Here is a 72,089-nt window from a genome sequence, read left to right on the forward strand (position 1 = left end):
GATCAGTGTTGAGAAATGAACAAAGAATGCAATGGTCTCGCAGGATTATGTCTTTGTCTCATTCAGATATCCGGTGGAACAACTTCTTTCAAAGAGACATTACTATCATTGATCATTGTGGAGAGTACCCTAATGTGCCACTCCTTGGCATCAAAGGAGGCATCACTTACAATCCCTCTTTAGCTCTACGCCAATTCGGATATGCAAGGAGCAACGGTCCTCATGACATGATTATCCATGGCATTGTGTTTGATTACGAGAATGATTCTCATAGACACCGACGAAGGTTCATACATGCATGGGGCAGTGTCTATAGAATAGAAAGCAAAACTCTGGGGCAATGGAATTCTATTCCTATGGAACCCTACCTCAGATGGGTCCGCACTCATGCTCAGAAACTCCTTATGCCATATCCTGCTGTTCTACCTGTGACTATTGAACCAGAGGTCGAAGGATATGAACCTCAAGTTATTCTACACCCGGACATGCCAACTGACCTAGAAGAGTTGCAAAAATCTTGGGTTCAACTCAAAGAGGAAAGAGACACCTTCAAATCATACTGTCAAGACTATGAGAGAAGGATATTGGAGCTCACCGGACAGCTTCAAGAAGAACAGCAGATCAACACATTCCTGGGGGCAAAGAGAAAGCGTCCACGGGAGACCTGAAGGATCATTTATTTTATTTCTGTCTTGTAAGCCCAAATGAGGCAAAGAAAAAAGAAGCAAAAAAAAAAAGAAATAAATTGATTAACTAACGTTTGTTTCTTCTTTAACAAATCTAAACTCTAAGATCCTTGAAACATTGCACACACATTTCACTTCATGCATTGCATATACATTTCATACATTGCATTCATATACATTGCACATACATTTCATACATTGCATACACATGGCATCCAGTCATACACATTGCATAACAGGTTCACATGACGGATTTCTCATCTTCTCGCTGTTTATTTCAGTCAGAAGAGATGGAATCTGAAATGAGCATCAAGAATCTCGAAGCACAGAATGCCCAAGTTCAAGTGGCAATTCTGGAACTGGCAAAGGGGCAACAAGAACTGAAAGCCCTGATAATCAAGAAGAAAAAGAAGCCCAAAGGATCTGTAGGCGTGAGTCACCTGAAAAGGAAGATCAAAATCCCAGTCAAAAAGTTCAAAAAGCCACCGATCCCTGAAACAGTCGGTGATGATGAACAAGAAGACAATCAAAGCAACCAGGGTTCTGCTAAACCCTCTCTCTCTTCAAATGAAGAAAATGATCATTCTGGGGACGAACCGGATGATGAAAAATACCAACAGCTGGAAGACCGTATGAAAGCTATGGAGATACAAAAAATACCTGGCTTAGATTTCAATGATCTGGGGCTCATCTCGGATGTTGTTATCCCTCCAAAATTCAAAGTTCCTGTCTTTGCAAAATATGATGGAGTTTCTTGCCCGAAACTACATCTGAGATCCTATGTGAGGAAGATACAACCTCATACAACAGATAACAAATTGTGGATTCACTTCTTCCAAGAAAGTCTGTCGGGTACACAACTCGAGTGGTACTACCAGCTGGAAAATACCAAGGTTCATACTTGGGAAGAATTAGCTGCTGCTTTTTACAAACAGTACCAATACAATGCTGATCTTGCGCCAACCCGTACTCAACTAAGGGGCATGTCTATGGGACCAAAAGAAAGTTTCAAAGGATATGCACAAAAGTGGAGAGATATGGCTGGAAGGGTTCAACCACCCTTATCTGATCGCGAACTAGTTGACATGTTCATGGGCACTTTAACTGGCCCTTTCTATAGCCATTTGCTGGGAAGCTCATCATCAGGTTTCACTGACCTGATACTGACCGGAGAACGTGTCGAAAGTGGCATTCAAAATGGAAAAATTCAAATAGGTTCCTCCTCTGGTACTACAAAAAGGCCCATCAGCGGGAGAAATGAGGTCAATGCAACACAAATTCAGAAAAGTCGCAAAAGTGAGCAGCATCAATCTGTAGGGGCAGTTCTGATCTCCGCATCTGCACCTCAAAAAGATCAACAGCCAAAATATACGCATCGACCAGATGCACCAAGAAGAAATTTCACCAGAATCAACATGCCAATCTCTCAGGCATTGCAGCACTTGCTAAAAGCAGATCTGATCACCTTAAGAGGTCCTCCAAAGAATGTCAACACTTCCTCTCCGAATTATCGCCCTGATGCGACATGTGCCTATCACTCAAACTGTCCAGGACATGACGCAGATCACTGCTGGGCCCTGAAAAATAAAATACAAGATATGATAGATGCTGGGGAAATTGAGTTCGATCCTCCAGAAACTCCAAATGTCATCACTGCACCTATGCCAAAGCATGACAAAACTGTCAACGCTATCCTGGACACTGTTTACATCTATGATGTGAACGAATTATCAACTCCACTCTGCGAAGTCAAAGGAAAGCTAATCCGAGCTGGTTACTTTCCAGGGTGTGACCCCGACTGCTTTTATTGCTCCTGCCTGCCCAATGGTTGTGAAAATCTGAGGATGGGAATTCAAAAATGGATGGATCGCCGTATCATTATGTTTGAGAGGCTCCCTTCTATGGACGTGCTGTGCGAAGTCTTTGCAAACGGGATGAGAATAGAGGATGCCTCAGTGATCTCCAGCTTACCATTCAAAATCTCTGCCAAGGCTCCATTCAAAATTTCTGCTACACTCAAAGTGGCATCAGTAGTCATTGCTAGTCCAACTCCATTTCCATACTCCTCAGACAAAGCTGTCCCATGGGGATATGACACTAATGTTTACATTCATGGAGTTAAGCAGGGTACCTCGACTGAAGAGGCCGCAAAGTTAACTACTCCAACTGTGGGTAATATTGTGGGTACCAGCAAGATCACGAGAAGTGGAAGAATCTTTTCACCAGAAATTTCTCCAAATGTTGCTGCTGGTCCAGTCCGAGTCCCAGTTCCTAATCAAAATGTCAACGCTCGAGGCAAAGAGCCACAAGTTGAACAAGTTCAAACCCCGGTGGAGATCACTGCTGAGGATCCGTCAAAGCAAGAAATGGAGGAAATATTGAAAATCATCTGCAAGAGTGATTACAATATTGTTGAGCAACTGGGGCACACTGCTTCAAAAATCTCAATGCTATCTCTGCTAAAATATTCAGAAGCTCATGCCAAAGCTCTGATGAAGTTCCTGAAAGCTGCGCATGTGCCTCAAGAGATCTCAGTCGACCAATTTGAGAATTGTGTTGCCAATCTAACCGTGAGCAATGGTCTCGGTTTCTCTGATGTGGATCTAACCCCTGCTGGAAAAAATCACAACAAAGCCTTACATATCTCCATTGAATGTAATGGCACCACTCTATCTCATGTGCTAGTAGATAACGGTTCTTCTTTGAACGTGTTACCGAAAACAGTACTAGAAAAGCTTGACTTCGAAGGAATTGTGTTACAACCAAGTGATGTTGTGGTAAGAGCCTTTGACGGGTCAACCAGAACGGTATACGGAAAAGTGAATCTCCCAATCAGAGTGGGTTCTCAAATCTTTGATTCTATCTTTTACGTAATGGAAATTCACCCAGCCTACTCCTGTTTACTTGGACGTCCTTGGATACATGGGGCAAACGCTGTAACTTCTACCCTGCATCAGAAGTTAAAATATCCAGTAAAAGGAAAGATTGTCACAGTCTATGGCGAAGAGGAATATGTGGTTAGTCACCTAAGCAATTCCAAATATGTTGAGTTGGAGGACGAATTCATCGAAACTCCATGCCAATCATTTGAGGTGGTCTCTCCAGATGTCTCTACCACCAAGCATATTCCTGCTACTCCAACTACAACTATGGCTTCTCTCAAAGATGCCAAAGCCATGATTGAACAGGGTGATTGCACAGTATGGGGACAGCTTCCCGATATACCCTACAAGTCTGACAAACTAGGTCTGGGCTATGATAGTGAAAATCAAAAGAATGATCAAAGTCCTCGTTCTGGAGGATTAATGTCACACTTCGTCAGCCAAGAAGTAAACGCTATTGAAGATGAAGGAGTGTTCATGAACCATATCATTCAGCCATATCCAGATGAGATTCCACCCATTTCCATGGGAATGTGGGATGCTGTGGGAGAACCAAACGGCGGGTATAATTATCAGTATGCCGCACCTCAGAATTCTTATATTGCTATGGAAGACCTTACCCCGACTGGATGGGGTGATCAAATTGGAAATGACGAAAGTTTCACAAGTCCCGTCACTGAGCAATATCAAAATCCACCCAAAGAAGTATGGGACACGCTAGGAGAACCCAGCGGCAAATATGACTATATGGTGAAATACTCCGCTCCTCCAAGCTCACAAATTGCTATGAAGGACATTGTCCCAACTGGATGGGATGAACATTACGATGACAATTTCGCTTTCGAAGAAGCCAGGGAAATACCAAATAACGAGGGTTGCTTTCTGTCAGCATACACTCCTCATCAGGATGCACAAGTCTCTATTCAAAACATCATCCCGACTGCATGGGACGGCCTTATCGAGCATCTCGCTCAGCCAACAGAGATATCTCAGCCTGGGCTCTCGTATCCAGCAGAGTATATCCCTTATCCCGAAGGATCACCGGCTCATTTTCCCACTAATGAAATCAATGCTGTGGAAGATGAAGAAGACAACTGCAACTGGAACAGCTGGATACTCCCTGCTCACAACAGTGGATTGAACAACTGGAAAGCTGAGGATGTGATCTCCTTTGACCAGGAGTAAATGCCATTTCCTGTTTTCTTTGTGTATATTGTGCAAAGATAAAAATGGTTCCTGAACAATCGAACCATGAGCTTGAAAGCCGTGTGCCTTAGCACACTGGTCCTTCTATAAGGGCTTATCATATCATGATCATGTGCATTCAATAAAATCATGGGACGCTTGCATATTTAAATTTTGTGATCCTTTTTCCTTCTTTCTTCGCTTTCAAATAGCTATGTTTTTTCTTCACACACACTCACATAATTAACATGCAGATTCACATACACTCTGGATCCAGTCAACAACGATTCTGCTATTGCCCGTCATGACTTTGAAAATCCGATCTACCAAACTGAGGACGAAAGTGAGGAAGATTGTGAAGTGCCAAGAGAACTTGCAAGGCTGCTAGAACAAGAAGACAAGGCCATACAGCCTCACGAGGAGCCAATTGAGGTCATCAACTTGGGCAGCAACGAAGAAAAGAAAGAAGTCAAAATAGGGGCTGATTTAGAACACAGCGTCAAGCAAAGACTGATTCAAATGCTGCGAGACTACGTCGAGATATTCGCCTGGTCCTATGAGGATATGCCAGGCCTTGACACGGACATTGTAGTTCATCGCCTGCCAATCAAAGAAGGTAGCACTCCAGTCAAACAGAAACTACGAAGGAGTAGGCCTGATATGTCAAAAAAGATCAAAGACGAGGTTGAAAAACAGTTCAATGCCGGATTCCTAAAAGTTGTAAGTTATCCTCCTTGGATAGCTAACATCGTGCCTGTACCTAAAAAAGACGGGAAAGTCAGAATGTGCGTGGACTACAGAGATCTGAACCGGGCAAGCCCCAAAGATGATTTCCCTTTACCACACATCGATGTACTGGTTGACAATACCGCACAATGCAAGGTATTCTCCTTTATGGACGGATTCTCAGGGTACAATCAAATCAAGATGGCACCCGAAGACATGGAAAAAACAACCTTCACAACACCCTGGGGAACCTTTTGTTACAAAGTAATGCCCTTTGGTCTGAAAAACGCAGGAGCAACCTATCAACGTGCAATGGTAGCGCTATTTCATGATATGATTCATCAAGAAATAGAGGTGTATGTCGATGACATGATTGCAAAATCCAACACCGAGGAAGAACATTTGGGTCATTTACACAAGTTGTTTGACAGACTCAAGAAATACAAGTTGCGACTGAACCCAAATAAGTGTACCTTTGGAGTAAGATCCGGCAAACTCTTAGGTTTCATCGTCAGCAGCAAAGGTATTGAGGTTGATCCCGCCAAGGTTAAAGCCATTCAAGAAATGCCTATACCTCGTACCGAGAAACAAGTCAGAGGATTCTTGGGACGTCTAAATTACATCGCCCGATTTATTGCCCACATGACTACTACTTGTGTGCCGATCTTCAAACTGTTGAAGAAAGATCAAGTGGAAAGGTGGAATGACAAATGCCAGTTAGCCTTTGACAAAATCAAAGAATATCTCCAAAAACCTCCAATCTTGTTGCCACCTGTGGAAGGCAGACCTCTGATAATGTACCTAACTGTGTTAGAAGACTCAATGGGGTGTGTACTAGGACAACATGACGAATCCGGCCGAAAGGAGCACGCAATCTACTATCTTAGCAAAAAGTTTACCGATTGTGAAACAAGATACTCACTACTCGAAAAAACTTGTTGTGCCTTAGCTTGGGCAGCTCGCCGACTAAGACAGTACATGCTAAATCACACCACTTTCCTAATCTCCAAGATGGATCCCATCAAATACGTGTTCGAAAAACCTGCTCTCTCTGGAAGAATAGCGAGATGGCAAATGATCTTAACAGAATATGACATTCAATACACTTCACAAAAAGCAATCAAAGGAAGTGTGGTAGCTGATCATCTGGCTCATCAAGCAGTGGATGATTATCAAGCATTGAACTTTGACTTCCCAGACGAAGACATTATGCTAGTCAATGACTACAAACAACCAGGACCAGAAGAAGGACCCGAGCCAGGATCCCGGTGGACTATGGTTTTTGACGGAGCTTCTAATGCACTTGGCAATGGCATCGGAGCTGTGATCATTTCCCCCGCAGGAAGTTACACACCGTTCACTGCCAGATTATGCTTCAATTGCACTAACAATATAGCCGAATACGAAGCATGTATTCTGGGTCTTAAAGCTGCAATCGATCTAAGAATCAAATTCCTGGAAGTCTACGGAGACTCGGCCTTGGTAATCTACCAAGTCAAAGGGGAATGGGACACAAAGCACCCAAATCTAATTCCTTACAAAGAATATGTGCTGAGTTTGATTCTTTACTTCGAAGAAATCACTTTCGAACACATCCCACGCGAGGAAAATCAACTAGCTGATGCTTTAGCTACCATGTCATCCATGTTCAAAGTCAGGTGGGACAACGAGGCGCCTATGATCACCATTTACAGGCAAGATGAACCATCCTATTGCAATGAGATCAATACCGAAGGAACCGAGGAAAAACCATGGTTCCATGAAGTAAAAAGATATCTCGAAGCTCAGGAGTACCCTGAAGGGGCATCCATTAATGACAGAAAGTTTCTAAGGAGATTTGCTGCCAAATTCTTTCTAAGCAATGGAACCCTATACAAACGCAACCATGACTCGACTTTACTTCGCTGTGTAAACAAGAAGGAAGCAGAACAGATCATGGAAGAAATACACAATGGTGCCTTCGGTACTCATTCCAGTGGACATACAATGGCTAAAAAGATCCTGAGAGCAGGTTATTACTGGTCTACCATGGAAACAGACTGCCATCATCACTCCCGAACATGTCACAAATGCCAGATATACGCTGACAAAGTACATGTACCTCCAGTTCCATTAAGCGTCCTGACGGCTCCTTGGCCTTTTGCAATGTGGGGTATTGATATGATTGGAGAAATCAAACCTACTGCCTCCAACGGACATCGCTTTATCCTGGTCGCTATTGACTACTTCACAAAGTGGGTAGAAGCAGCTTCATTTGCTTCTGTTACCAAGAATGTGGTGGCCCGGTTCATCAAATACAATCTCATTTGTCGGTACGGCATCCCTGAACGGATTATCACGGACAATGGCACAAATCTAAACAACAGAATGATTACTGAACTTTGCACACAGTTCAAGATCAAGCATCATAATTCCTCTCCATATCGACCAAAGATGAACGGCGCGGTGGAAGCTGCCAACAAGAACATCAAGAAAATCATACAAAAAATGACAGTAACCTACAAAGACTGGCATGAGATGTTGCCTTTTGCTCTTCATGGTTATCGCACATCTGCGCGTACTTCAACAGGGGCAACTCCATTCTCCTTAGTCTATGGTATGGAGGCAGTTCTTCCAATTGAAATTCAGATTCCTTCCCTAAGGATTATGAAAGAAGCCAATCTAGACGAAGACGATTGGATTCAAACACGGTTGGACCAGATAAACTTGATTGATGAGAAAAGGCTCGCAGCTATTTGTCATGGTCAGCTATACCAAAAGCGTATGATCAAAGCCTTCAACAAAAAAGTCAAAAGTCAAGCATACCAAACTGGTGGCTTGGTTGTCAAACGCATCATCTTACCACAAGGTGATCCCAGAGGCAAATGGACTCCCACCTACGAGGGACCATTCATAATCAAGAAAATATTCTCCGGCGGCGCCATGTTGCTTACCACCATGGATGGCGAGGATTTCCCACACCCTGTGAATGCTGACATAGTCAAAAAATACTTCTCTTAAAAAGAAAAAAAACAGCTCGCTAAGTTGAAAACCTGAAAGGGCAACTTAGGCAAAAAATGAGCGTCTCGGTGGATTGAAAACCCGAAAGGGCGGTCCAGGCAAAAATTAGAGACTAAACAAATACTATCCCGGTAGGCTGAAAACCTGAAAGGGCGGCCTAGGCAAAAGTTAGGGAATGAAGCATACAACTATGTTCCGTTCAGCTGCCTACTCACCATCAAGATTCAACACCTCAAAGACACCGATCAGTCCAATCACTTTCTTCCAACAAGTGAGGGATGAGATGCTCGAGGACAGATTGGCAATAGCAGAGTTGAAACTTGACTGGATTGTTTTCACATAGCTATTTATCTCTATAAATATTTTCCAAAACTTTCTGACAATTTCCTACTTCTAGGATTGTTGTCTCCCTGTGCTAACCAGCCTATCATGGCTCTTTTTTCAAAAATCAATGCAGCTTAGGCTCAAAAATCACTATTTTCACTTTTTCTGTTTTGAATACGTAAACGTCCCAATGATAATTTTGAATGAACATGTGCATTTGAATATGATTGATGTTTACCAGGAAAAACAGGAATAGCATTCAGGAAATGTCCCAATTATCTGGACATCATTCCATCAGAAGAAAATCCCCAAGAGAAACGCATTTCTCAGCAAATTCCTCAAAAAGATTTTCTCTTCAAAAGAAGTCTTATCCCCCAGCAGGGTTGTTCCAGATTACTATCTTCAGAAGGTGTGATCCCCGCACCCGGACTTGGTCAGATAGTGCATCGGAGGATTATGCATCTTCCTCATTCCCATTTGAAAGGGCATCAGAACTTCCAGCTACCTTTCATTCCCAAGTGATATTCAAAGATCCTTCAACAGAATACCAGGATTCTCAAAGAATTTCCCCAGCCGAGGGTACTCAAACAAGACAAAAGATCATCAACGATCACAATATAGTCATATCCAGATGACTGGCGGAAATTTATTTTCCCAAATAGAAGCTCGACATCTCACATTCATACATCACATATTCACATTCATACATCACATATTCACATTCATACATCATATTCATACATCATGCATCATGCGCATATTCATACGCATATTCATACACAACATCACATGCATATTTCTCCGGGAATATCTCACATTTACATGCATCATAAACATTGCATATCACTAACTTGATTTTTCAGGTAGACGGATATCTTCAACAAAGATGTTCTCAATCACATGCAGTGTTCACCTGAATTCCATGAACAGTTCTCTCAGATATAATCAAGCCGAAGATTCATTCTGATCACTTACCAACTCAAAAACAGACATCACAGATCTAAGTTGATACCTCAGACGGTTCCAAAACGATCTAGCATCACAGATCTAAAGCGATACCTCAGACGGTTCCAGAACGATCTAGCATCACAGATCTAAAGCGATACCTCAGACGGTTCCAAAACGATCTAGCATCACAGATCTAAAGCGATACCTCAGACGGTTCCAAAACGATCTAGCATCACAGATCTAAAGCGATACCTCAGACGGTTCCAAAACGATCTAGCATCACAGATCTAAAGCGATACCTCAGACGGTTCCAAAACGATCTAACATTGCAGATCTAAAGCGATACCTCAGACGGTTCCAGAACGATCTAGCATCACAGATCTAAAGCGATACCTCAGACGGTTCCAAAACGATCTAACATTGCAGATCTAAAGCGATACCTCAGACGGTTCCAGAACGATTTAACATTGCAGATCTAAAGCGATACCTCAGACGGTTCCACAATGATCAAACGTCCAAAATCTAAATCGGAAAAACTTTGGACAAGTTCCGTAACGATTATCTTCCAAGACTTAAAGCGGTAACCTTGGACGGTTCCGAAACAGTCAACACAAAGACTTTCAAATCCTTCATCAAGATATAATCAATAGATTCATTCTGATGAACAAACCATCAACCCATTCACCAGGTGGCATCTGAAAGCCCATCTCAGGTAATGTGTCAATCTTCCAACAACATTTCACAGACGACATTCAAATGCAACTTCCAACATCTCTTCTGATCAAGGTAAGTGCAAATTTTCAGGGCATCTAAATATTCAATCATCTTCTACCTTCAGATTTCAGACAATCTCTTCAGGTTTAAGAAGATTGAATAGGGGCAACTGTTATACCCCAAAATTTGCCCGCATTATTTTTCAAGAAAACTCCAATCTGAAAATTAAAAGTCTCATATAATCATGGATTTTTATTTCAACAAAGATCCTGATATATGAAATACTTAGTTTTTAGAACTTTTCTTATACAGTAATTTGGCTTGCAGCTGAATTTATTCTTACGCAAACACCAAATACTGTTTATTACTTCACACATGCTATTTATTTATTTACAGATAAATAGTACTACACAATTGTTACAGAGTTAAATCTTTTTGCAGGCGCAGAATCAGGAAACTCAGACTGTACTGGTAACAAGTAGATTATTATTATCTTTTGTTTCCCACTAATTTTTGTACTATATTCCATTATTTTCAAAAAAATCTTTTCAAATCTCTTTTTCAAAAATCAAATCTCTCTTTTTCCCAACACTATCTCCACTTTCTTTCAAATCTTACTTCCACACAAATTTTCCTTTTGTACGGAATCACATCATTCCCCAACGTCTCTATCCTTCTTTCCATTCTATAAATACCTCTCATTTTCTTCCATAAAATCTCACATCAAATTCTAATTCATCTCTCAAATTTCTACTTCATAATCCATCCTTTCTTCTTCCCCGACAAAATGGCAAAGCAGTGGGAAACGTGTTTTCTAATGGTCATCACCATTGCTACGGCGATCATGTCTTTCTTCTGTCTGCATAGCCCGGAACACTGTGGACCTGGGATGCTTATGCTCCCAATCATCTACATGTTACTATTTGTAGCATGGGTTACCAATCGTCATTCTTAAAATTTGCCATATTTCTTATTTCTTAAATGTACCGTTTATTCGTCGTACTGTTCAATATAGTATGTAATATTTGTACTGTCAGTATTAAATATTGTACTACTTGTCATAATATCGCTTAATTACTCAGATAATATTTTATGTGTTTTCTGCCAGTCAAATATTCATTTTTCTGTGCATTAAATGATTTTCAGGGTTATTATCGGTAATTTTGCTCGCATACAGTAAATATTAGTTATTTATTATGTCTGTGTTTTTTAACAAGTCATGTAAATAAACTTTCATTTTTCACATAAAACAAAAGCAAAAACAACAAAAAAAAAGAAAATTAACTTTGACTGTTGATTTTTCACTCTAACTGCTACATCAATACCTGAACAGTCAGTTAACAGCCAAACTGCTGGCAGTACAATTCTCAGTGTTTTGTACCATCAATCAAATCAATCTTTCACAATTCAAAATTCAAAGATTTTTGTTCTAGAAGTCTTCTGAATATCACGCGATTAGCAGAGACTCAACACTGCACAAAAATCAGGTACGCTTAACTGTCTCCTACATAAACAGTCCCTGACTAGGGTTTTCTTGTTTTTACAGGAGAAACAAGTTTTTGAGAGCTCAAATGGATTTCATACACATCCATATATCTCAAAGTACCATCATACGAATTTTCAAACTTCAATTCACTCAGACGCACCGTCAGCAGCTCAAACAGTCAACAGACGACCCGTTTGACCAAAAAGTCAACAGACAGTCAAAAATGAAATTTTTTGTCAAAGTCCATATTTTGTCAAAGGATTCATCATTTGATCATTGGATGATCATAATTCATCAAGGAAAGATCAAAAATCAACAAAACCCTAAGATTCAAAATTAGGGTTTTTGCCTGAAAAGTCAACTCAACTTTGACTGATCATAACTCTCTCATCCTTCATCCAAAAAATTCAAACCAAAGCTCATTTTGAAGGAAATTCAATTATCTTTCAAATGCCATTGATCCCATGGTCATTGCATTCACCATTTGAAAAATATGATCAAAGACATTACAGGTCATTTTCAAAGTCAACAAAAAGACACTTTTTTCAAAAGGACACACAAGGAGCATCAAAAATAATTTTGACATGAGACCAAAGACATTGGTTATAGGACTCTTTGAGGTTTCCGAAAAGTGAAAGATCTCCTTCATATGACAAAAATTGAGGGATTTACACCTTGTTGAAGTTGGCTAAATTTTGGGAAAATGCATGAAATCAACATTGCTCAAAAATGTATTTTTTCCAAATGGGGCCAAGTTTTCATGGTTCAAACATCATTTCCATAATATTACGGGCCTCCCACGACCAAGACCAAGCCCATAACATTTTTCTCCATTTTTTGATTTAATTTTATCATTTAAGATTAAATTAAAAAAGGAAAAAAAGGAAGGATAAAGCATAGCTTATTTTCTAAGCTAAAGCCTCCACATGTGACTTAATTATGCAGGAAGGAAGGTGCAAAGCAAGTCTATGGCAAGAGTGTGGAAAAATGAAGCAATGGTTGCTTGAATTTTAAGTTTGAAAGTCAAGATTCCAACAAAGACAATTAAGGCTTTTTAGCTTAGTTTTTAAGCACTCCATGGCTTATAAATAGGCGAGCATACTCCAACAATCAAAGGAGAACGAAAATAGCAAAGGGAGATAGCAAGAAAGCTCACAAAATTCTCACAAAATTCTCCAAACTTTGTAATTTTCATTTTCATATTTCCACTCAATATCAACACAAAATAAACACTTCCAAACATCTCACAAAAGAGAGACAAGTTCAGAAAGAAAGCCTTACTCGTAATACACTTGTAACCACTTGAAAAAATTCAAAGAAAATTCAAATTCGAGTTTTTAATTTCAGTCCATTTCAATACAAACTAAGCATTCAAACATCATCTCTGAGCTTCACTGAAACTATTCCAATCAATTGCAAGTCTTAAACATCACTGAATCGAGCTACACAGGTCACGATTTGTCCAAACTAAAACTGACTTGTATCTCATAACACAAGCATATCTAGCACGATGTAGACATATATTTGGACTTGGTGTGGTGTGTAGATCATTTCTGGAACTTTAATTAAGTTTTAGACGCTTACACACGAAGTTACCATTTTAGGGTTCATAACCTAAAATTTAGGGCTTTCTGAAATAGGCAAAATTAGAAGTTCTAAATAGCACCATTAAAATCGCATGAACAATACGAACTTAACCATGGCATCGCGCCAAATTTATACTCATGTTTGCTTGTATTCTCTATTATTAACAGGTGTAAAAGATTGGAGTTTTTACACCACCTGCAAATGAACGGTGTAAAAGCCCATCTGAAGGTTGAAGATGATGCGTGGCGTCCTCTGATTGGATGGGAGGCGCGCGCGTGATTTTTTTAAACTGACCTTGGATTCAGTGTTTTGCAGGTGTTCCACGTGCTATGGTCCCTCATGCTTTCCACCATCTGATCCATCCATCTCCTAATCCAACGCGCCAGATCATGCAGCTACATCATGTTCCCTCACATGCATACCACATCTGATTAGTATCCTTTTATTTTCTATTTTTATTTTAATTTCTTTGTTAAATTAATTAAAAATAGTTTCAAAAATCCAAAAAATACACAAAAAATATTTTTAGACTTCTAAAATAATATATTATTTTCTGAAATAAAAATATTTTATTTTTCTTCAAAATTTCAATATTTTGCGTAATTAATTAGTATATATTTATATATTTGCTTTTTAATTATTCTAACCAATCAAAAAATCATAAAAAAAATTGTTCTTTATGTTAAATATTGTTTATATACTATAAGTTAATTTTGTACATATTTTGAATAATTTTCTCTTTAAGTTTTAGTTATTTGTATAATTATTTGTATAATTATGTATTAATTAGCTTAATCAATTTCAAAAATTCCAAAAAAATTAGTTTTTGTTTTAAAATTAATTGACAAATATTTTGTACATATTTTGAACTTAATTTCTAGGTTTAAATCTATTTTCATCTTTTTTCTTCATTTTAATTTAATTAATCAGGCATTAATTATAATTAAAATCAATCATAAAAAATCCAAAAAACATGCCTTTTATTTTTCTTGCAATTTAAATTCCTAGATAAATGTATAGGATGTCAAATTCATGTAAATAGGCTAGTTTACGTTTCCTGCACAATCGATGTAATAGCGTAGATTTACTTTCCGCACTTTACATTTCCGCATTTTAATTTCCAGCAAATATAAACTGCGTGTATGTCAAAGATAAAATTGAACCGTTAGATCACTAACTTCAAAGATAAAATATCTGAATACAATCACAATCACGCTTGCACCTCTTAAGGTAATCCCTTCACATTCTTTTCAAAATCAAAGTCAAAATTCTACTATTTTGAGTACAAAATCGAACCTTGCGTTTATATCCGGTGAAAGGATAGATTTTTAAAGGAAATAGGATAAAGACCTTACAACTCAGGGTAGACCTCCTAGTTTGCTTGCTCAAATCAAAACAAACAAAATCTCATACACTGTTGTTTTTCAAAACAAAACTTTCAAAAAAAAAGACAATACTTTGTATACATCCAAACACGGATCATTACAAAGTTAACGTTCTTTTCAAAACATCTTTCGAAAGATAAACAAACATTTTGTATACATCCACACACGGATCATTACAAAATTCAAAATTACAAAAGTATTTGAAACCACATATGAGCAATTTCAGAGCAATTGAAAAGTGATCGAAAAACAAGTGAGCTAAGAAAACTTAAGAGCCCATGGATAACCATGGATACAAAGGGTGCTAACACCTTCCCTTTGTATAACCTACCCCCTTACCCAGAATTTCTTAAAGGTCTTTTTTCTGTTTCTTTTATAAACCTTTCCTTAATTGGATAAAATAAAAGGTCGGTGGCGACTCTGTGAATTTTCAAAAATGCGAAAGCATTAAGCGATAAAAAGAGTCAGTTCACGTATCTCTACAGATCAGAGGTATGGCCCGGTATTAAAAAACGGAGGTCCACACTTGCTTATTTGCTTATTGCTTCCATTGCATGTTTCCTCTTATTTGTATATCTTCCATTGCCTGTTTCCCTTAGCACATAACATGATACATACATACACACCCTTAGATTAGAAAATTAGCAAGAATGGATCCTGTGGAGTACCACAGACGTGAGGGGTGCTAATACCTTCCCCTCACGTAACAGACACCCTTACCCTTTCTCTAAGACCTGTGCTATTATTTGGTTTTCTTCGATATTTTCCATTCCTGTGTGTAGGAGAAATAGATGTTCGATGGCGACTTCATTGTTATTTGTTTCGATGAGTTTTCCAGTTGCTTCAGCTGGCGACTCCATTGGGGACATAAGACCTGAGTGTCGTTCCTAGTTCTTGCTTGATTTCTATTCTGTGGGTGTTTGTGTGTTTACTGCTAGCATCATTGTATATATTGCTTGCATGCATTTGCATCTATGTGTTTACCGCTTTCCATATTCTGGATATACTGCTGTGCTGGCTGGTTGTTTTTCTTGGCGGTCGGGATGTTACTGTGAGGTAAAAGGTCCATTACCCAGACCAAGTATACACTTAGATTAGCGTGGATAGTTATGTTGGCTCTCGTGGCGCCTGGCACGTAGAGTTGGCATAACATACCACAACCAGGAGAGAACTCGGTGAGGCGATCTTTGTCCGGCATGCTTATTACCGTAGGCAGACGCTCTCATTGTTTGTTCGAAATTCCTGGTAACCATTAGGGACATCCTGTGTGTGTTTAGGATTCTTACTTGTGAGGTTTTGGTTGGGACAGGAAACCTTGGCTCCTACATACCATTTGTTTCTTCAGACTTGAGGCCGAACCTTTATTTGGTTTGTTCTCATTGTGTGTGATATGCCGCTAGTTCAGATTTGAGGAAGGACCTTTATTTGGTCTATTCTCATTACGCTTAATATTTTGGTATTCTGAAATGACGGCGGAGCTTTGATCTTGTTACCTTTGATTATATTCAGACGTGGTACAACAAGAGTGGCTTTTTCGGTGGTTATTTGGTTCTTGGTGTTTTGTTGCAGTGTTAAACCTTTGATCCTGATACTCTCGTGTCGATACTAGAAAATCAGCGCAGCATTGTCCAGATATATGATATGCATAACATGTTTTTTTTGTCTTTTGCATCATTTTAACATTCATGTTTCTTATTTCCAGGTGTTCACAATATTTATTCTAATTTCGAGCAAAGGTTTACCTAAGATGAGTCCACACAAGAGTCGCAATGTTGGATACAAATTTGTGAAGATTTCCTTGGGGGCATTGGCAGCTTTAGCTGAGAGGTCTCCGCCTGCAAACAGAGTTGTCTTTGAGAAGAAATATGGAAAGATACTGGATATTTTGGACTCGCCTTTGACAGAATACGAGGAAGGGGGAGTTCACACACTCTTGCAGTTTTACGAGCCTCCTTTACGTTGGTTCACTTTTGTGGACTTCCAGTTGTTGCCTACCTTAGAGGAATACTCATATCTGATGGGAGTTCCAGTCAAGCGTCAAGTTCCGTTCTAGAATACTATGGAGGTTCCGTCGTCTGATCAATTGGCGTCTGCTCTTTATTTGAGCCAGTCATGGGTGAAAGCTAATTTTGAATCTAAGGTTAACCGTTCTGGTATCTCCTTGGAGTGTTTGTTGAAGGAAGCTCATGATGTTGCTGACAAGGGAGCGTGGAGGGGGTTCAATGCTTTATTGGCTTTATGTGTCTATTGGATAGTCTTGTTTCCCAACATACCTAAATTTGTGGACATAAATGCCATCCGTATTTTCATGACAGGAAACCCAGTTCATATGCCTTCTAGAAAGCATAAGGACATAGGAGGTGTTGTGAACTGTTGCCTTCCATTGTTATACATGTGGTTTAACAGTCATATGCCTTGCAAAGGAGCTTTCGTAGCTACTCGAGATTCCTTGACCTGGGCGAAAAGATTGATGGGATTAAGGGCTAAGGACATTCGCTGGTATACTCCAAAGTTAGATTGGAAAGATGACGAGATGGTGTCTGAATGTGGGGAATTTGATAATGTTCCTCTCATAGGAGTTAGAGGTGGTATTAATTATAACCCACGTCTCACTGTGCGTCAGTTGGGTTTTGATCTGGTGAGTCCTCCCGAAGATAGATTTGTGAAAGAATCCTTGTACTATGATGTATCGCAAGACAACACTGAATTGCAGAGAGCTTTCGGAGCATGGTTTAATGTTAGAATGAGAGTCAAAGCGGAGCTGGGGAAAAGAGATTGCATTGCTCATCCTGATTATGCGGAGTGGGTGGAGAACAGAGCAAAATACAATGAGTTGCCTTTCCCTTTTGAGGACCTTTTGTACACGCATGGTCCTGATTTTCCTATTGATATGTCGGTGGGAAGTTTCTAAAGACAACGTATGCCAATGAACAACTTCGTGAAGAGAACTTGGATTTGAGTATGAAGTTGTTTGACGTCAATCAAGAGAAAAAGACTTGAGTCGTAAATTGAGGATGATCAGTGAAAGTTCTGGCAGGAAGGCCAAGGCACAAAAGAGACAATGCGTTGGTAACACTGTTGTTGATGAGGTTACTGAATTAAAGAAGGCGTTAGAAGAAGCTGAAGTCAGGTATTTAGAGAAACAACGGGAACTTGACGAAATGTCGGTTTCCAAAGAGGAGTTGCAAATCCAACACGAGGCGGAAATACCGAGTTTAGCATCAGTGCTTCAACGCAGTGATGATAGAATTGATGAAGGATATGCACAAAGAAAGAGGCTACAATGTCACCTCCAAGGAAGTCAAGCCCGGTTAGACAAAGTGTTGAAAGAGAATCAGACTCTAAGAGATCAACTTCAAGAGAAAGACGAGATCATTCGAGGGCTCACTCAGAAGCCAGATTAGTGATGTTCGAGAGTAGTGTTTGATGTTTGTTTTCTGGTTGTTTTGTTATTGATCACCATCAGGCTTGTTGATGGGATCGATTATTGGGATGGATCTTTGTTTGAAAATTTGTAATGAACTTCTTGTATGCCTTACCTTGATGATTATATGATATGTTTGTTCTTGTGCGGAACCCATTGCTTGGTTTTATATTTTGCTAGAAATTACGAATCAATGCGTTGAACACTTGGAAATATTAAACATGTCGCTTGCATTCATATCCATGCATTTCATACATTATCATGCATGCATAACAGGTGTTCCAGATATTTTCTTGAGTAACTGATTGGGCTTTTGTTCAACAACAATTGCTTCTTCACACAGTTACGGTACTCGAGGCAATCAGAGGCGACAAATGGAACAGATACATGAACAGATGGCTGAAATGCGAGTTCAACTGATGGAACAGATGAACACGCAGATGACTCAATTTATAGAGGTGTTGGCTAACGTCACTAGAGGTCAAGAGGATTTGAGAGTTCTCGTTGAGAATTCTAGGAAAACTGAGAATGATGGAGGACAATATGGGTTATATGATGATGTATCCGGACGGATTGAGAACAACCACGATGAGAACGATTTCAGGAAACCTGCCCACGTGCCTTATAATCCTTTCAACCAGCATCAGGGGTTTCCGCCGCCGCCTCCGTCTCGTCTCCTTGGAGGAAGAGGTCATCATAATCGGGGAAATCAAGACTTTGATTTTGAGAATGTGGATCAACTGTCAAGGCATAGTGCTGAAGGTGTGCAGGATGATGGTGGTAAGATTCGGCTGATTGAGGAACATTTGAGGGCTATTGAAGGCAAAGGGGTGTTAGGTATGGATATCAATGATCTAGGTCTGGTTCCAGGCGTGAGGATTCCGCCAAAGTTTAAGGTTCCGACCTTTGACAAGTATAATGGTGCGACCTGCCCAATGATACATGTCAAAGCATATTATTGGAAAATGTCTGTGTATTCCGAAGAGGAAGGCTTTCTGATGCACTTCTTCCAGGATAGTCTTGTTGGGGCATCCTTGGAGTGGTATGTTCAACTTGAGCGATCTCACATCCATTCTTGGAGAGATCTTGTGGAAGATTTCATTAAGCACTATCAGTACAACATGGACATGGCGCCGAATCGAACTCAACTTCAGAGTTTGGTTCAAGGTCCTAAAGATTCCTTCAAGGAATATGCTCAGAAATGGCGCGAGCTAGCGGCAAGAGTTCAACCACCTATGAATGAGCGTGAGATGATCGACATGTTCACAAGTACTTTGTCTGGATACTACTACTTGGCCTGTAGTGCTTCCGCCAATTTTTCTGAAATGGTGAGATATGGAAAACGTGGTTAGATTGGCCTCTAAATGGGGAAAATTCAGTTGGGAGCCTCTTCTAACGCTGCTAATGGAAGAAAGCCAGCTGAGGGCTATGCCAGGAGGAAGGAAGGAAATGCGGATGTCGTGTACGGAAGAAATAGTCAAGGGAGAAATAATTCACAGGTTAATGCTGTAACTATTCCTGTGCCGCAGCAGCAACAACATCATCAGCAGGGATGCTCCAAATGACATATGCCCAACTGCTGCAACATCTGCTCAAGATTGAGAAAATCACTTTGAGGGATGCTCCAAATGCGCCAGATACACTGTCTCCGAACTACAATGTGAATGCGCGTTATGCTTTCCATTCTTGTGTCGCGGAGCACGATACCGAAAGATGCATCGCTTTGAAGAACAAGGTGCAGGACCTATTGGATCAAAATGTGATACAGTTCACTCCCACACCCAATATTGTCAACAATCTGATGCCTACTCACGGAGGTTCGGGTGTGAATGCCATCGAGAGTGAAGAGATAAGTGTTGTATCCGATGTGGGCTGCTTGGCTTTTCCTCTTGTGTCTGTGAAACAACATCTGGTTAATAGTGGCATCTTCCCGGGTTGTGGTATCGATTGTAAGAATTGTAAGAGTCAACCTGAGGGTTGTGCTGATTTGAAAGGTATGGTGCAAAAATTGATTGATGAGGGTCCTCTTCAATTTTATTGAAGGTTGAGAGGTGCGAAGAGCGAGAATGGTGAGGTTTCTATGATTTCAATTCCTTATGAGCCGGTTGTTCCAATCTGTATCCAAGTACCTATTCAGATACCTGTTAGTATCCCATATGAGGAACAACCAGCGGCTTTGATGATTACCGTGCCAGGACCAGTTCCATATGAGAGTGGAAGGCCATTCCTTGGCATTATGGCTCAGATGTGTATTACTATGGCACGAAGAAAGAGGATGGGCTGAAAGAGAAATCTGTTGAGGATGCAGTTGCAAATGCCGATAATTTCGCTGGTACTGGTAGAATTACTCGCAGTGGCAGGGTCTTCTCTCCTCAGCAAGTACAAGACAATGTTGATGCTTTGGCGAAGGCCAAAGGTAAACAAGTGGTGATTGAGGATCAAAGTAACCCGTCGATTCAGAAAGGGACAGCTGGTGATCTTGTGTCTTCTAAAGACGTGGAAGAGTTGTTAAGAATTATCCGGAGATCGGACTACAAAGTTGTTCTGCAGCTGGGCCAAACCCAATCAAAGATTTCCATCTTGCAATTGTTGATGTGTTCAGATGTCCATAGAGATGCTCTTTTTAGGATTCTGAATGATGCTTACGTACCGCAGAAGATATCTGTGAATCAGTTGGAGGCCGTTGCCAATATTATTTCAGCAGGGAATGGTTTGGGGTTTACTGATACTGATCTCCCTTCAGAGGGAAGAAATCACAACAAAGCGTTACATATCTCTATAGAGTGCAAAGGGACAACTCTGTCTCGTGTCCTGGTTGATACTGGTTCTTCGTTGAATGTGATTCCCAAATCGGTCCTCATGAGGATTGACTATGCTGGTGTTGAGTTGAGGCCCAGTAAATTGGTAGTGCGTGCCTTTGATGGTTCGAGAAGATCTGTGTTTGGAGAAGATGACTTGCTAATCCAAGTTGGTCCTCGGATTTTCACTACGACTTTTTATGTAATGGATATTCAGCCTGCATATTACTGCTTGTTGGGACGACCATGGATTCACAAAGCTGGCGCTGTGACATCCACCCTCCATCAGAAGTTGAAATATCCAATTGATGGTAAGGTTGTGACAGTTTGTGGTGAGGAGGATTACATTGTGAGTCACCTATCTTCTTTCCGCTATGTGGAGATTGAAGGTGAAATACACAAGACCCCGTTTCAGGCGTTTGAGGCTGTGAATGCTGTGAAAACTCCTCTTTGTGAGTTAAAGAAGCCGGAAACGTTTATGTCTTTCTTGAAGGATCACAGGTGGTTGTGGAAACTGGTAAAAGTGAGGGGTGGGGACAGATGATTGATGTGCGCCCCAAGTTCAATAAAAATGGTCTCGGTTTCAACCCTGGTAGGAAAAGCTTTGCGTCTCCAACGTCAAGTTTCACTCCAGTCAAGTTTATAAAGGGTGGCGTCATTCAAGAAGGTCAGGTCAATGCCATTGTCAATGGTGAAGAGGTGGATTGTGACTGTGATTTTGATAGCTGGATCCGCCCAAGTATTCCTGGAACAAAGCTCAACAACTAGACAATTGAAGATGTCATTCAAGTCACACAGGCTCAGGAGTAATTTTCTTGTTTTTACTTTTCTTATCATGCAATAATTCCTACGCTCTGCCCAAGGCGTAGTGAATCATTTGTAGGGCCACACAGTTTGCATTTTCAAAGTATTCATGAAATAAAAGGAAGTTTTTTGCATCCAAATGTTTTGTTCCTTGTCTTTCTTTTAAATGTTTTTTCTTTAAATGGCAATGTTTCCTTTTGCACCCCCTTGCACATAGCTTAATAAAAATAAAACTAAAATAAAAACATCAATCATGCAGATGTTCCATTACCACGGATTCCATTGGTAACAGTTCCGCTATTGCTTATTATGATTTTGATAATCTGATCTACCAAGCCGAGGAGGAAGCTTATGAAGATTGTGATCTCCCCGACGAGTTGGCCAGATTGTTGAAACAGGAAGAAAAGAAAGCGATTCAGCCGCATCAGGAGGCAATCGAGATGGTGAATGTTGGCACTAAAGAGCAGGCCAGAGAAGTCAAGATAGGGGCAGTACTTGAGAATAGTGTGAAGCAGAGGCTTATTGCTATGTTGAAAGAGTATGCGGATATCTTTGCTTGGTCCTACGAGGATATGCCGGGTCTTGATACAGATATTGTGGTACACCGTCTACCTCTCAAGGAAGATAGTCCTCCTGTCAAGCAGAAGCTTCGAAGGACTCGCCCAGATATGTCTGAGAAGATTAAGAAAGAAGTTGAGAAACAATTTGATGCTGGCTTTCTGCAAGTTGTGAATTACCCGCCGTGGGTTGCGAATATTTTTCCTGTGCCTAAGAAAGACGGAAAGGTCAGGATGTGCGTGGACTATAGAGATTTGAATAGGGCGAGTCCGAAAGCTGATTTTCCTCTTCCCCACATTGATGTGTTGGTGGATAATACTGCTCCTTTTAAGGTGTTTTCTTTCATGGATGGCTTTTTTGGGTATAATCAGATTAAGATGGCACCAGAAGACATGGAGAAAACAACGTTTATCACACCAAGGGGAACTTTCTGCTATAAAGTCATGCCTTTCGGGTTGAAAAACGCAGGGGAAAAGTATCAGCGCGCCATGGTGACTCTTTTTCATGACATGATTCACAAAGAGATTGAAGTGTATGTCGACGACATGATTGCAAAGTCTCACACTGAAGAAGAACACTTGGTTCACTTGCAGAAGTTGTTTGAAAGGCTTCGGGAATTCAGACTGAGTTTGAATCCAAACAAATGCACTTTTGGAGTTCGATCTGGAAAGTTGTTGGGCTTTGTTGTTAGTGGAAAAGGTATTGAGGTCGATCCTTCAAAAATAAAAGCCATACAAGAGATGCCTGGGCCGAGAACAGAAAAAGAGGTTCGTGGTTTCTTAGGGAGATTGAATTACATTGCTAGATTCATCTCTCATCTTACGGCCACTTGTGAACCAATATTCAAATTACTAAGAAAATATCAGACGTCCAGGTGGAATAATGATTGTCAAAAAGCATTTGAAAAGGTGAAAGAGTATCTGCAGGAACCTCCGATACTAATGCCTCCAGTTCCAGGAAGGCCTTTGATTATGTACCTCACAGTTCTTGAAAATTCAATGGGATGTGTGTTGGGTCAACATGACGGGTCTGGCCGAAAAGAGCATGCAATATACTACCTTAGCAAAAAGTTTACCGACTGTGAATCCCGATACTCACTACTCGAGAAAACTTGTTGTGCTTTGGTGTGGGCTGCTCGTTGACTGAGGTAGTATATGTTGGTTCACACCACCTTATTGATTTCCAAGATGGATCCTATCAAGTATGTCTTTGAGAAGCCCGCTCTCTCTGGAAGAGTAGCCAGATGACAAATGATTTTGACTGAATATGATATCCAGTATACTACCCAGAAAGCCTTCAAAGGTAGTGTGTTGGCAGATTATCTTGCGCATCAGCCTGTCGATGATTATGAACCATTGAAGTTTGAATTCCCCGATGAGGATGTCCTGTAAATCAGAGATTGTAACATTCCCGGACCAGAGGAAGGACCCGAACTAGGATCGCGATGGACGCTCGTTTTCGATGGTGCCTCTAATGCACTCGGGAATGGTGTTGGAGCTATAATTACTTCTCCATCAGGCTTTCATATTCCGTTTACAGCCAGAATTTGTTTTGATTGCACTAATAACATGGCCGAGTATGAAGCCTGCATATATGGTATCGAAGCTGCGATCGATTTGCGAATCAAGTACTTGAAAGTTTATGGGGATTCCAATCTTGTCATTAGCCAGATCAATGGAGATTGGGAAACTCGCCATCAGAATCTGATTCCATACAAGGAGCATGTGATGAGACTTATTCCGTACTTCGACGAGATCACATTCGAGCATATTTCCAGAGAAGAGAACAATCTTGCTGATGCTCTCGCCACTCTAGCATCCATGTTCAAAGTAAAGTGGGCCAATGAAGCGCCTAACATCACTATCAACAGGTTGGACGAGCCAACGTTCTGCTTTGAGGATAATGTCGAATTGGATGGTAATCCCTGGTATCGTGATATCAAAAAGTTCCTCGAAACTCAAGAGTATCCGCCCGAAGCGTCGGTGACTGATAAGAAGTTTTTGAGAAGGTTTGCAGCTAGGTTCTACCTTAACGGTATGGTGTTGTATAAGAGGCATCACGACAGTGTGTTACTCCGATGTGTCATAAAAGAAAAATCGTTGAAAATCATCGAAGAAATACACGAAGGCGAGTTTGGTACCCATTCTAGTGGGCATACGATGGCTAAGAAGATCTTGAGGGCTGGTTACTATTGGTCCACTATGGAAACTGATTGTCATAATCATGTTAGAATTTGTCACAAGGGCCAAATCTATGCTGACAAAGTGCAAGTGCCGCCTGTGGCTTTGAATGTCTTGACTTCTCCGTGGCCTTTTGCAATGTGGGGCATTGACATGATTGGAGAGATTAAGCCTACTGCTTCTAATGGACATCGCTTCATTTTGGTTGCCATTGATTACTTCACCAAGTGGGTTGAAGCTGCATCTTATGTGAATGTCACCAAGCAAGTGATTACCCGTTTCATGAAACACAACATAATCTGTCGTTATGGGATTCCTGAGAAGATCATTATAGATAATGGATCGAATCTCAATAACAAGATGATGAAGGAGCTTTGTGAGTCCTTCAAGATCAAGCATCACAATTCTTCTCCGTATCGTCCAAAGATGAATGGCGTTGTTGAAGCGGCTAATAAGAATATCAAGAAGATTGTGCAGAAGATGGTAGGGACCTACCGAGATTGGCACGAGATGCTACCTTTTGCTTTGCATGGTTATCGCACCTTTGTGCGTACATCGATAGGGGTAACTCCTTTCTCACTTGTTTATGGTATGGAAGCAGTACTACCAGTTGAATTTGATATTCCTTCCCTGAGGGTTATGAAAGACGTCGAGCTTGACGAGTCAGAATGGGTACAAAATCGGATGGATCAGTTAAACCTCATTGATGAGAAGCGTTTGGCGGCTATTGGTCATGGTCAGGTGTAACAAAAGAAGATGAGGAAAGCTGTTGACAATCGGGTGCGACCCTAAAGCTACAAACCAGGCGACCTGGTACTCAAAAGAATCATCCTTCCTCAGGGCGATCCTAGAGGCAAGTGGACTCCGACGTATGAAGGCCCTTTTGTCGTGCAGAAAGTATTCTCTGGCGGTGCCATGATGCTTGCAACAATGGATGGCGAGAACTTTCCGCATCCTGTGAACGCAGATGTAGTAAAAAAATACTTCACGTAGACTTGAAAAAAAAAGAAAAAAAAAAAGAGAAAAAAAGAAAATGAATCAGGCAAAAGAATGAAAAAGAAACAAATATACCCGCTAAGTTGAAAACCCGAAAGGGCGGTTTAGGCAAAAAAGGGGCAAAAGCGAACGACTACATCTCGCACGCCACCTTGGCAATCACTCTCCATACATGTGTTTGAAATTCTTAGGGCTCCCGACTGAGGGATAAGCAAGACTCCGTGTTCTTGAGTTTGCATCATTGGCAACTCAAATCCCTAAAGCATTCACAAACTCTAATCGCTGTGTTTAGGGCTCCCGAATGAGGGATAAGCAAGACTCCGTGTTCTTGAGTTCGCATTTGGCAACTCAAATCCCTAAAGCACTCACAAACCCCTGTCGGGTCCACAAGTTCCGGGATGTTACATCAACCAATCATTAAATCGAGCAGTGATCAATCCTAATAAGTACGGTCTTCTAAAGCAAGGAGATGAGAACGTCAAAGTTATAAAAGTGATAGTGAGATCGAAACTAATGGATATCTGTTTCACTTTGCCATTTCTCTTGTATTAAAAAGTGCACAATTACCTCTTACTAGGAATTGCTTCATAAATGTATTCGCCCTTCTTCGGGAAATGTTTTTTTATATATCTATTAATAAAGCTTCTTTTCATCTCAAAAGTTGTTTTCTTTTACTGATTTGTTTGCATAAAACGTCCTGAGTTTGTGTTAACTTTGCATATGAAAACTGCATTGCTTTTACAATACATGATTAGAAATGATAAAATCTTTGAATTTACTTCGAAGTTTTGTGTAACTAGGGTGGCAGGCCAAGATGTCATGCTATATCCTGGGGCCTTTTAATTTGTTTATCTCGTAGGTACATCTTTTCAAGTACGCCATGTCAGTGCATTGGCGGATCTAGCCAAGTGAGAGATTCTCATCTCCTCACCAAAGAAATTTTCGTGCTTCAGAAGCCTTATGCCTCGGTGGAATACCTTCTCCACAGTTGAATCATGATTAAATGGTATCTGATTCCCCAGCAAGCTCTTAATGAGGTTCCTTGCCCGAATGCTTCACTCTCCCAGTAGAGCGTTTCTCTCCCCAACATAATGACTTGTTTTCCCCAGGAGAGTCATCTTGTTCCCCAATAGAGTGATCTTAACCAGAGGTTCTTATGCCGAGTTCCTTATCCCTAGCGGATTTCTTATTTCCTCATCCCAGTGTGTCGATAATTTGCTTCTCTAGTGAAGTTGCCAGAATATTCCCCAAGCAGTTAAGTGGGATGTTCATATCCTCAAGCAGGATTTATTCCCCAACCAGAGCTCGCGTCTAGGTTTGATCACATCCAGCAGATTTCTGATCAATCTTTGCCAGCTCGCAGTTTGTGACTTCTAGTCACTCATCTTGTCCTCCCCGCAGGGTTCTATATTCTATCCATGACTGCTTCAGCGATTCAGTGCTCCTCCGTTGTCTCCCTGAGCAACATTCGAATCATGCATCATTCGTATTACATTCTCTAAGCGTATAGCGCCTTCCCTCTCAAAACGTTATTTCATTTTCATATACATTCATACATGCATCATGCATAAATCATATCATATCTGTTTCTTTCTGCAGGAAAGTTATCCATATTTAAATGCTCCCTAGAGAGCAATATTCGCCTAGTCATTACAGGCACTTATCCTGATGTTTTGAATCAGAAGAGGATTGTTCTACTTATTTTTTGGCACAACTCAGATCAGTTCAAAGACATTCCTATTCCCGATGCCCCCAGATCGGTGGAAGTTATTTGTTCCTATCCTGATATTCAGTTCAGTTTTGAAGGAACCGCCTCCGGATCTCTGTCGATCTTCCGAAGGAGCAAGCCCTCTGATGCATCAGATTAGTTGGAAATATCTACTCCCTGATGATTTAGTTTGTTCAGAAGAAGAACTCGCCTGCCCAGTCCTGATGCCTAACTATCAGTTGAAGACGCTTTCTTTACTCGGCGTATACAATTCGGAAGAGATATTTGTTCCTACCCTAATATTCAGATTCAGATTAGTTGAAGGAACCGCCTCCAAATCTTTGTCGATCTTTCGAAGGAGCAAGCCACTGATATCATCAGATCAGATGGAGATGTCTACCTGATCGACTTTGTCTTTCAGATGAAAATTGTCCTACTTATTTTCTGGCATCATGTCCAAATCAGTTTAAAGGCATTCTTTCCCCGGCGTACACAGTTCGGAAGAGATATTGTTCCTATCCTGATTTCCAGTTCAGTTTTGAAGGAACCGCCTCCGGATCCCCGTGGTCTTACGAAGGAGCTAGCCGCTAATTCCCAGATTAGTAGGAATATCTACCTGATGATTTAATTGCATCAGAAGAGATGTCTTCCCTGATTCCCAGATCATGATTCCCAGATCAGAGATACTTATTACCCGTTGATGTCCAGATCAAACGATGTATCTCCTTCGATTCCCAGATCAACCTAAGACATCTATCCCGATGCAAGTTCGGAGACATCTACTACGCCTGATGCCCAGATCAGTCGAGATGTTCCTTCTCTTGATAACTAGATCATTTGAATTGTTTCCCCTGCCTGTGGGTGCCCGTTCCTTCTTATCGCAAGTTGGAGCTTATTTAATTATCCAAGTCAATTGAAGTTTCTTCTCCCTGCTCGCAGGGTGGTACGTGCCTTCTTATTATTAGATGGAACCTTCTATTGATCAATAGCGCAAATTTTCGAGTTCATTCAGGTATTCAATCTCCTTCCAACCGAACGGTTCGAAACTTTCGTTTCTCACTCGTCAGGTTCAAGAAGTTTGAATAGGGGCAGCTGTTGCACCCCAAAATTTGCCCTCTTTCTTCGTGCCATAAGTTATCAACGACGTTTATTTCGTCGTTCAACAATTGAGAAAATAATACAGAGTTTATATTGTTTTGAGATTGTTAAGTCAAAAGGTTTATGCTCCGAGTTACGAAGATTAAGTCATGATGCGAGGGATGATGATGATGATAGACTCATATTGTGATCTCTATTATTGGTTGTTGGTTTTGCAAGTAGATTTGAATTTGAGTTGAGGAGCAAAGGTAGATTCATTCAATTTTCATTCATTCCATGTGTCATTGGTTTACGAAGGATATTGAAAGAGTCCATTTAAATTTCGAGTTTCAATTATGTCAAATATTCAAGATGAATCTCCATTTGCAAAGTTCATTCAAATTACTATCTTGATTCATTACAAGTTTCTTTTAAGGTTCATAACAAGTTCATGAAGGTTTGTATCATTCATTATAAAATCCATACATCCATGTCCATTACATCATTCAAGTCCATTAGAAATCCATTTTTACAAAATTCATTACAAAAAATTACAAAGCCCATTACAATCCCATACAAAATTCATTACAAAAAAATTCAAATATCCAAATTTTACATTGAGTCTTTGTGCCTTATCCATGTTTCACGTCCTTGATCCACATCCTTTGTCATCATGCGCAAGCTAATAATATGAAATGAACCTACAAAAAAAACCGAACTCAGTAGAGAAGAAAAATTCTCAGAAACAGAAAAGGAGGGGGTTCAACAAGAAAGCACAACAAAAAAAAATCAGAGAGGAGAGCATAACAGGAAAAATCGTAACAAACTTCAGATTGAATCAACCTCCTCTCTATCTCGATTGAATCTCGATAACCACCTTCATCGCATCCTCATCTTCATGGAATCCTCACCAGAAAACTCGGAAGATTCATCACCAATTCATCACCTCTAACAAACTCTCAGACATGCATCTGAGTTCACAGCAAATCGTCACTGATCCAATATCCAACCTCGATCTTCGTCTTCATCACTTCTTCAACCTTCCACACTCCATAATCTTCATATTCTGAACCGCATCACGTTCATCATCAACTTCAAATTTGCAGAAGAAGAGAGTATATAATCGAATCGGTAACAGAAAATTAGGAAGAAGCTGTAACATAATTGAAAGAAACTCTCACCATTCATCAATTGGACGATTCAATCCCTTCCATCTTTGACTTCACGTTCTTCATCATAGAGAACCATAACAGAAAATCCAGTAGAAAAGATATAAAGGAGAAAACAGAATTGGAACTCACCTCACAATGTAACAAACTTCATCGTGATTCTTCACTATCTCGATTTCTTTCAGAATCTCCTCAGAAAATCATCAACATCACAAGAATCATCATTATCATCGCAACTGTCTCGTAATCTCGCAGCAACAACAACTTCGCAAGCCACGTCCGATTCAACTCGCGCGGAGACCTCATCATGTTCATATTTCAGTAATCTTCACCCGCCAAATCAATTGTTCCAAACTTCATGTGCGACATCCAACGCATCTAGATCGCAAACCATCAATCACCGATTCCTCTCCCTATTCGTCTATCAACGCATCATCAGCGTTTGGATTTAACGCACCGCAACAACACAACACCTTCATCATTGTGAATTTACATAAAGCAAGAGAAGAAGCATTATGAAGCACCAAAGAAAAGAGTGTTCTAGGTTTTATTAGCTTGTGATTTCGGATTGGAGAAGAAAATGAACGGATTAAGAAAGGGATCCAGACGAGGGAATCATGGTTTTATTGTTGATTTGAGGTGGAGCTCGGTGAGATTCGCCAGAGAAGAAGTCTTCACGGCTGCCGCAAGTGAGGAAGGAGAAGAGAGGTTCTGAGTTTCACGTGAAAAGATGGTTAGTCCCAAGAGTAAACCTAATCCTCTTCTTTAATCTTAGTTTTTTTATTAATGGTAATTTTGACTTGGTTAATAGGAATTAAATATATTGATTATGTTTAATGGATCATAAAGTCTGAGCTAAATGTGCATTTGATATGATTAATTGGTGGATCAGTTGAATACTGAGATTATTGTCAACAAAAATCTGGATTGGATCAATAAACTTCTTGGGCCACCAAATTGCTGTTAAGACACCTCCCCTTTGGCCCGTGTCACGTTTTTTGGCTACAGAAAACTGAACAAAAACAACCCTGGGCCAACTCTGGCTAGGCCCTGCGCCTTTACCTCTGGAAGCACCACCAATTTCATCACTTACCCCCTGTGTTCATTTTCTTCTTGTTAATTTTAGTTTCTTTTCATTTCTTTTAGTAGTAATAAAAATCACATGAAATCAATTGTTTTGTTAGACTTTGGCATGATAAAAATGAATAAAAACATGTAATATTTCTTTGTTAGAATTTGATATTTTGTTACATAATTTTGTTTTATTGTTCTTAGATGAAAATGCCATAAAAAACAATTTTCTCTTGTTAGATTTCGCTTTAGAATTTACTTAGAATTTAATTTCTATTATTTCTATGGCGGTACATGCCTCCTTATTATTACTGATTCGGTTGTTGAGATGTGCGAGATACTTCGAGAGAGCCTTCGATTGCGATTCGATTGCTTCGTGTTCCACTTTATTTATGGGACACAAATTTTCTTCTGGTGCGATTGATTTGCATCGTGTTCCACTTTATTTGTGGGACACAAACTTATTCCCAATGCGATTCATCTGATCTCCCATTCGTTGAGATGTATATTCTTGCGATTCATCTATTCTCCCTTTTTACTCTTTCGCACACCATATCTTGCCATGAGAAGTAGGGTAGGCATGTAACATCATATTTGCCATGAGAAGTAGGACCTAGGCATTCATCTGGCCAAGCCCTCGAAAGAGGCTCTGTTTTTGTTTGTTCAACCATCTCGGAGGAATTTCCCCGTGGACGGTGGCTTCGGAGGACTTTCCCCGTTAGCTAGAACGTTTATTTTTTATCTTGTTCACCCGTCTCGGAGGATTTCCCCGTGGACGGTGGCTTTGGAGGACTTTTTCGTTAGCTAGAACGCTTATTTCCAGTTATTTTCTTGTTCAACTGTCTCGGAGGACTTTCCCCATGGATGGTGGCTTCGGAGGACTTCCCCGTTAGCTAGAAAGTCTCCCTAGTTCCTAGGTCACTACTTCGGTAGTTTGTTTGATTTAAGAGCCGAGCTCGTTTGTGTGTTGCATTTTCTATTGATCACTACTTCGGTAGTTTGTGTGTTTCTCGAGTGGAGCTCGATTGTATGCCCTATGGTTGTGATGCTTGTTCACCATACTCTTATCTGGTATGCCTGTTAGTATGATACCTTTGTGATGCTTATTCACCATCTCATTTATCTGCTATGCCTGTTAGTATAATATCACTTGCGATGCCTGTTCACACGCTCACATTCGTGTATGCCTGTTACATGTTTGTCTTTCTATCTGCGATGCCTGTTCGTATGATATATTTGCGATGCCGGTTCGAATGTTCTTATTTGTGATGCCTGTTCACATGCCATGTTTTTTAGGATCTTCGTGATGCTCCTTATTTGCATGCACCCTTAGGGTGCTCGGTTCCGTTTCTCTAGGAGACGCGAATCAAGATAGAAACAGAAAATTTTGAGCCGAACTACGGCGCTCTGATTTCTCCATTGCACATTGGAGGTACATAGGCACAGGGTACGAACACCCTAGCGAGCGAACTTTTCTCTTTTTCTTTATTTTGTTCGAATTTTTCTTTTCTTATTTTCGTTCGGCTTTCTTGCTTATTTGCTTATTCCTTCCATTGCATGTTTCCTCTTATTTGTATATCTTCCATTGCATGTTTCCCTTAGCACATAACATGATACATACACACACACCCTTATATTAGAAAGTTAGCAAGAATGGATCCTGTGGAGTACCACAGACGTGAAGGGTGCTAATACCTTCCCCTCACGTAACAGACACCGTTACCCTTTCTCTGAGACCTGTGCTATTATTTGGTTTTCTTCGATATTTTCCATTCCTGTGTGTAGGATAAATAGATGTTCGATGGCGACTTCATTATATTTGTTTCGATGAGTTTTCCAGTTGCTTCAGATGTCCAATCGCGAAACTGGTCTCAGTTGTGATAACCTCCCCTCGTTTCGGATGTCTAATCGCGAAACTGGTCTCAGTTATAATGATGTAAACAACCTCCCCTGGTTTCGGATGTCTGTATCGCGAAACTGGTCTCAGCTGTGATAACCTCCCCTTGTTTCGGATGTCTAATTGCGAAACTGGTCTCAGTTATGATAACCTCCCCTTGTTTCGGATGTCTAATCGCGAAACTGGTCTCAGTTATAATGATGGACAGTATCTCAGGTAAAGAGAAAATCTTCAAGGGTTTGTTTCCTCATCAAACTTCTCGCCGGTATTTGTTGAAGAGATACCATTTGACGGTTAATGAGAAACTTCATCATACTTCCCTTCAACATGACATCTTCGAAGGAATACCATATTATCTCGCGTCCTTTTGAGGAGGTAATGACTTTTCTTGAAAGCGGATGAACTGTTTTCGGGACGAAAACTGCCATTCATCGACTTATGTCGAGGAATCTGAACTATCTTCTTGACAAAGACTGCCATTCATTGACTCCGTTGGGGAGTTAACAAATTGTTTTCTAGGATGAAAACTGCCGTTTGTAAACTTTGATGAGAATGAAACATCTTGGAAGCAGACAAAATTTTTCTTGCAAAGAAACTGCTATTTGCCGTTTGCTAGGGAAACAAATTGTCTTCTTGAGAGAGACTGCCATTTGTTGACCCTGTTGGGAAGTCGAAAAGTGAACAAACTGTCCTTTGTTGAAAGAGACTGCCATTTGTCAACTTTGTTGAGGAATTCCTGGACGAAACAAACTGTCTTCGTGAAGAAGGCTGCCATTCGTTGACTCGCTTGCTGACTTGCTGGGGAATCCTAGTGCATGAACTGTCATCATGAAGAAGAATATTCTTTCACGAATCACAGGGGAAACCTGAGTAGATGTCCAAGTGACTCGAGCAATAATAGGATCAAAGCCTTACTAGACTATGCTAACTATGCAGTTATGTGATATGATCCGTAAAGAATGTATGAATGTTATGAAGATTATAAAATGTAAAGTGAATGTGAACAGAATTGTCGAGATATGTAGTTTGCACTCCGTTGGGGAATACCGGGTTGTCGGTCGTCCGCAGTTTGAAGTGAGTGAAGATCCGTCATCGGGAGATGTTCGCAAAGCAATCTCATGGTGAATTTTGTTCCCGGAGTCTCAGCCATTCTTGGAGCAATTGTTTACATTTTTCCTATTGTTTGTAAACCTTAGAAAGAAAATTTCACCTCTATTTTTTGCAAGTAAATTAATTTTATTTTTGAAAACGTTTGTTTCAAGAAAATGACTATCAGACCTAAAAAATGCATTTTAAGAAACTGAATAAGACTCGATTGCAAAGAAAAGGCACAAGGCTCGAATTGTTATTTATGGAATGGTAATCAGCCAAAGGCTTGATTCCATGGAGTATTTACAAAGTTGGAAATTGGTAATTTTTGGGAAAAGGGCTACGATGAAACGTGACGACCATTATCTTTCCCTTCCACTCTGAATTGCGATGTATTCGTGCTTCGTAGAAGATGACCTACTGATGATGAATACTGTCATACCCTAATTTTGACCCCCCCTGAGATGTCATATCTCCAGGCTATCCATCAGAATCAAAGCAGATACTCAAGACAGTCAATTGTTTACCTGGTGCTTAATCAAGGATGTTCAGGGACAGAGGAGTTCAAGCAAAGGATCAATCAATAAAAGAAATGGTCTCTAACACAATCATAGGGATCAAATGATTCATTTGTCCATCCATGGTTGATTAGACGCCCAGTCACCTGGGCTCGGGTTTGCTTAATTCACCAATCTAGGGTTTTGAGCCCATCAAGGACTATAATCAGGGATCACATTTAGGAAACCCTAGAAAGTTCTAGGGCATCTATCAGATGGTTTAAATATCTTCAATTAGTTCCTATGACAATATCCATTGGGCATTTCACTTCAATTCAAGATCCACAGTCATCAATTTCATCTGGTCGACAATTAGGGTTTCTGACCTAATTCACCTGAACAGTTGACTTTTAATCAGGACATGGATCCAAAACTCAACACATGTTTCAAGAACTTCTATTACCTCAATATAATCCATTCACATCACTCACTTGAGGAGGAAAACTTGGTTCATCACAAAAAGTCCAAAAATCACTTCATCTGAAAAAGTCAACTATACAAGGTCACCTTTGACTTTAAGGATTTTGGTCAAACCATGGCTTTTGAGGATCAAAATCATCAATATATGACTATTAAAGTCATTTGACCAAAGAAATTCAAGAGAATTCATCAAGGATCATAAAGTCATGAATTAGGGTTTTTGAGGGCATTATGGGAACTCAAAATTTCACCTACACAACTCAAGAAACTCCCAACATGAAAGTTGTAGATCTTGCAAAATAAAACAACATCTTACAATGCAAATTTTTTCAATAAATCAATTATTTGAGAGATTTGGAATTTTTAAGCTTTAGGTCTTAAAAACTTGGAAATTTTTCTAAGTGTTTTTAACCTAGTTTTCTTCCAACTTTGGGCCTATTTTTCACAAATTTCCCAAATGATTCTGAAGAAACCCCAAACTAATGAATTGAATTAGATGTTTAGAGCTTTCCAAATTGTGCTCAACCTTCTCCAAATTCATTTTGAGCTAGGAGTGCTTGTTCAAAGTTGGCCTCATGAAGTAAAATTATAGGTCATGTGCAATTTGAAACTTTGCAATTTTGTGCAAATGGCTTCACTAAATGATGCTACACGACCCATAACACATCTGCAAGCATACCATACATCCATTTTTACCATTGCAATAGAAACTCTCTACATATCAGAAATGTTCCCCAATATCAGATAGAATCAATGGATAGGGAGCTAAACTCGGTTTGGCCATCATTGCATTTTGGATATTCCTTGAATTTCTTCATGGCCAAGAAACCAAAACTCCCTCATTAAGCAAGCTCACTCCCTCAATCTGTATAGAACCATTTGCCTATAAATATAAGTGCTCTCCTTCATATTAATCACACCAAATCAACTCAATTCCTTGCTTTCTCCTTCTCTCCCTCATGCTTATGGTTTTTCAAAGTTCTTTGGCAAGAAGAATCGATTTCTTCAAACCAGAGCTCTTCTTTGGGAAATAAGCATTCTAACATCTCAAGGAGGTTCATTTGAGGTGATCCAAGCACCTGGATCACTTCTCTAAGTAGAGAAACACCATAGCCACTTTCACTCCCTCAATCTGTAGCATAATTCAAAGGGTGTCAAGCAAATCTAAGTGCATCAACATGTTCCTAGAGGTGTAGTAAAGCTATTCAGATGCCTGCAGCACATCTATAACCACAGAATCACCAACCTCCATGTTCACTTGAAGCTCAAATAAAAGGTGTCGGTAAGAGCAATCTTGGTGCATTCAAGGCGCAATAAGTATCCAGTTAGCATCACTGAGTCCCCAGGAAGCTTTTAGGATCATTCAAACAAGCCCAAGTGTTCTCTATCATCCTCACGACCTCCATTTTCAGAGGTAAGTTTCTCAACTCCATCTCTTTAATTCGTGTACCCTTTTGTTTAAAACTCAATACCATTTCATTCAGCATCATCAGAGGATTAAAAACCATCTATCATCAGTCACTTATACTTCAGTATAGCCATTTAATTTAATTTTCAAATTTTAGGGTTCTTCACGTATTTTAGATAATTCAGTAGATGTAGTTAATATAAATTCATGTTAGTTACATATTTGAAATCGTGAGAGAAATTAGAACAAGTTTGGTGTTTATATCATCTGATTTGGTTGCAAAACGAGAGAGTTGGATTTTTAAAAATCCAAAAGCTAGAGGTTGAAGACGAAGATGGTGGTGGCGCGCGAAATTCAAATCCAGGGTTAAAGTTTATTTTTATTTTGAGTGGTAGGTTTTTATAAACGACTACATTGATATAGCCCAGTGGTAAAGAGAGTTTGTGTGTTGCGTGAGCCCAAGGTCTGGGGTTCGAATCCCCCTCGCCCCAGACCTTTTGATATTTTTTTTATTATTTGTGCTATACACTTGATAACTCATATGTAGCCTGGGAACCATTACCTTGTCACTAGGCGCGCGTTGGTTGGTTGGGGTATGTTTTGAGGCTGAGGTTCAAGGGCATGGGTTCAAACCCTCCAAGGGCCAAAACATTTTTTTATCACCAATTTCTTTCATTTTTTTCTTCACAAGTTCACACAATTAATCCACCTATCAAATTAAATCATTTTCACTTCATTTTTCACACACTTGTTAATTAACATATATATTTTATTAATAAACAAAAAAATCACAAAAATATTATTTATTTCATGTATTTTTATTAGGTTAAAAATGATGTGTTTTTAAGTATTTTTTAATGTTTTAATACATGTATTCCTTGAATATTCAAAAACCTAAATTCTCATAAATATTTTAGTGATAAAACCCTTATAATCTAGGTCTTAATAAGGTGTAGACTTTGTCTTTACCCTAATTAAGTTGACTTTTGTCAAAATTCAAACTGTTTTTCAAAGTGAGAAATAAACAGACGATCAAAGTTCCCAGACAACGGAACTTTGCATCATTTCATTTCTTTTCATTTGTTTGTCTATAAACAGTGATTTATTTTCTTTGGGCCTCTAATAGAGTGTAAGTCCCAACACCTTATTTCTTTTCATAGTTTGTTTTCAAAATCTGTATTTACAAAATCTTCTTTCTGTTTTCAAATCATTCTTCTGGTATTTGAAGGGCATTATTCCCGGTGAAACTCTTCAGATACCTATGTGACCTATGTCCATCTTCACTTCTTTTGTTTTCAAAAACCCTTAACTGTTTATAATAAATATTCAACTGTTATCAATAAAATTGCTGGTGAGGCTCTGTATATACTTCTTCAAAGGCCTCCACTCCATCCAGGTTAGGCTTTATAGCTTTCCATTTACAGTCTTCATTTAAATTACTGTCAAATATAAACTGTACTTATATTGTTTAGGACTACGTCTGAGTGCAAACCTTAGGACAGTTAAACTATATATGTATATTAGGAATATGACCTAGGATTGGGAATGTCTTCGCGGTGAAGGCTCTTTCCTAATTAGAAATTTGTAGTTTAAACCCCCAAGATGAATTATTCCCGGTGAAACATCTTGGAAAAACCTTAGAATCCAAAAACTAGGATACATCCACCCAAGAGGAGTTATTCCCGGTGAAACCTCTTACCCATTTGCTTAGAGCCAAAATAAGTTCAAAACCACATAGCTTTCTCTTGTGCTATAGCAAGGACCCTCGATGACCCTCGATTAGCCTCCTCTTGGGCTTTGTACAAGGACCCACAGGCTTCTTAAAAGCATTTTTCCAGCTTACTCTTGAGCTTTTATACAAGGACCCATCAGGTTTCTTAAAAACATAGGAACATGTCTTTAGTAACCTTTCAGCCCACGCTGGTGAATTTCTTCTATTCCTCAAGGCCAGACTTTTAAACAAGCCAAGTTTGTCTCAATCTCATATCGAGCATACCTTTTTGGAATGAGAGACATGGACAGTCTCTGTCACCCTTATCTTCAATAATAATTCTCTTTAGTAGAGTCTAGGATCCATAACTGTTTGTAATAGTCAGTGTCAGCCTTAATCTTGGGCTTTAAACAAGAAGTCTCATTCAATCCTTTCACAATCAATAGAGTACTACCCAATCACATCTAGTCAAAAACCCCTAGAAAGGGTCAGCCTCCCATCTCAGTCAATAAAATGATATATTCCCCAATAAGGAGTCAGCCACAATTCTGGGCTTTGTACATAACACCAAATAAAATCCATATAATAAACTCTCCATCTAGACTCAGCCTCAATTCTAGGCTTTGTACAAAATACAAAATTTCTTAGTTTAAGTTAATTCCCCAGTGGAGTAATCCCCCATAGTCAATAAAAATCAATCAAAAAGCCTCAAGCTTGGGCCTCATACAAGCCAGCTAAAGTCAAATCTTTCAAACAGTAGATAGACATAGCTTATCTCTATAGAGGATATTTTTACTATCCTACCACATTCAAACAAACAAACATTATATTTCATTTTAATTTTAATCAAGTCTCCCATTTAGGATTTTGAAAGGCATGATCTGGCAGTAAAACCCAGGCATGTGGTAACTTTCCCTAATTTGGATGAGCACCTTTCTTTCATTCAAGACGCAGTTGACTGGTATATTTGTACATACACAAGTGAGGTCCCCCTCTTGAATGAAATGAATTCAGTTATTTTGTCACTCTTTTAATGCTTGTGGTGGAACAGTAGAAATGCTTCTCTGTAAAGATGATTTCATGCCTCTTTACTGTAAACAGGGATTTAATCCAAGCTCCAACCTTGAGCTTCAAGCAAGGCACCAAAAATATTTAATTTCCCTAATTAGTTCTCGGAACTACAAAAAGCTCTGACTTCCATTAGGGATATGTAGGCATGAGGTTCACAAGGAATCTCAACGAGCTAATAAAATACGAAAAATAGTCTGTCTGTCTGTCTTTTCTTTTAAATCAATTTCAATTCCTTCTCCTAACACAAAGGAGAAACTTTCCCAATTATTAGCAGCACAAACACATTTAGACACAGAGAAGGTTCCCGTAGAGTACTACGGATATGTAGGGTGCTTAAACTCTTCCCTATGTATAACCGACCCCCGGGACTCCATAATTTCTAGTCTATGTGAATCCCCACACTTAGCAAACTCCTAGGGTTTATTTGAGATCTTTTTCCCCTCTCCTACTCGTTAGGATAATTAAAAAGTTCGTGTGATATCGTAGGAAGAACTGAAACAAAATGCATCCCGCCACGGGCGCATTCTCCTTCCAAATTTCGCGTGAATGGTCTAGCGTGCTGTCCTCCCAAGTGAAACGGGGAGGCAAAAAAAAACGACACCACAAATACTCCTTTATGGGTTTTCTGGATGATCAAGTTTGTCCTGAACACAGTTACTTGCCATATATCCCTAACTTTTGTGTAGACTACCCCTTTCGGGTTTTAAGTCCACCGGGATTGATTTATATATTTGTTATGTCTCTAACTTTTGCCTGAATCGCCCTTTCGGGTTTTTGATTCACCGAGACGCTCTTTTTTTCCTAAGTCGCTCTTTGCGAGTTTTCAACTTAGCGAGCTGTTCTTTTAATTATTTAGGCGAAGTATTTCTTGATTGCGTTGACGTTCACAGGACGGGTGAATTCTTCTCCATCCATAGTCGTGAGTATTAAGGCTCCTCCCGAGAAAGCTCTCTTGACCACGTATGGGCCGTCAAAGTTGGGAGTCCATTTCCCCCTCGAATCTGTGAGAAAAGATTGAATATTTTTTAGTACAAGGTCGCCTTCTTTGATAGTGCGAGGTCGAACCTTTTTGTCGAAATCTTTCTTCATTCTTTGTTGATATAGTTGTTCGTGGCATAAAGCTGTCATGCGCTTTTCTTCAATTAAGTTCAACTCATCAAATTTGCTTTGACACCACTCGGCTTCTGTTAATTCTGCCTTTATCAAGACTCTTATTGATAGGATCTCGATCTCTATGGGTAGGACTGCCTCCATGCCATATACAATGGAGAAAGGAGTTGCTCCAGTTAAAGTACGTACAGATATATGGTATCCATGAAGAGCAAACGAGAGCATTTCATGCCAATCTTTGTAAGTGATGACCATCTTCTGAATGATTTTCATGATGTTTTTGTTAGCTGCTTCTACAGCTCCATTCATCTTTGGTCTGTAAGGAGATGAATTGAGATGTTCAATCTTGAATGCTTCACAAAGTTCCTTCATCATTTTGTTATTCAAATTTGACCCATTGTCAGTGATTATCTTGCTAGGAATATCGTAGCGACAAATGATGTGATTCTTGATAAACGTGACAACGACTTGTCTTGTAACGTTTGCATATGAAGCTTCTTCGACCCACTTTTGGCTTCTCCGTTGGACGCTTTTGGCTCGATCATTTCGATCATGTCGATTCCCCACATGGAGAAAGGCCAATGGGAAGAGAGTATGTTGAGAAGAGATGGTGGCACATGAATTCTATTGGCGTAGATCTGACATTTGTGACACCTCTTTGCATACTGGTAGAAATCTGACTCCATCGTCAGCCAATAGTATCCTGCTCTCAGTATTTTCCTTGTCATGGTGTGTCCATTGGTGTGAGTACCAAATGAACCTTCATGTATTTCTATCATGAGTGATTCTGCTACTTTCTTGTCAACGCATCTGAGCAGGACCATGTCGAAATTTCTCTTGTACAGAACATCTTCATTCAAGAAGAATCTTCCAGCTAACTTTCTCAAAGTTTTTCTATCTTTTTTCGATGTCCCAAAAGGGTACTCTTGCCTTTGAAGAAAGTTTTTGATGTCGTGATATCACGGTTTGTCGTCGATGATTGCTTCTGCTGTGAAAACATGAGCGGGCCTATCCAGGCGCATGACATCGATCTGAGGAATTTCATTCCAATGATTTATCCTAATGATGGAAGAGAGTGTGGCTAATGCATCAGCCAAGTTATTTTCTTCATGAGGAATGTGATGAAAATCTATCCTGTCGAAGAATGGTAACAATCTTCTCGCGTAGTCTTTGTAAGGGATTATCCCAGGTTGGTGTGTTTCCCATTCTCCTTTGATTTGATTGATGACCAAAGCAGAATCTCTGTATACATCCAAGTGTTTGATTTTTAGATCCAAGGCTTCTTCAAGACCCATGATGCAAGCATCAAATTCGGCCTCATTGTTTGTGCACTTGAAAGTTAATCTGGCGGTAAATGGAATATGGGTACCTCGAGGGGTAACAATGATTGCCCCAATTCCTCGTCCATAGTGGCGAACCCCATTGTGCACTAGGTAATCTGGCACCTTAGGCTTAAGTTGGCCTGTGGTAGGTCTTGATTTACCAACCACTGTATTTGCAACACTCAGACGATCTTCTTCTACTTCAGCAGACTGAGCGGTGTGAGCATACCCATTTCCAAGTGGAGTATGTCAGACTTTCTTTTGAGGAAACTTCCAATCTTCTGAATGGATAGAATCGTTGTCGGAGACACTTTCAAGATCATCCTCTTCTGTATTTTGGTCTTGCTCTTCTCCTAAGATGGCAATGACTAGGTATGTAAACTCTAAATCCGTAGCCTCGGAAGGTGACTTGGGGATATAAACCTTAATGATGACTTCACCAGATGCTGATGATGAATAGCAAGGTTTGTATATCTCTTTTGGCTGAGTAAGGTATTCATAATCAATGTTCCATCCAGTTGGAACAATGTCTTCAAGAGATATTTTTGAAATTTCAAGAGCGGAGTATTTCACCATGTAGTCGAATTTTCCGCTCGGTTCTCCTAAGATATCTCAAGTTTCTTCGGGGATAGGAGGAACTTCTTCTGATGAACCATGACTTCTGCTTGGTTGAGTCTTACTCTCAGATCCTTTAGTTGGATAACAGCAAGGTGAATCAGACACTGGTTGGGAGATGTATCCTATCTTGTGGAGATAGGATAGCCATTCCCCTTCATCGGTGTTTTTCGTACCGATGGTATTTACTGTTTGTTAAACAGGTTGAAGAAAACCTCCGCTGCAGAAAGTTTCTTGAATTGGAAGAACTACCTCAATTCCTTGAGTAGCTTTTGATGATGTTGGAAAGAAACCAACCCCTATTCTATTCTTGTTGTTGGTAGGAATCTCAATGTGCCCCTAACAATTGGTAGTGCCATCCTTTACGACTTGGATTGCATCTTTGTAGGAAGAAATAGACGCTGCTTTTTCCTTTCCCTTTTCCTTATCCAAGGAAAGTGCTTGGAATTTAGTTCTGGCAACTTCTTTTGGTTCTATGTTGGAGAATGATGACATGTTGCTGATGATCAGAGCTCGTTCTCCACATACGGTTACCAATTTGTCATTTCTTAAGAACTTCAGTTTCTGATGAAGTGTTGAAGTAATTGCCCCAGCCTCATGGATCCATGGGCGACCGAGCAAACAACTGTATTGTGCCAGGATATCCATAACTTGGAAAGTGATTTTGAAATTCTGAGGTCCAATAGTTATGGGAAGATCTACTTCTCCAAAAACTGACTTTCTTGAACCATCGAACGCCTTGACGATGACGTGATTGTCCCTCAGCGGGAAATCCTTGAAGGATAATATTGACAATGTTGATTTGGGCATGACGTTGAGAGAGGATCCATTGTCTATTAGGACTCCTGTGAGTACATCATTCATGCAACTAACTGAGATATGGAGTGGCAAGTTATGGTCCACTCCTTCTTCAGGAAGATCTTCGTCACAGAAACTCAGGTTAGTTCCTGCGGAGATGTTGGCAACGATGTTGTTGAATTGCCCTATAGTAACACCAGGCTCTACGAAAGCTTGTTCCAAAACTTTCTGTAGAGCTTCCCTATGAGCTTCAGAACTCAATAGTAGGGAGAGAACAGATATCTTAGACGGAGTATGTAGCAGTTGGTCTACAATGTTGTATTCACTCCTCTGGATTAATTTCAAGATCTCATCATTTTCTTTCGCTTGAACAACATTGGTCGGATGATTGTCTTGCTTATGTGGTGCTTCTTCCGAAGGTTTCTCCACATTTTCTGTTGTTCTGTTGAAGACATGTCCACTTCGAGTGACTCAACTAACGTCAGCAATGTTGACAATAGACGGCAATGGTATTTCCTTACCATTTTCAATGAATGTAGCGTTGTACTTGTATGGTATAGCCTTGCTGGACTCATACGGTACATGACCTGGTAAGTAGATGACTAATGGAGCAACTGCTGTCTTCCTACTGTCTTACATGACTCGCATTGGTTCCACTTGATTAATTTGAGGAGACACGGTAAAGACTTCGTCATCTTATCTGTTGGCAAGAACTTTAATGGTATTATCATCCATTAGTTTCTGAATGACGTTGCGAACGCACAAACAACCTCGTGAATTTCTTCGACATATTCTGCATCTACTGTAAGGATGGAAATCCGTTCCCAAGTAGGCAAGTCCATTTAAAGTCTTATGGAACCTGACTACCGATCCTTTGAGATCTTCAACTTTGTATATCTTGTATTCTCCTGGACATCCTTGAACCATGTTGATGTCGCTTTAAGTTTTTACTCGGATGTGTTGAATCCATCCTAAGTCCATTTGTTCTTGTAATGCAGCTTGAACTACATCACATCCTTGATTATTCTTTGGACAAATTTCACATGTGAAGTAGTTGTGAGGTGGTACATGGTTGTACCCAGCTTGTCTAGCATGCATTTTGACGAGATTTTTCCCAATCTGATGAATGTCGTAGATTTGAATGATGCTGGGGTGTTGATCTATTAGATTCACTGAAGCTTCTTTATGTTGCGGCAAATGATTTGCCTGGACATTAGGATTAGTATCTTTGAAGGATAGCATTCCACTCTTCACTAATCTTTGGACGTCAATCTTGAAATTGAGACAATTCTCAATGTTGTGACCAAGTGCCCCCTGATGATAGGGACAAGATTGGTCAGCCTTGAACCAAGGTGAAGAACTGTTTGCAGGATTTGGAGGACTCCTTGTCTGAATTAGTTCTTTTGCCAGTAGAGTTAGAAATAATTCTGCACACGGCATTGGTACGGGGTCAAAGGGAGGATACCTTTGTGCCCGATTATTGTAATTTGGAGGTCGAACCTACTGCTGAGGTTGTTGTGACATTTGTTGAAATGGTTGTTGAGAAACTTGAGGTTGATAAGCTGGCGCTGAGTTAACAACCGGAGTTATTGTAGCGACTTGAGGTTGAAACCTCTTTCTGGCCTTGTGCAAAACATTGCTGACGTCTTGATCCTTTTTCTTCTGGAAAGAACTTCCGTACTTCCTAGGACCAATAGAAGATTCTGGTTCTTTGTTCAAGCGTCCTTCTCGAACTGCTTCTTCTAAACGTACGCCCATATTTACCATTTCAGTAAAGTCACTGGGAGCGCTGGCAACCATTCGTCCGTAGTAAAATGGACTCAAAGTCTTGAGATAGATTTTTGTCATTTATTTCTCTTCAAGTGGAGGACAAATTTGAGCAGCAACTTCACACCATCTCTGAGCGTATTCCTTGAAGCTCTCTTCATCCTTTTAAGTCATGGCCCGGAGTTGATCTCTGTCGGGAGCCATATCCAGATCGTACTTATATTGTTTGACAAAGACCTCTCCGAGGTCTCGAAAAGTACGAATCTCTGAACTGTCCAAGTTCATGTACCATTTGAGTGCAGCACCAGTCAGGCTGTCTTTAAAGTAATGAATGAGCAATTGTTGATTATCAGTCTGAGTTGACATCCTTCGAGCGTACATCACGAGGTGACTTTGTGGGCATGTATTCCCTTTGTACTTCTCGAAATCTGGTACTTTGAATTTGTGAGAAATCTTAACATTTGGAACCAGACAGAGGACTGTAGCATTTTTTCAAAATAGATCTTGTCCTCGGAGAGTCTTGAGTTCCTTCTGCATTTGCAGAAACTGTTCTTGGAACTCGTCCAATCTTTCATACACGTCAGCGTCCTCACTGGGAGCGTGATGATATACTTATCCGCCAGGCGGAGGAGAAGTATGCATAATCGGTTGTGGAGAAGCCATGATATCAGATCTTGGTATCTCAGCATTCTGTTGTGCGTAACCCATTGTCGTTGCTCTTGGAACTTCAATTTCCAGAGGTCTGTAACCCTCCGGTGGATGCATCTCCATTGTAGCTCTTGGAACTTCAGAAATTGAGGGTATGTACCCGTCTGGAATAAAGTTATACAGCATGCCCCAAGGTCGGTTGGGCGGCATGGTATACTGAGGAATAGGAGTAGAAACAATCTCGGAAACCACAGTCCTTTGTGGTTCTTCTGGTGGAGGTTGTCTTTGTGCAACCACCAGGGCTTTTATCATACCGTTGAGCCTTTCAACAGTCTCCTTGAGAGTAGCAACCTCTTCTCTGATTTCTCCATTCTCTTGTTCTATGTCTTCCATTCTTTTCTTGCGACTTGAACGAGTGTTGTTTGAATGAGACAGCTTGAATGTCTTGCTTTCACCTCCTTCTCCTCCTCTCTTTCTGGAGAAAGGAAAGTGACGATTAGATCCGCGAAAATTCTCGTGTCAGTGCTTACGACTAAAGCGATGCATGATGTGCAATTAAGTTAATATTTTTCAAGGAAACACCATAATTACGTTATGAAACATCAAACTTTTTATTGATTAAGCGAAAACGCTGTTTTTTACACACTTTGAAAAGGGAAATACAGAGAAATAGAGAGAAAGGACTCTAAAACTTTGACGAAGAGCCGACTTCACGTTCTAACATCTTCTTCTGTTTCTTGAGCTGAGCGTTCTCTAACGTAAGTTGATCGATGATCCAGGAAGCAGGAGGGATATGATGAGAAAGTGATGTTTGTGTCACTTATCGATCAAGTACTTCTAGTAACTCATCCTTCCTTCTTAGGATATTCTGAATCTCAATGTTTTCCGTGTTGACGATTCGATACTTGTTTCTCCAAGCATTCCTTTCTTGCCATACCTTGTTTAATGCTGCTTGCAGTTTCTCAATATCGGTGGAGAAAAGGAATATTGGTTCCCTTAGGGGAATAGGTTCTTGACGTTAATATGGCATCCTGAGCTTGAATGCTCTGACACGTACCCATTGAAGGTAAGGATCCAAGGAGATGCAAAGATGTTTTCCTAACAATCTTCTCCCTTTGCTGTGAACAAGACGCCAGGCTTGGACAATTTCCTTCTTCAGCATGTTACCATGATCGTCGATGTTCTTGAAGAAAAGACCCTCTAAATGAATATTACTTGGTATATTTTTCATGGGATAGCCGTATTGACGACGGGCTAAAGCTGGATTATAACTGATTCCTCCCTTAGTTCCAATAAGGGGTATGTTGGGATAACTTCCACAACAGAAGATGATCTTGGTTTCGTTGTTGTCAGGACTACACCAATCAATGTCCGAATGAGTGAGGGACATAATTTTATGTGACTAGTAAAGGCCATCCCTCATGTTCCAGAAAGTGCTAGATTTTGACAGGTGCGTTGAGTGCACAGAGTGATAAGCATCCGCAAGCAAGGTTGGAACTGGATTTCCAATTAAGAAGATCTTAATTGCGTTGATGTCGACGAAATTGTCAATGTTAGGGAACAAAAACAATCCGTAGATAAGCAATGCCAAGATGTCCTCAAAAGCACCCATATCTTGGATGCTGATGAAGTACCGAGCTTGATCTAATAGGAACTTGGAGGGAAATCCTTGAATTCCTCCTTTACTCACCATATGAGTTCTGATGTCGACTACGTTCAAGGGAGTAGTTGCTGCAATGATGATGTCGTCAGGATTCTTTTCCAAACCGGAGTACGGATCTTGCGCGTACACAAGTATTCCAATCAGACGAGTGTACTCCTCTAATGTAGGCATGAGTTGATAATCTGGAAAAGTGAAGCAGTGATACGTTGGATCCTAAAACTGTACCAATGTGGGAAGGATCCCATCCACAATGTTGGTATTGGGAAGAGGCAGAAGTTTTCCATACTTCTCCTTGAAAGCCTGTGGGTTGACCACCAGTTTTCCGAGCTTTTCCAATTCCTCGAACTTAGGAATTTTGAAGGTGTATTTCCTAGATATCTTTCTTCCGTAATCCATGGTATAGATCCTTAAGTCCTTTCTCCGTTTCTCTCTTTCTATGAAGTTCAAAATGTTCGTTATTTAGTTTCCTTGAAAAACGACTCGAAAAAGACTCTTTGTTTTTTAGTTATTATGATGTATGAATGCATGATTGCGCACACAAGAGTTTTTAACAAACATGGCGTAGAAGGGTATAATGGTCATGGAGTCAAAACACAAACCTCGCCCCAGGGTAAACTAAGGATAAGGATTTTTGTACCTGTAGAACGGGTTCTAAGGGTCATAGAGCTTTTGCTCGATCTTAAAGATACGTTGACTGGTATCTTCAAGAGAGTTTTCTCTGAGTGTAGTATCTGCGTGACAATTACTTTCGTAATCACCGCTCTACGTCCTAAAAAAGGCTTTAAGTGGGGTTAATGTGTTTCTAGGTCCTCCTGGTACAAATCAGTCTCGGAATGCATTGGCGCAGTTAATCACAACCAGCCAGGCATATCCCAAGAGTAGATTTGGGAACCAAGATTAGAGGGTCTTCACCGAGAAGACATCCTCCATCCTATCTTATGTTGCACTCAAATCCGGGTATAGGATTTCTCACCACAAGGGGAATCAAACCCTTTCGCGATACAGAAAAAACAAAATAAACAAATATATATGCAGCAAACACATGAAATGACACAGAGGTTAGGCAGTACCTCTTTTGTTTGAGGGGGAATTTGGCATCCTTAATTCCTCATTGGGGGCTGGACCAACACAGGTCAACCATTGGTTTGGATGAAAAACCAAGGTTATTACTTTCCCCAGAAGAGTCGCCATTTTTCTGTGGTGTCGTTTTTTTACCTCCCCGTTTCACTTGGGAGGACGGCACGCTAGACCCTTCACGCGAAATTCGGAAGGAGAATGCGCCCGTGGCGGGATGAATTTTGTTTCGTTTCTCCTACGATAGCACACGGACTTTTTAATTATCCTACGAGGAGGAAAGGGGAAAAAGATCTCAAATAAACCCTAGGAGTTTGCTAAGTGTGGGGATTCATCTAGTCTAGAAATTCTGGAGTCCGGGAGGTCGGTTATACACAGGGAGGGTTTTAAGCACCCTACATATCTGTAGTACTCTACGGGAACATTCTTTGTGTCTAATGTGTTTGTGTTTGTTGCTTATTGATTGGGAAATTTTCTCCTTTGTGTTAGGAGAAGGAATGAAATTGATTTGAAAAAAAGACAGACTGACTGACTATTTGTGGTTTTTTATTAGCTCGCTGAGATTCCTTGTGAACCTCATGCCTACATATCCCTAATGGAAGTCAGAGCTTTTTGTAGTTCGGAGAACTAATTAGGGAAATTAATTATTTTTGGTGCCTTGCTTGAAGCTCAAGGTTGAAGCTTTGAATTAAATCTCTGTTTACAGTAAAGAGACATGAAATCATCAATAGAGAGAGGTATTTCTACTATTCCACCACAAACATTTAAAGTGACAGAAAAGCTGAGTTTGTTTCATTAAGAGAGGGAGGATACTTGGTTGATCAAGTATGCCGGTCACGTGTCTCTTGAATGAAAGATTCTCGACCAAATTAGGGAAAGTTGTACAAGTCTGGGTGTGTTTCCAGAGCATGCCTTTCACCAGTCCTAAATGGGAGAATGTTTGAAATGATTGTTTGTTTGAAATGATTGTTTGTTTGTGGTGAGATAGAAGAAATATCTATCTATAGAGATAATCTATGTCTATCTACTGTTTGAAAGATTTGATTTTAGCTGGCTTGTATAAGGCCCAAGCTTGAGGCTTTTTGATTGTTTTTATTGACTCTGGGAGATGACTCCATTGGAAATTAACTTTTGAATGATTTGTGTTTTGTATGAAGCCCAGAATTGAGGCTGACTTTAATTGGAGAGTGTTTTATTTTGTTTTATGATTGAGAGGTTTATTTAGTGTTCTGTACAAAGCCCAGAATTGTGGCTGACTTTACCTAGGGAGACTCTATTTTGTGCCTTGTATGAAGCCCAAGATTGTGGCTGACTCTTGCTAGGGAAGACTTTATTTTGTGCCTTGCATGAAGCACAAGGTTGTGGTTGAATATTGAGGAAACTGAGTATGGATGACTCTATGGGGAAAAGATCCTAAAGGTTAGGAATCTTTTGACACAATGAATGATGTTTATCTGCCTTGTATGAAGCCCAAGGTTGAAGCTACTTGATGGTAAAGGACTTATTGGGGAGACTCTATTATATGCCTTGTACAAAGCCCATGGTTGTGGCTGACTCTGAATAAGGGAATACCTATGAGTAGGGTTTTGACTTTTAAGGGAATGTGTGCCTTGTATAAAGCCCAAGGTTGAGGCTGACTTCAAAATGAGGAAAGATCTACCAGTGTGGGATCTTTTTGACTCATTGGAGATTTTGACTTTGTTGAGGATTACCCTAAAGATTGACTCTACTGAGAATTGTCCTTTTGTCAAGCAGGGATTGATGAATGAAAGACCCAGGTTTTCAGATTGACTCTATTGGGGGATTTATTTGGGGTTTTAGCAATATCTTGAAACAACATCTTACAGCATAGCAATAGCTAGCACTTGCTTACCTCTGGTTATACAATCTCACTTCATCATCCTCAGCAACCTATTCTACACCAAACGCATAAAGAATTCTTATTTCCATATTCTGGCGTCCTTCGCTACCAAAGCACCAACAACTTACAACCGAATTATAACCGAGAAGCACAGCTTCTCCCCCACATAGTTCCAAACCAACTCCTGCAACAAGCAATCAAAAACAATAAGTACCAACAGTGTTGTACACACTTGTCGCGTACTAAGGGATAAACAACAATAAGATAACTATGGTCGGACGGACCGACCTGCTCTGATACCACTAATGTAACACCCCAAATCTATCCAACAATTATATTAAAATCAGAGTGCGGAAAATTTTAAACATCAAACCTGAGGCATTACATTTTCAACTTAAAAGCCACAAACAACCTGTATTTCATTTATCCTTGATACATAGCATTCGGCATCTACAATTTTAAAATTATAATTCATACACAAGTTTATTCAACTAGATCAAACTTCAACTTATAATTATTCCTCAATTTTTTTCCGACCAAAAACATCTTAAAACAACAATAATTACCCCTTATTATTCAACAGTAATAACACAACAACAAAACAACAACTACAATCATAATCCCATCCCAAGTGCTACGTCTCAGAGCAAGACACCAACTCGAAGCAACTAAAGACTTCATAAAATCACTTCAAAACTTCCACCGCTATCTTGAGTACTTGTCTGTTTCCCACGGTAAGGGAAACATCGTTCATAAAGGGTAAGATATCGAAAAATATAAACAAAAGTATGATAATTAATATGTTAGAATTAAATCATACAAAATTATCACTTTACAACTTTCAGACGACAGCTATAACAACAATTTAAAACTGTACAGTTATAATAATAAAATCAACAACATAATAATAGTTATAACAACTATTTTTCATCTTCCAGACGGTACCTGTCACAACAAGTCAATAGCATAACATATAATTACAACTTCACATTATCACAATTCACTTTACATCGTCATATTCAAGAACAACTAAACCCACATCACGTTACAATTAAATCACACTCATGCCACATATAATGAGACTCAATTGCACATGCATGTGGTACCCAAGGCTTAAGCCCCCACCACCAATTTCTAGTTAACAGAGGGATCAAGGTATAAGCCTTCGTCACTAATTTGCCTATCCAGGCCGTCACCAAAAATGCATATTTATATGAATGCAACAAACACACAACACAAACAACATCATCGTAACAAAGGCACAAGCCTATATCGTCGCTATACCAATAAATAGAGGTATACATCGTCACAGAAACATCCTGCAACTTTGCATAAAACAACAACAATTATCACCACAACAACAACTAATTTCATCAAATCAACACGGCAGAATCACAACAAATAATCCATCGAAAAATTCATACACCATAATCCCACATACACTCATCATATACCCGGTTATATAATTCGAACCCCACCCTTACCATTGTAAATATGGACTCTTTCACCATAGCTCTAAGCTTTTCTCCAAAAGAAATCCTTTCTAACATCAATTGGAGACGCGCCCAAAAACCAGTTCGGGAATCAGCTTATCAGACGAACTTAAAACCCTCAAAATCAAAATCGCTCCAGTTAAAACTTACATCTATGAGTCAGGAACGTTGTGTCCAATTACCCTAATGATCCAACGGTTGGATTGAGAGATATGCCTGATTTGCCAAGGTGACTCTATGCTGAAACTTGCTGCGAAAATTAAGGCTTCCTCCATAATTTTCTTCTTCTCTCAAGTGCTCCTCCCTTGTTTCTCTTCTCTCTTCTATTTTTCCTTTCTCCCCAAAAATGGGTTATGAGACTCCAACTCTAAAACCCTAATTTTTTACTCTTACTATCTCTTTTCTCTTAATGGGCTTAACCCATAATCCATCTATTATGTTTCAACTACTAAGGCCCAACTAGCTATATCTCTCATAGAACTTAATTAACCCAAACAAAACAAACACACATACAATTAAATATTTCAAATAATTATTAAATCACATAATAACTAAATAAATAAATAATTATTAAAAATACCACATAGTATAATTACTAATATAATTAATAAAAATATTAATAAAATCGGGATGTTACAACTCTGCCCCACTTAGAATATTTTCGTCCTCGGAAATCTATACGAAATCACAATACTTAACACACCCTTCACATCCAATCCTTCGATTGAACGACAACCCGGTCATGGTATAAATCTAGTACTTATACCATCAATCTTCTAATACGATTACGACATAATCCTTACTAACTTGCCAACCATTTTAGCAATATCTTGAAACAATATCTTACAACATAGCAATAGCTAGCACTTGCTTACCTCTAGTTATACAATCTCACTTCATCATCCTCAGCAACCTATTCTACACCAAACGCATACGCAATTCTTATTTCCATATTCAGGCGTCCTTTGCTACCAAAGCACCAACAAGTTACAACCGAATCATAACCGAGAAGCACAGCTTCTCCCCCACTTAGTTCCAAACCAACTCCTGCAACAAGCAATCAAAAACAATAAGTACCGACAGTGTTGTACACACTTGTCGCGTACTAAGGGATAAACAGCAATTAGACGACTGTGGTCGGATGGACCAACCTGCTATGATACCTCTAATGTAATACCCCAAATCTATCCGACAATTATATTAAAATCAGAGTGCGGAAAATTTTAAACATCAAACCTGAGGCATTACATTTTCAACTTAAAAGCCACAAACAACCTGTATTTCATTTATCCTTGATACATAGCATTCGGCATCTACAATTTTAAAATTATAATTCATACACAAGTTTATTCAACTAGAATAAACTTAAACTTATAATTTTTCGTCAATTTTTATCCGACCAAAAACATCTTAAAACAACAATAATTACTCCTTATTATTCAACAGTAATAACACAACAACAAAACAACAACTACAATCAAAATCCCATCCCAAGTGCTACGTATCAAAGCAAGACACCAACTCGAATCAACTAAATGTAATTGCAAGCCTCTCAAGCATAGTTTGTTTTGATGAAGACAATATGGACATCAAGTTTTTATAAAGGATGTGCAAAAAGAATTTCAAGTATCAAGCAAAAATACATCATTTCAAAGTCTTGAAGAAATTATGAAGATTCAAGAATCGAGCTAAAATGTCAAAGGTATAAACAATACTCACTTTGACATATAATATTTCACAAATATATTTCCATGCATATCATAAACATACTACAAAGTGTCATCCTTCAAAAGTTCATTTAAAACCTTTTTCAAAGTTAAAATTCAAAATAAAGGTTTTAAGAACCGGGTTGTCCCTATGGGGGAACCGGTTCCCAGCATTCTCAGTTTTCAGCATTATGTGTTTTACTACTAGGAACCGGGTTGTCCCTAGGTGGGAACCGGTTCCTCAGTTCAAAATTTGAATTTTTCTGCTGTAACGTTCAGCAGGAACCGGGTTGTCCTAGGCAGGAACCGGTTCCTACTGAACCAGTGTGTTTTTTCATTGCATGATCTTATTCAAACGAATCCATTTTCTTACCACTTGATCATTGCATTGTTTCATGGAAAAATAACCATTCAAAGAGGTGTTTAACACATTATAAATACTACATATTTCTGAATCATTATTCACCTTCTTCATTAACAATTCATAAACCATATATTCTTCATCTTTCAATATTTCCAAGTGTTCATCAAATCTTATTTTCAAGTGAAACTTTCTATACACATTTTCATTGAGAAATCCATTCAAAGTTTCATGCATACATTGTGAACACTTATATTCATTTTGAGAATTGTTTATTTGAAGAAGAAGATCAATCCAAGATTGATATTGCTCTACAAACTTCTACTCAAATTATACTTAGAAATTATATCTTATTTTTCAGGATTGTTGAAAATAAGATTGTATTGTTTCCTTACTATCCAGGATTGTTGGAAGTAAGTGGTGTGTTTGAAGAGGATTGTTCTTCATTCACATTAATGTTGTTTGATCTTAAAGGTGTTAAGAACCTTTGATCACCCTATAGGTTAGATAGTAGGCATAGGCTTGTACAATAATTCTAACTATAGTGAAATCTCTTTCGTGTTTGAAAGGGGACTGGAGTACTCTCGGATTGTGAGGGGAACCAGTATATATCGTTGTGTTCTTTATCTTTCCGTATTTACCGCTTTCATCACCATTACCAAGATAAAGATACAAACCATCAAAAGCCTTCAAACACTTAACCAAAAAATAAGTACAAGTTTCTAAAAACCGTATAAATCTTTGAAACACCTAATTCACCCCCCCTCTTAGGCGCACTCTTATACTTACATTTGGCATCAGAGCAAGTTATAGGTAACTTGTTCCTAAAGATCCAGAATGGCTTCCGCAAATCAAAAACCGGTTTTCAAAGATGGTGGTTCTAACAACAAGCCTCAATTGTTTTGTGGTGAATATTTTGACTTTTGGAAAATCCAAATGAAGGCTCATCTATAAGCACAAGGAGAAGAAGTTTGGGAGGCTGTCCTACAAGGTCCTCATGTTCCTATAACGGTCGTTAATGGTGTTGGATCGGAGAAACCTAAAGCGTCATGGGATGATAATGATAGAAAAAGGGTTCTTGCTGACAAAAAGGCGGTCAATCTTCTTCATGGTGCTCTTAGTATGGATGAATTCTTCCGAGTATCAACATGTACAACATCAAAGGAAATTTGGGATACTCTTGTAGAAACTCATGAAGGTACCGCTGAAGTTAAAAGATCAAGATTGAATACTTTAAGCCAAGAGTACGAACTGTTTAGAATGAAGCCCGGAGAAACTATTCTCGATTTGCAAAAATGATTCGTACATTTGACAAATCACTTGAAGGCACTTGGTAAGACTCTTACTACCGAAGAACTTAATCTTAAAGTGCTCAGATCTTTGACAAGGGAGTGGCAACCAAAAGTGACGGCGATATCCGAAAAGAAGAATTTATCAAAACTTACTTCCGCAACACTATTTGGAAAACTTCAAGAATATGAGACAGAACTTGGAAGATTGGAAAAGCATGAGAACTTACAGAAGAAATCCAAAGGCATTGCATTAAAAGTAGATTCAAAAGAAAGCAAAATGAAAGATGCATCGGATGAAGATGAAAACATCTTGCTTCTTGTAAAAAGGTTAGGCAAATTTTTTGGTAATAAAAATAATATTGATAATACTAACTATGTCAAAAGAAAGAAATTCTCAAAGCACAAAGATAAAGAAGCATCCACTTCATCACAAGAAGTTACATGCTATGAATGTGGGAGACAAGGACACATAAAGCCGGAATGTCCAAAGCTTTCAAAGAAGGATGGATTCAAAGGCAAAAAGGAGTTCAAAAATAAAAGGGCCTACATAGCATGGGAAGATAATGAAGTAAGTTCCTCATCGGACTCCGATAGTGACGAAAGTGCAAACCTTGCACTAATGGCATCACACCACTCCGACGATGAAGAAGGCGAGGTTAGTTATGATGATTCTCTTTTTGATAATGGTGCGCAAGGTGCAATAGAAGAATTATTAAAAGAATGCAAAATTCTCTATAAAACTATCTCATCTCAAAAGAAAATAATATCATCTTTAGAAGAGAAGGTTAAGATAATTGAAGTAGAACATAAAGATGACAAAGAAAAAATGATTAGTGTTCAAGAAGATAATGTTGCATGCAAGAATTGTGAATCACTTTCCTTCCAAATTGTCCAATTAAAACGTGTTTTAGAAAGATATGAAAAAGGGAAAATTGGATTGGAAAATGTTCTCAGCACACAAAGATACTCCAATGATAAGAGCGGACTTGGTTTCTCTAAATTTGATAAACCAAGATCCAACAAGACTATCTTTGTCAAGGCTAGTAACCAACCAATTCAAGAGAAAGTGATCAAGCCTAAAGTAATGCAACATTATCCTAAAAGGAAGAACTTTGTTAAGAAGAAATCTTATCCTCCTAGATATAGAAGTAACTTTGAACCTACTTGTTTTTATTGTGGTATTATTGGTCACACACCCAATGCTTGTTATGTAAGGAACTTTAGTGTTCCTAGTGGACATTATGTATGGGTGAAGAAAGGAACTAACTATGATGGACCCAAAGCCACTTGGGTACCTAATAAAACTTAATTTGTTTTGTAGGCATGCTTGAAGACCACTTCAAACCTATGGTATCTAGATAGTGGTTGTTCAAAGCATATGGCAGGTGACTTAAACCAATTTTCAGATCTAAGGTTAAAGGCCAAGGGTTTTGTCACTTATGGAGACAACAATAAGGGAAGAATTCTTGGCAAAGGCAAAGTTGGTGCACCACCTTTCACATCCATTGAAGATGTTCTTTATGTTGAAGGACTAAAGCATAATCTTCTAAGCATTAGCCAACTTTGTGACAAAGGCTTCAAGATCAAATTCACTAAGGAAGAATGCTTGATCATCGATGAAGTCACCAATGAGGTAAAACTCAAAGGTACAAGAATTAATAACATTTTTATGATTTCTTTAAATGATTTATCTTTGAAAGTAAAATGTCTTTTGGTAAACAATAATGAATCATGGTTATGGCATAAAAGAGCAGCCCATATTCATATGGATCATTTAAATAAATTAACCAAACATGATCTTGTTATTGGCCTACCTAAGATAAAGTTTGTCAAAGATAAATTATGTGATGCATGTCAAAAGGGAAAGCAAACCAAATCATCTTTCAAACCAAAGAATGTGGTGACTACAACAAGACCACTTCAATTGTTGCATATGGATCTATTTGGTCCATCAAGGACAAGAAGCTTCGGAGGTAATGTATACGCTTTAGTTATTGTTGATGATTATTCTTGATATTCTTGGACTTTGTTTCTTGTGCAGAAAAGTGATGCTTTTAGAGCCTTTAAGAAGTATGCAAAACAAATCCAAAATGAAAAATCATTAAAGATTGTATCCATAAGAAGTGATCATGGTGGAGAGTTTCAAAATGCATCGTTTGAAGAATTTTGTGAAGAACATGGTATCTCTCATAATTTTTCAGCACCAAGAACTCCACAACAAAATGGAGTAGTCGAAAGGAAAAATAGGTTTCTAGTGGAACTTGCAAGAACAATGCTTAGTGATGCAAATCTTCCTAAATATTTTTGGGCGGATGCGGTTAGTACGGCATGTTATGTTGGAAATCGAGTAATCATTAGACCTATCTTAAAGAAGACTCCATATGAACTCTTCAAAGGAAGAAAGCCAAACATTGCTCACTTTCACATTTTTGGATGCAAGTGCTTTGTTCTAAACAATGACAAAGACAATCTTGGTAAGTTTGATGAGAAATCCGACGAAGGTATATTTCTTGGTTATTCTCTTTCTAGTAAAGCATATAGAATTTATAATAAAAGAACTTTAACTATTGAAGAATCCATGCATGTATCTTTTGATGAGACTAACACTTCCAAAGAGGAAATAGTTGTTTGTGATGATGATGATCCTTTAAATTTACCCCCGGAAGAACTTTCAAATGATACAATTGTGAAGGCACCGGAAGAACTTTCAAATGATACAATTGTGAAGGCACCGGAAGAACTTTCAAATGATATAATTGTGAAGGCACCGGAAGTACAACAAGAAAGTGTTCAACAAGAAAGTGTACAACAAGAATCAAACACCAATGATCTACCAAAAGAATGGAGAACTCATAGAGATCATCCTATTGATAAAGTTATTGGTGATATTAGTCAAGGAGTTGCAACAAGATTAAATCTCAAAGATGCTTGCTTACACATGGCTTTTGTTTCTCAAATTGAACCTTCCAAAGTTGATGAAGCCTTACGAGACGATCAATGGAAAAATGCAATGCAAGAAGAATTGAATCAATTCAAGAGAAATCAAGTTTGGGAACTTGTGCCTAGACCAAGTAATAAACACATCATAGGTACTCGATGGGTGTTTAAGAACAAACTTGATGAGAATGGTATAATTGTTCGAAACAAAGCAAGATTGGTGGCCCAAGGTTACAATCAAGAAGAAGGAATCGACTTTGAAGAAACATTTGCTCCGGTTGCAAGGTTAGAAGCTATTCGTCTTTTACTTGCTTATGCATGTTCATTAAATTTTCAGCTTTATCAAATGGACGTCAAGAGTGCATTCTTGAATGGCTACATCAATGAAGAAGTCTATGTCAAACAACCCCCGGGATTTGAAGACTTCAAGAATCCTACACATGTCTTTAAGTGGAGAAAGGCTCTTTATTGCTTAAAGCAAGCACCAAGAGCATGGTATGATAGACTTAGCAATTTTTTGTGTGAAAAGGGTTTCGAAAATGGTAAGGTTGATAAAACTTTGCTCATTAAGAAAATCAAGAGTAACACTTTATTGGTTCAAGTCTATGTTGATGATATCATTTTTGGATTGACTAACAAAGAAATGTGTGAGGAATTCTCATTGATGATGCAAGGAGAATTCGAGATGTCTATGATGGGAAAGATGAACTACTTTCTTGGACTACAAATTAAGCAACTCAAAGATGGAATCTTTATCAATCAATCCAAATATTGTAAAGAATTATTGAAGAAGTTTGATATGGATAATTGTAAAGCAATGAATACTCCAATGGGCTCCGGTACATATGTTGATCAAGATGAATCCGGTACTCCAATTGATATTTCTAAGTATCGAGGTATGATTGGTTCTTTATTATATTTGACGGCAAGCCATCCTGACATAATGTTTAGTATTTGTCTTTGTGCTCGCTTCCAAGCAAATCCAAAGGAATCACATCTTATGGCGGTTAAAAGGATCATGAAGTATCGCAAAGGAACAACCAATGTTGGCTTATGGTATCCAAAAGGTAGTGTTTGCAATTTAATTGGTTATTCTGACGCGGATTATGCAGGATGTAAAACTGATCGTAAAAGCACAAGTGGTACTTGTCACATTCTTGGAAATGCATTAGTATCATGGGCTTGTAAAAAGCAAGCATGTGTTGCTCTTAGTACGGCCGAAGCGGAATACATAGCAGCGGGTAGTTGTTGTGCACAAATTCTTTGGCTTAAGCAACAACTTCGTGACTACGGACTTGATCTCGGATGCATTCCTCTTCGATGCGACAATACAAGTGCTATAAATATTACAAAGAATCCGGTCATGCATTCAAGAACCAAACACATAGACATTCGACATCATTTTCTTCGCAATCATGTGCTTAAAGGAGATGTTGAAGTCACTTTTGTAGATACTCATAATCAACTTGCGGATATCTTCACCAAGCCTCTCCCAAAAGAATCGTTTTACAAAATTCGACGAGAGCTTGGAATTTTAGACGAAGGTGATGTTTAAAATTTGTTCGTCATTTTAATACATCAAAGATTTTATATCAATTTTCTCTTTTTCCCATCCTTTTTGATAATAACAAAGGGGGAGAAGAATATGCATGTGTTTTTGTTGTTGTTTTGTTTCAAAGAAAAATGCAGGCCATTGTTAAAATTATCAAATGAAACTCATCACCATAAATCAAGGAATCATGGATTTAGGGGGAGTCTCTAACATCGGGGGAGCCTTGCATTGTTCTACATAATTTCAAAAGCACAAAACAACTCTTTTTCAAAACTTTTTCAAGACTTGGTTGTCATCATCAAAAAGGGGGAGAATGTAATTGCAAGCCTCTCAAGCATAGTTTGTTTTGATGAAGACAATATGGACATCAAGTTTTTATAAAGGATGTGCAAAAAGAATTTCAAGTATCAAGCAAAAATACATCATTTCAAAGTCTTGAAGAAATTATGAAGATTCAAGAATCGAGCTAAAATGTCAAAGGTATAAACAATACTCACTTTGACATATAATTGTTCACAAATATATTTCCATGCATATCATAAACATACTACAAAGTGTCATCCTTCAAAAGTTCATTTAAAATCTTTTTCAAAGTTAAAATTCAAAATAAAGGTTTTAGGAACCGGGTTGTCCCTATGGGGGAACCGGTTCCCAGCATTCTCAGTTTTCAGCATTTTGTGTTTTACTACTAGGAACCGGGTTGTCCCTAGGTGGGAACCGGTTCCTCAGTTCAAAATTTAAATTTTTCTGCTGTAACGTTCAGCAGGAACCGGGTTGTCCTAGGCAGGAACCGGTTCCTACTGAACCAGTGTGTTTTTTCATTGCATGATCTTATTCAAACGAATCCATTTTCTTACCACTTGATCATTGCATTGTTTCATGGAAAAATAACCATTCAAAGAGGTGTTTAACACATTATAAATACTACATATTTCTGAATCATTATTCACCTTCTTCATTAACAATTCATAAACCATATATTCTTCATCTTTCAATATTTCCAAGTGTTCATCAAATCTTATTTTCAAGTGAAACTTTCTATACACATTTTCATTGAGAAATCCATTCAAAATTTCATGCATACATTGTGAACACTTATATTCATTTTGAGAATTGTTTATTTGAAGAAGAAGATCAATCCAAGATTGATATTGCTCTACAAACTTCTACTCAAATTATACTTAGAAATTATATCTTATTTTTCAGGATTGTTGAAAATAAGATTGTATTGTTTCCTTACTATCCAGGATTGTTGGAAGTAAGTGGTGTGTTTGAAGAGGATTGTTCTTCATTCACATTAATGTTGTTTGATCTTAAAGGTGTTAAGAACCTTTGATCACCCTATAGGTTAGATAGTAGGCATAGGCTTGTACAATAATTCTAACTATAGTGAAATCTCTTTCGTGTTTGAAAGGGGACTGGAGTACTCTCGGATTGTGAGGGGAACCAGTATATATCGTTGTGTTCTTTATCTTTCCATATTTACCGCTTTCATCACCATTACCAAGATAAAGATACAAACCATCAAAAGCCTTCAAACACTTAACCAAAAAATAAGTACAAGTTTCTAAAAACCGTATAAATCTTTGAAACACCTAATTCACCCCCCTCTTAGGCGCACTCTTATACTTACACTAAAGACTTCATAAAATCACTTCAAAACTTCCACCGCTATCTTGAGTACTTTTCTGTTTCCCATGGTAAGGGAAACATCATTCAGAAGGGGTGAGATATCGAAACATGTAAACAAAAGTATGATAGTTAATATGTTAGAATTAAATCATACAAAATTATCACTTTACAGCTTTCAGACGACTGCTATAACAACAATTTAAAATTGTACAGTTATAACAACAAAATCAACAACACCATAATAATAGTTATAACAACTATTTTTCATCTTCCAGACGGTACCTGTCACAACAAGTCATTAGCATAACAACTTATAATTACAACTTCACATTATCACAATTCACTTCACATCGTCATGTTCAACAACAACTCAAGTCACATCACGTCACAATTAAATCATACTCATGCCACATATAATGAGACTCTACAATTGTACATGCATGTGGTACCCAGGGCTTCAGCCCCCATCACCAATTGTCAGTCAACAGAGGGATCAAGGTATAAGCCTTCGTCACTAATTTGCCAATCCAGGCCGTCACCAAAAATGCATATGTATATGAATGCAACAAACACACAACACAAACAACATCATCGTCACAAAGGCATAAGCCTATATCGTTGTTATACCAAAAAATAAAGGCATACATCGTAACTGAAACATCCTGCAACTTCACATAAAACAACAACAATTATCACCGCAACAACAACTAATTTCATCAAATCAACACGGCAGAATCACAACAAATAATCCATCGAAAAATTCATACACCATAATCCCACATACAATCATCATATACCCGGTTATATAATTCGAGCCCCACCCTTACCTTGGTAAATATGGACTCTTTCACCATAGCTCTAAGCTTTTCTCCAAAAGAAATCCTTTCTAACATCAATTGGAGACACACCCAAAAACCAGTTCGGAAACCAGCTTATCAGACGAACTTAAAACCCTCAAAATCAAAATCGCTCCAGTCAAAACTTACATCTATGAGTCAGGAACGTTGTGTCCAATTACCATAATGATCCAACGGTTGGATTGAGAGATATGCCTGATTTGCCAAGGTGACTCTATGCTGAAACTTGCTGCGAAAATTAAGGTTTCCTCCATAATTTTCTTCTTCTCTCAAGTGCTCCTCCCTTGTTTCTCTTCTCTCTTCTATTTATCCTTTCTCCCCAAAAATGAGTTATGAGACTCCAACTCTAAAACCCTAATTTTTTTACTCTTACTATCTCTTTTCTCTTAATGGGCTTAACCCATAATCCATCTATTATGTTTCAACTACTAAGGCCCAATTAACTATATCTCTCATAGAACTTAATTAACCGAAATAACACAAACACACATACAATTAAATATTTCAAATAATTATTATATCACATAATAACTAAATAAATAAATAATTATTAAAAATACCAAATAGTATAATTACTAATATAATTAATAAAAATATTAGTAAAATCGGGATGTTACAACTCTCCCCCACTTAGAATATTTTCGTCCTCGGAAATCTATACGAAATCACAATACTTAACACACCCTTCACATCCAATCCTTCGATCGAACGACAACCCGGTCATGGTTTAAATCTAGTACTTATACCATCAATCTTCTAATACGATTATGACATAATCCTTACTAACTTGCCAACCATTTTAGAAATATCTTGAAACAATATCCTACAACATAGAAATAGCTAGCACTTGCTTACCTCTGGTTATACAATCTCACTTCATCATCCTCAGCAACCTATTTTACACCAAACGCATACGCAATTCTTATTTCCATATTCAGGCGTCCTTTGCTACCAAAGCACCAACAAGTTACAACCGAATCATAACCGAGAAGCCCAGCTTCTCTCCCACTTAGTTCCAAACCAACTCCTGCAACAAGCAATCAAAAACAATAAGTACCGACAGTGTTGTACACACTTGTCGCGTACTAAGGGATAAACAACAATTAGACGACTGTGGTCGGACGGACCGACCTACTCTGATACCACTAATGTAACACCCCAAATCTATCCAACAATTATATTAAAATCAGAGTGCGAAAAATTTTAAACATCAAACCCGAGGCATTACATTTTCAACTTAAAAGCCACAAACAACCTGTATTTCATTTATCCTTGATACATAGCATTCGGCATCTACAATTTTAAAATTATAATTCATACACAAGTTTATTCAACTAGATCAAACTTCAACTTCTAATTATTCGTCAGTTTTTATCCGACCAAAAACATCTTAAAACAACAATAATTACTCCTTATTATTAACCAGTAATAACACAACAACAAAACAACAACTACAATCATAATCCCATCCCAAGTGCTACATATCAGAGCAAGACACCAACTCGAAGCAACTAAAGACTTCATAAAATCACTTCAAAACTTCCACCGCTATCTTGAGTACTTTTCTGTTTCCCACGGTAAGGGAAACATCATTCAAAAGGGGTGAGATATCGAAACATATAAACAAAATTATGATAATTAATATGTTAGAATTAAATCATACAAAATTATCACTTTACAGCTTTCAGACGACAGCTATAACAACAATTTAAAATTGTACAGTTATAATAACAAAATCAACAACACCATAATAATAGTTATAACAACTATTTTTCATCTTCTAGACGGTACCTGTCACAACAAGTCATTAGCATAACAACTTATAATTACAACTTCACATTATCACAATTCACTCCACATCGTCATATTCAACAACAACTCAAGTCACATCACGTCACAATTAAATCACACTCATGCCACATATAATGAGACTCTATAATTGCACATGCATGTGGTACCCAGGGCTCCAGCCCCCATCACCATTTGTCAGTTAACAGAGGGATCAAGGTATAAGCCTTCGTCACTAATTTGCCAATCCAGGCCGTCACCAAAAATGCATATGTATATGAATGCAACAAACACACAACACTAACAACATCATCGTCACAAAGGCATAAGCCTATATCGTCGCTATTCCAATAAATAGAGGTATACATCGTCACTGAAACATCTTGCAACTTCACATAAAACAACAACAATTATCACCACAACAACAACTAATTTCATCAAATCAACACGACAGAATCATAACAAATAATGCATAGAAAAATTCATACACCATAATCTTACATACAATCATCATATACCCGGTTATATAATTCGAACCCCACTCTTACCTTGGTAAATATGGACTCTTTCACCATAGCTCTAAGCTTTTCTTCAAAAGAAATCATTTCTAACATCAATTGGAGACACACCTAAAGACCCGTTCGGGAATCAGCTTATCAGACGAACTTAAAACCCTCAAAGTCAAAATCGCTCCATTCAAAACATACATCTATGAGTCAGGAACGTTGTGTCCAATTACCATAATGATCCAACGGTTGGATTGAGAGATATGCCAGATTTTCCAAGGTGACTCTATGCTGAAACTTGCTGCGAAAATTAAGGCTTCCTCCATAATTTTCTTCTTCTCTCAAGTGCCCCTCCCTTGATTCTCTTATCTCTTCTATTTTTCCTTTCTCCCCAAAAATGAGTTAGGAGACTCCAACTCTAAAACCCTAATTTTTTACTCTTACTATCTCTTTTCTCTTAATGGGCTTAACCCATAATCCATCTATTATGTTTCAACTAATAAGGCCCAATTAACTATATCTCTCATAGAACTTAAATAACCCAAATAACAGAAACACACATACAATTATATATTTCAAATAATTATTATATCACATAATAACTAAATAAATAAATAATTATTAAAAATACCAAATAGTATAATTACTAATATAATTAATAAAAATATTAATATAATCGGGATGTTACAACTCTCCCCCACTTAGAATATTTTCGTCCTAGGAAATCTATACGAAATCACCATACTTAACACACCCTTCACATCCAATCCTTCGATCGAACGACAACCCGGTCACGGTTTAAATATAGTACTTATACCATCAATCTTCTAATACAATTACGACATAATCCTTACTAACTTGCCAACCATTTTAGCAATATCTTGAAACAACATCTTTCAACATAGCAATAGCTAGCACTTGCTTACCTCTGGTTATACAATCTCACTTCATCATCTTCAGCAACCTATTCTACACCTAACGCATACGCAATTATTATTTTCATATAACTAAATAATAAAATATATTTTGTCAAAAAAAAAAATATATATATATATTTTTATTTCATTCTGCTATATTCTACTTCGTTTCATTCCGTTGTGTTCATTTTAAAATATTCCAATTAACTTAGAGATTGGATTAGTCATTTAAAAATCAATAATTGTAAGAAATTTTATTTGTTACCAAATCGATGACAAAAATAATTCACTTATATAATTAGTGACCAAATATTCATCAACTTCAGAGATGAGTTACTAGTATTTCTTCTGTACCGTGTTTGAACACCCCTAGTGTTCCTTGAATGAAATTTCCTTGCCTATTAAAGAAAAAACTTCAGAGATGAGTTTATTTTTGAATTTTTTTTCTTGTACTACTATAATATTGTTACCCACTCTTGAGATTATATAAACCTAATCTCCTAGTAATTAAACATTTTTTCCTTTAGACGAACTCCTCAATCTATAGGCCATTTATGATCTAAGGACAATTATTATTGATAACATAAATATAAAAGTTTCTTAATACCACAGACAGTTCAAAGCATTTACGTACTCCACTATTCCATTATTGTTTCACTACTAAAAATACACAGATTACTAATCTGCGGGATTTTCTGCGACTTTATCATATAAAATAAATTGTCCTCTGGATCATAAATTTGTAGAAAATTCCAGGAAATCTGTGTATTTTGCTGCAAAATATATATTTCAAACAAAACACCTAATTAAATTATAAAATCTACGGGTAATTTCGCAGAAAATTTTTCTGTAAATTTTACTGCGGAATTCTTTTTCTGCATAAAACCAACTACATTATACAATCCGCAGGTAATTCTGTAAAAATTGTTTCAGTAGATTTTAGTTTTTGTTATATTTTATTATTTTTTTGAATTAAAAAATTATGTAAAATATTTTTTTTAAAATAAAATGTTTTTTTGAAAAATATTTAATAAATTTAAATGTTTTCTAAACATAATAGTAATTTTTAAAAATTAAAAAAAAAAGTAGATTTTTTAATTTAATGTAATTCTTCAATTTGTATTTTAATAAATGGTATAAAAAAATTTTAAAAAGAAAATTAAAAAAATTAAAAACAAAAATCTCATAAAATTTCTACAGTAGAAATCGAATTTACCATCTGCCTTATATTTAACCAAATATTTTACCATTAAGAAAATACCTTAAATTGTGATAAGTTTGTAATAAGAAATTATCAAATAATCTACCACTAAAAAAATATTTATTAATTATAAGAAGATTAGTGTGTGTATGAATAAAAATTGTGTATATTTATATAAAAATTTAGTGTAGTCAAAATTACATTTTACAAAAATATATAGTCAGGAAATAATTTTTATAAAAATGATAGGATAGTGGTAATATTAGAAACTACTAGTTGTTAGTGGAATCAGATCATCACTAGGTCAAAGTAAGTACTTTATTTAATTAATATTTTATTTTTTTTTATTATTTATTATATGCGGGATTAAAGCCCTCTATGTGAATTAGTCGATTTGATTGGTTGAAAAGCGGTATCTTTTAAAATTTTTCCAGATGCTGCTGTGGAAAATAATGTAGCAATTTTGGTGGTGTTATTTTCTATGCAACGGTGATAAAGTGGGAGCTTTATTTGCTCCAATTATTTTAATATGGTTTTTATTTATTGGTGGAATTGGTCTCTACAATTTATGTATAATTTATTTAGAGAATTTCTTTATTGACCCTTTATGGGGTGATCCCCAGCGAAATTTTAAAGTTGCTCCTACTTCGGAGATGTATCTTCGAAGTAATTTTTTTCCTAGATTTTTCCATACTTCGGAAATGCACTTCCGAAAACACCAAATGTGGGGTGTTTTCGGAGATGCACTTCCGAAAACATTTTTTCACATTAAGTGATTTTCGGAAGTGCACTTTCGAAATATGCAGAAAATGTGTGTTTTTTTTAATGTTTTTCTTAACAACGTTTAGTCCCGTATTTTTAATTAAACGAAAACGCCAAATAAAATAAACGACATATCAACATAAAATACTAATATTATAAATACACGCCGAAAAATATATACAAGCCGAATAAAATAGTAATAGTGTGCAAAAATGTACGTGAATGTCAAGAAATACAACCCGATGTTTACGGTGATTTCCGGTAAACAACCGCTAGTCTTCCAAACTATAATAAATATGATTTGGTTACTCGCAGGATCGACTAGATTGATCCTATGACACATAGTCAAAAAGATTGTTATCAATGATCATTCGAACCATAGTCATGATTCGTCTTCGTTAATAAGAATTGTTTCGAATAAAACGAGTAATCTTGACAATCACTTGGTTATACGTAAGTATAATTTCAGTGAAAGGATAAGTAAAATAACATATGAAACGAAAGTATTGTTAAAGCGTAAAGAATCTTAAAATGCAGGAATGTTAAATACTTCAAAAGTAAATGGCATGAAAGTAAAAATACAGAAATGTAAATGGCAAGAAGTAAATGAAATGCAATAATACTGAAAGATATTTGAAAACGAAAGAGAATACACATGTATTAAAATGGTGGTGTCATACGTACATTTTCTCAGCGAACTCTTTCTCTTAACACTTGATACTTGAGTAATATGTGAGTGATTTGTACAAAATGAACACACAGAATCCTAACATTAAGACTCCTATTTATACTAATTTCGACCTTAACGGCCCTACGCTAATCTAATGCCACGTTTCTCATAAGAACTCCAGGGACGCCATCTGTTATTTAGACAGTTACGAAACCGTCTTCGAATTTCAAATCTTCCCGCTTGAGTCCTTCTTCGACGCGTGGCATTGTATTTAAAAACACTACGAAAACACGCTAAGTAGTAATACTTGAACATATTTCATAAATTTTGTCTAAGTCCTCGAAGACATACACTTCTACTAGCTTCAGTATTTATTATCTTCATAACGAACTTAGAAGTCTTCATTATCGAAGCATGGCCATCAGGAGCCATTCTTTTATTTTTAAGGGATGGTCATCAGTAACCATCTTTCCTTCGAATTTTTACTTCTTCGAAGAACCAAATTTGTAAAACGAAATCTTCAGCTAACAAATTGCCCCCAATAAATGCCTGTTTCGAAAATCAAGAGAAATAGGCGTTTCTTGCCATCATAAGATTTCGTCTCTTGTTGATCTTTGAAAGTTCCAAGATTGCTGACTAATGTCATAATCATTGCTGACCCTGTTTCCAAAACGTCTTGTCATTTTCAAAGATGTCTTCTCATAACTTACATTCCCACGTTCTTGACCTTACTTCTTGATCATTACTCCTACATACTAGGAGTAAAGCTAATTTATTCGACCGCCGTTGGATTAAATCACTAGCCGCCACGTGTCCCTTGGTTTTTACCCAAAAAGATTTAAAAAGGGTTTCCGTTAAACCTTTAAATACTTGGTTTTGCACTTTTATACAACTTTTCATTCCTACTTCTTCATCCTCTTCAAAGAAAAAGAAAAACACTCTCAACCCTTTCAAAAGCTTTCTTTTCCAATCAAAACCTCTCCATGGCTTCATCTTCAATTGTTCTTCAACCTGTTCTGAAGCTCCAAACAACAACGCGGTCTGGGGAACAAGAACACATTCCAAACCCTAATACCGCAGAAGTGCGAGCTATTTACGCTTCCCAGGTAATCATTCCCTTTGAACTTTCTGGAAAACCTCTTGCTTTTATGGGTCCGTTACCAGGTGAAAACAATTCATCTATGAACAAATTCTTCCCCGCTTATTACAAAACTAGACCCTTAGTTAGTAAGATTAAGATAGATGAAGATGGTCGTTCCCCCTTAGGAGAATCTGCTAATACTGAAGAAACTTCAACTGTGACCCCTTTGGCTTTGGCGAAAATTAGGTTAAACTATATGACCAACTTTGTAAAAGTGTTTAGGTCAATCCCTTTAGCCAAAGATCCTGATTTGTACTATGCCTGGTTAGAAAAAGTAGAGAGAACAAAAGGATCTTTCTGGAAATCGTTAGGCATATATGATTTAATTCAACTGTCAAAAACAGGCTTAGAATATAACCAACCCATGTTAGTAGCAGCGGTTCACTTTTGGGATGCTTCTCACAACACTTTCCATCTCCCATGTGGGATGGTTACCCCCACTCTCTTTGATATAGCGGCTATTACGGGACTTCGACCAACTGGGGAGACCTTCGATCCTATAATACGGTGAACTGACTTATAATCGAAATGTGCGGATAGCAAGAGTCGCCACCGACTTTTATTTTATCCAATTGGAAAGGCAAAAAGAATAGGAAAGACCTTTGAAAGATTTTGAGTTCGGGGGTAGGTTATACAAAGGGAAGGTATGAGGCACCCTTTGCATCCATGGTTATCCATGGGCTCTTAATTGCTTAGCTCACTTGTTTGCTTGAAAAGTGTCGTGTGTGAATAGTAAAAAGATTTCGTTAAGGACTTTAGCTTGTAAATAAGCGTAGCCTTGTTTTGAAATTGTTTTGAAATAGGAGGTGTGAAAAGTATTTTGAATTTTGAATTGAATGTGAGCAAGCATTTAAGAACTACCTACCCTAAGTTTGTCTTTCTTGTTCTTTAAGTCTTTCGGGCGAAAGGGTCTATCCATACCATAAGAAGGCAGGAAGTCTTTCAATTGGATGTGAAGGGTCATCGAGAAATCGTTCACCATAAGACTGTCCCTTGCCATGAAGAGGGCAGGTAGTCTAAGGGAAGGATACAATAGTCATTTAGGCAACATGTAAAGACTCCTTAGCATTCGAAGGGACGATCATTATTTATCGAGGCAACATCGAGGGATGAGATCATATTTATCGTAGGCAATTCGAAGGGACTATGATCTTTTATTCCGAGGGACTATGATGATTTTATCGAAGGCAACAGGCTAAGGAGTCCCTACGCTCGAAGGGACTTGACTATTCTGATCGAAAGGCAACAGTAATAGGAGTTACCCTAGAGGTGGGTGTGTGTAGCAATCACGTGAGTTGAATTCAGTTATGTTATCTTGAATTAGGTGAGCTATGTTCAATTGATCTTGCCACTCCCTATTTTACTAACCACGCAATTAATATCATGCATAAATTAAAGTGCGGAAAATAAAACCTACGCTATTACAAGTTTAGGGATGGGGGATTTACAATAAACACCTGTAAGGGGTATGCGGAAAGTAAAAGACGGGAATAAAAAACCTAATTAGTTATTACATTAAAATATTTAAATAAACTTGAATCGTGGAAAAATCCTCGATGACCTGAAAATCAAGAATGAAAAGAAAAAGGATTAGTGTATGAATGAACTTATTTATCACGATTTTAATTATTGGATTAATCCTAATTAAACAAATCGATTTAAAAAGCATATGTGAAAAATAATAATTTTTATGATTAAAAACGATTATTTTTAAAATTATGAGAAAAAATCGAGTTTTCGATTAACAATGAATATTTATTCAAAAAATAATTTTTATCTAATAAACACATATTGTATTTTATTTCTATAACAAATAAATCATTAAGAAGAAAATAAATTAAATGCAAATAAAGGATTTATGAAATCAAAACTAAAAGAAATAAAAATAAAATAAAAAGGCTTAGCTCTGATTAGGTGTAGCTGATCATTGAGGGTGCATGGTAGAGTTGCGGATTCTGGGCGTTAGATCTGAATTTGTATCGATCAAGTGGTAATGATAGAAGGGCGCACCATAAGCTTCCATTGAATACGTGCACAGGATCTGTAAGCAAATCAATTTGTAAAATTAAAATTGTAAAAAACCTGGGGATCGAGCCCAGGTCATGGATGTCACACGCTTTCTCACACTGCCAGTTGTGCTATGCGTTATTGATGTTTAATATATAAATCGAATTAAATAAAAAAGGATGAAGCTTATCTGATTCGTGAATCAAAACAAATGGACAACCGGGCCCCACGCGTCATATGTGAACCAATGGAAAATGAGATGGGTGGTTGAACCTTTGACCAGCGAATAGAATACTGCCATGCGTGGGGAGAGAGAAAGAATTTGTGGAACAGCCAATCACAAACGCGCACGCACGGTCAAATGGTCCCAGGGGACTATTCATCATCTTCAACATCCGCACCTGCGGATTTTCCTGCAAAAACAGATACGAATTTACCTGCGGAATTGCAATACTTTCGTAGGAAAAAAAATGCAAGCAAGGAACTCATGAAAATGCTCAAGTAAAATAAAAATAAAGGCCAAGATCGATTCAAAATCACTCCCTGATTATGGATATGGCCTCCGTTTGGTTTGAAACGCCATGGAACATAGGATTTGAAGCTTTGCAACTTTGAACCCTCATTAATGGTGGATCACGTTTTAGGACCTGAAGCTCCAATATAACACGTTGAACCTTCTCTAATTGAGATCAGAAACTTGTTAGAATCGTTAGTTCATGATAAAACAAAACAATAACGGAGACAAGAGAAATTTAACATGTATAATAAGAATGTTCATAGCGTGTTTATTCTGGATGTTTTAGAATGCACCAACGATCATTACTGAATACTTAATATCCCAGGAAGAGATTGCACCGATTGAATTTGTTGGAAAGTGGCTGTAACTTGAACTCTCTCGTGCCCTAGCTCTTTGAAAAAAAATTGGAAGTTTGTGAGTATTATGGAGGCTGCCAACCCGTGTTTTTTCGTCCTCTTGTGGCTGCACTTGTAGGATATATATATCATGAGAGATTAGGGTTGAAAGTTTGGAAAAAAATCACATCTTTGATTGGAGAAAATATTGAGAATAAGTTTGATTGAATTTTGCACAAAATCATACTATATTTGGTTCAATCTCTTTCCAATCAATATATTTGATTTTCTTCTGCCCCAAGATTATTATTTGATTGAAGGAATCAAATCATGCATCACCTTGATATTTATTCTATTTTTCTTGATTTAATTTGCATAAAATTAAAAAATAAATAAATATATAAATCCAAACCATGCACCAACGAAATTTGCTAGTCTCCTAGGTGAATCTTGGGCCTTCATATGATCCAAAACAAAGCCCCATAATTTATTTCATCATTTTTGGTATTTTACTTAATTTATTTTGCATTTAAATGAATAATATTCAAATAAATAAAAATAAAAAGCCAAAAATATAAGAATGGTTGTATAGGTTCTTATTTGGGTCATATATATGTTTGAAGTCCAAAACCTAAGCCCATTAGCTCAAAAACACAAAATTGTTCAATTATGGTTTCATGCACTTCTTGAAATTTG

At 38.2% G+C, this 72,089-nt stretch overlaps 2 protein-coding genes across 2 annotated transcripts; both read left to right on the forward strand.

Moving 5' to 3' along the window:
- The first annotated feature begins 16,982 nt into the window (after positions 1 to 16,982).
- On the forward strand, positions 16,983 to 17,834 carry LOC131597545 (uncharacterized). The gene has a single exon (XM_058870236.1). The coding sequence runs from the start codon at positions 16,983 to 16,985 to the stop codon at positions 17,832 to 17,834; it is 852 nt and encodes a 283-aa protein (XP_058726219.1).
- Positions 17,835 to 19,908: 2,074 nt separating this feature from the next.
- On the forward strand, positions 19,909 to 21,689 carry LOC131597546 (uncharacterized). Its single transcript, XM_058870237.1, has 2 exons — positions 19,909 to 20,341; positions 20,593 to 21,689. The coding sequence occupies exons 1-2, from the start codon at positions 19,909 to 19,911 to the stop codon at positions 21,687 to 21,689; spliced, it is 1,530 nt and encodes a 509-aa protein (XP_058726220.1).
- Positions 21,690 to 72,089: the final 50,400 nt, after the last annotated feature.

The sequence above is a fragment of the Vicia villosa genome, linkage group LG4, assembly GCF_029867415.1.
Source record: "Vicia villosa cultivar HV-30 ecotype Madison, WI linkage group LG4, Vvil1.0, whole genome shotgun sequence".
NCBI classification, from domain to species: domain Eukaryota; kingdom Viridiplantae; phylum Streptophyta; class Magnoliopsida; order Fabales; family Fabaceae; genus Vicia; species Vicia villosa.

What these genes read in the sequence shown, in the direction of transcription:
- LOC131597545 (XM_058870236.1), top strand. Translation starts at nt 16,983, where the DNA reads ATGGAGGTTCCGTCGTCTGATCAATTGGCGTCTGCTCTTTATTTGAGC.
- LOC131597546 (XM_058870237.1), top strand. Translation starts at nt 19,909, where the DNA reads ATGACATATGCCCAACTGCTGCAACATCTGCTCAAGATTGAGAAAATC. An exon ending in GGGTTGTGCTGATTTGAAAG is followed by an intron (nt 20,342 to 20,592) that starts GTATGGTGCAAA and finishes ATTATGGCTCAG; the next exon opens with ATGTGTATTACTATGGCACG.